This window comes from Ipomoea nil, unplaced genomic scaffold (genome assembly GCF_001879475.1).
Source record: "Ipomoea nil cultivar Tokyo-kokei standard unplaced genomic scaffold, Asagao_1.1 scaffold2144, whole genome shotgun sequence".
Taxonomy (NCBI): domain Eukaryota; kingdom Viridiplantae; phylum Streptophyta; class Magnoliopsida; order Solanales; family Convolvulaceae; genus Ipomoea; species Ipomoea nil.
The window spans coordinates 5,960,312-6,032,400 of NW_017618572.1; the positions used below are offsets into that span (position 1 = coordinate 5,960,312).

The following is a 72,089-nucleotide window of genomic DNA, read 5'->3' on the forward strand; positions in this document are numbered from 1 at the left end:
TCTTTGGCTATTGATGGGTCGAGCAGTAAAAAAGGGGCAGGAGGAGGAGTGGTAGTCACGACCCCAGAGGGATTTAAGGTCTAATTCGCCCTTATGTATCAGTTCCATCCGACCAACAATGAAGCCGAGTACGAAGCCTTCGTCAATGGCTTGCAATGTGCTCGGGACTTGGGGGTTGAATATATCCGGGCTCAAACGGACTCCGCGCTCGTGGTCGGGCAGGTACTCGGTGATTATGAAGTAAACAGAGAACGATTGCAGCTATACCGAGACTTGGCCATTGAGAAGCTTGCCCAGTTCCGGGGGTATATCGTCCGGCACGTGCCCCGATTGGATAATGCCGATGCGGACATCTTGTCCAAATTGGCTCAAGACGCCCCGGAACACATGTCGAAGATTGCTCGGATTTTGGTGATCCCACGACATAGTATTCACCGACTGCCGGTCAATCCTATCCAACCGGCATAAGACAATTGGATCACCGATCTGAAAGAGTATCTTGAGCACGGTCGACTCTCAGACGACCCTCAGTGTGCTCGGAAGGCCAAGCTTAGAGCCCCGACGTTCCAAGTCTTGGATGGTCGTCTATATAGGCGATCGTATGGAGGCCCTCTCATGCGTTGCTTGACCGCATTCGAGACCGATCTTGTTATGAAGGAATTACACTCAGGCATCTGTTCATCACGTCAAGGAGGACGATCGTTAGCTCGTCGAATCATGTTGATCGGGTATTATTGGCCGTCCCTCCAGCTGGACTGTGAGAAACTCGCTCGGGAATGTGAGATGTGCCAATTATTTGCCCGGACGCCCGAACGACCAGCCACCTTCTACCAACCGGTCACGACTGCAATTCCCTTCGCAAGGTGGGGGGTGGACATTTTGGGACCCTTCCCTTAGCTTTCCGGCCGAAGAAAGTTCGTCATTGTCGCCATCGATTACTTCTCAAAGTGGATCGAGGCCGAGCCCTTAGCTACGATCACATCTCAACAATGTGTTCGGTTCTTATGGCGCAATGTAATTTCCCATTTTGGTGTGCCCGTGCATCTCATCAGCGACAATGGCCGCCAATTTGTAAGCCAGTACTTCCAGAATTTCTTGGCCACGATCGGGACAACTCACGTCCGGTCGTCGGTGGCTTACCCGCAGGGAAATGGACAAGTGGAAATCGCCAATCGAACAATTCTAGAGGGTCTGAAAAAGAAGCTACACTCGGCTGGTCGTAGTTGGGTCGATGAGTTGTTATATGTTTTATGGACTTATCGGACGACCCCGAGAGAGGCTACTTTGGAGACCCCATTCGCCCATATCTACGGAGCAGAAGCTCGATTCCCAATCGAGGCATGGATCCCAACCGACCGAGAACGAACCTATAATGCCGAGGAGAACGAACACTCGATGGTCGTAGATCTCGATGGGGTCGAGGAGAAGAGAGAGCTAACCGCTCGGCGTATGGCCGAGTATCAGAAGAGAGTCAAGAGTACAAAGGACGTTCGGGTCAACCCTCGATACTTTCAGGTGGGAGATTATGTCCTACGTCGACGGGAAGTCAGTCAACCTTTGGAAGGCGGGAAGCTAGCTCAAAATTGGGAAGGGCCGTACATCATCAGCGCAGTATTGCGGCCGGGGACTTACCGACTGGAGACGACAACCGGTCGGGTGATCGAGGGGACTTGGAATTCCGAGCACCTCGTTATGTTTAGGCATTAGCCTATTTTTTGTAATTTTAGACGAAGTGGGGGCTCGACCTACGAGTTGGTTCCGTTCGTCGTTTGTTTGAAAATTATTGTTGTAAATATTTTCTTAACCGCCTGCGAGCGGGAAAATTTAATGTATATACGATCGGTGATTGCTCGACCGTTTGCACACGGCGGCCCGATCGATTTTTTCGTTAATCTTAGCTTCGCTCGAACCTACCTGATCGACGCGCAACACCAACATGTAAGAGGGGTTCTACGCTCCACGAATACCTCTCCCTCGATTTTTATCGATAGGGGTGTGCAGTCAGGCTTTAATAAATGTTACTATTTTAGCTCTAATAGCTAAACTTAACTCAACCGGGCGAATATATCGACCGGTCAAGTGCACTCCTCTTCGGCAGACACCAGGGTCACGCTACTGATCGGGGAAGCCAGAACTCCAACATAATTCCCCGATCCGTCCAACTTCTTTCCACTATTGCACCCACTCGTGCCTCGAGCGCACAATAGTGTGAGGGATAAGAAGAGGGAAGTGCTATAGGCCCGTCGCTCGGGAACACCCCGATCGAAGAGGTTTAATAGTTTTCAAAAATTGACAAGGCCCAAAGGTCGGGTAAACTCGATCGGGTAGGCCAGTGTTCTGGTCGAAAGATGCACGACCAGGCCATAAGGCCATGAGGTCGGGTGTTAAACAGCTAGAAAGGTGCACGACCAGGCCATAAGGCCACAAGGTCGGGCGTTAGATGATCGACATGCATACGATTAAAAATAAAATGCGATAAGTACGAGCCGCACAAGTTAGACGAAATTTTTTTTTTATTAAACTCAAAAGGTGCCCGGTATAGACTCGGGACCGGGCTCCCGATCAGGTTCACTTACAAAAGAAGAAAAACCTACGCCTACTTTTTTGCATGCTCCGCCTCGCTCTTCTTCGAAGGCTCCTCTTCGCTCGGGGTGGCTGCAGCTCCGCTCGGCTCGGCCGTCTTCTCCTTTGGGTCGAACGGTGGGGGCCCAGGGTCGAGAATGTCCTGAGGAAGCATGGTCAAAACCAGCTGAAGATCTTCCCCTTCGAGCGCTTGCTCCATGATCTTCTGCATTTTTTCACGCATCTTCCTCTGGCCGGCTTTGTATGCCCACCGCCCGAACGTCCAGACCAGTTCCTCCCCGACCATGGTATACCGAACGGACCGGAGGAATCGTGTGCCCGACTCGTTATCCCGGAAGAGGAATCGGACCAGCTCGTCCGGATCGTTCAGACGGGCCTTCAGTTCTGCGGCCTCCCCGACCGCTTGTTGGGCGACCTTCTCGGAGAGATCCCGTTCTTCCTTGGCCTTCTTTAGCTCCGCCTGGAGGTCCCAGACTTCTTGCAATCGCCGGTTGGCGACCTTCTTCAGGGCTTCGGCCTCGTTGGCTTGCAGAGCCCGGTGTTGAAGAAACTGAGCCGCTCGGGAGATCTGCAATAAGAAAACGACCGGTATTAGCTCGAGTGGGGCTACTTGCATCTAAAGATGAAAGGAAGAAAGTTTTACCTCGGCCAAGTCGTAGCCGATCTTCTCGGCCACCTGGGTCGGGGTCAGCTTAGTTAAATCCTCCTTGGCTGGCCTGGCGTTGCCGATCCGCGCGAGGATAGACGACCCGCCCTTATTACCCCCGTCCGAAGGGCTTGGGCTACGCTGCTCCCGTCGGCGCTTCAAGGCGCCCGTGTCCGCCACGCCCTTCTCGGGCACTTTCTCTTTGCCTATGCTGACTGCCACCCGGGCAACCAAGACTTCAGACGCGTCCACCAGGTAGCCTTCGGGCATGGTAACGGTCGAGGCGCCCATGGGTTGGGCGATCGGGATCTCCATCTCCGCATCTACTTTGGTCTTGGGCTTTTTCTTCCCAAGAACTATCTTGGCGACCAGGGCCGGGGGGCGTCATCGTCTCCAAAACCTGCCATCTCTGCAAACAAAAGGAAGAAGAGGGTTAGATTGGGGTTAAAGGGCGTTCGGGGTGTTAAGGTTGGGGAGAATTGGTTAGTGTTAGACCTTTTCCCTTCCGTTTGCCCCGAGCAGGCGCCCTTGCGACCGTCACGCCCATCGGCTCGGGCTTGTATTTCTCGGCCAGATCGTAGACCGGCTCGGGTAGTTGGGCCGCTTCGTAGCTCTCGGCCGTCCTGAAGATCCTGTACTCGTAGATCTCGCCCGAGATCTTGGTGACCGCGTCCTTGAGGGCCTTTGTCTCGACCGGAATGACTTGTTTTCGGAAACGTTGGCTCCAAACCCTCTCAACCGGGAGGATCAATGGGTCGTATTTAACTGAAAATATCCGGTTCTTCCACCCCTGATTGTTCCTGGGTAAGCCCTCGATCGAGCACATATCTACTCGGGATTGGGTCATTAGAAACCCGCCCCCGTACGTGGCTGCCAGGACCTTCACCTGGTACACGAAGTTAAATAGCTCCATGGTGCAGGCCACGTTGTGCCGACCGCATATTTGAGGAAAGCACGCGATCATCCGGTCCGCGTTCGGGTAGATCTATCCGGGCACGACCTGGTAGTAGCCCAGGAACGCTGTGAGAAAGCCCGAGAAGGGGAAAGTAATCGGGGCCATCAGGGAGTCGTAGTGCATCCCGATCCACTTTCCCCGGTGACGGTCGATTATGTTCCCGAGCTGGCGGCTGGTGTCGAACTCGACCCGACCGCTGAGTGTTGCGGCGATTTTGGCCGTTTCTCCTTTTGTCAGCTTGCTCATCTGACTTTCGACGCTCTCGCTGTTGAGGAACTCGAACCCGTCCCCGCCCGGCGCCGCCTGCTCGGCCGGGTCTTCCTCGACCGGTTCTGCAGCATTCTCTTGGTCGCCCTCTTGGGGCTCGGCCTGAGGGTAATCCCCAATTACCCTCGTAGGCATTTCCCGAACGCCTTCGGCCGGGGAATTTCGTCCGCTCGTGGACGTTCTCCCGCTTTCACCGCTCGAGCTTCCCGACCCACTGGAGCTCGACCCTGATGTCCCAGACGAGCTCGATGACCTTTGTCGCTCGGGGGCTCGCTCGGGAGTTTGCTGTGGTCGTTGAACGACCTCTGTCGAGTAGGACATTATGTCCACGTCCTCGCTGATTTGCTCGACCTCATCGTCATAATCTGCGATTGATGCGTTTTGGCTGTCCGAGTTTGACATTCTTTCTACCTAAAGGTCGGTCGGGATTAGTGTGGGGCTCGGGACGTTTAGGTCGAAGTTAGTCTTGCCCTACCAACCGCTATATGAAAATGTAAAGCAATTAGTAAAGATGAAGATTAGAAAACTTACCTATTGATGAGACTTTGAGAAGCTCAGAAATTGTTCCTCGACTGGTCTGCTGAAGTGCTTCGCTCGGGACTCTCTGAGTATGCCGATCGATTCAGAAGGTTGAGGAAAGTTCAAATGAGGGCCTCAAGGGCCTATTTATAGGAGAGCGTTTGGGCCGGAAACCAGTCCACTTGCATGACGCGACCGCTGCTGATTTCGAGGCAACCGTTGCAGTCGCAGAGGCCGGCAGTCGTCGACACGTGGCAAGGAAGGGAATGACAGCTGGCCGGTTGGTTTGGTGGCTGACGGTTGGGCTTCATCATCCCGTCCCGTTTTTTCCCGGATGGTCGAAAAGGCATGGGTTGGGGGGCTCTTGGTAGGGAATATCCCGACCGACATGCCTTTGTCCTTTTCTTCTTGTCTTTGCAGGTGGCAGGTCAGGTTTCTTGTGAAGAACCCGGTCGGTTCCCGACCGAGTAGTGCCCGATTGGCGTTGCCGACCACCGATCGGTAGCCCATTAGCGAGAGAGCTGGTGAGAAACACGTGGCGACTTTACGCGTTGACAGGCAGGGATCCCGGGAAGGCGACACGTGGTTGCTACGTGGGCGACATGCCGGACGGCCGGACTTGTGTCTCCTGCTTCGCGGCTATAAATACCCGCGATAGCGACAGTGTGAGGGACTTTTGGACAATCGATAGGTTGTTGTTAGAGAATCCCGACCGCAGTCAGTCGATACACAGAGCAACCACTTAGATTGTACTTAGGGCCTTCACCTCGATCAATAAAAGGCATTTACTTGCTTTATTTGGTCTTGTGTTTATTTAATTACCGCATTACGTGGCAATGTTGTAATGAATCTTATTGAATAAAACTTTAGCCTACAGGCAAGTTTTATGTCATTTCATTCTTCAACTCATTTGATAATAGTTTCATCATAAATAAAAATTTTCAGTTGGATCTAATTGAGTAAAACTTTAATCCACATGCAAGTTTTATGTCTCTAGATTCTTCTGGCTATTTAGTAATTGATATAAAATATTATCATAAGGGTTTCTTATGATCCACGAATCTTGCTCGATTCTTCAGACTAACTGTAGTAAGTTATGTGATTTGACATACATCTTTTGGATTCCAATAATACTAAAATGTATCTTTTGATCCAAATTCTAACTTGGTTTTGGAAGGTGTATTTTATTTTTTAGTATGTCCAACTATGGTGGGAAATTATATCTTCACTATTTAGTTGGACTTTAATTGGAACCAAAAATTGGTTATTTAGTATGTCCAACTAATGCTGGGGAATTATGTCTTCATTTATTAGTTGGTCAATAAATCAATTATGAGTATGTATATTATTAAGTTCACTTTATTAATTTTGCTGAAGAATATTTTAATCAGTGGGAGTGATCATTTAGAAAAAGATCACTAAGTTACTCAACTAAAGATTTTGGATTTAATTGTTGCATTCATACGTTCCAAATTGGGTTGTATGTTAAACAATAAGTCTAAAAGATTCCACAAGTATTAATCTTGTATTTGTTTATATAAATTCATAAGTTCAAATTCATAAGATTCCACATATTTATGAAAATGTTGTAACAATTTATTAGAACAAAAGCATTTAACTTGTGGTGCACTGTAATTTAATAAATTCTTCAGTGATTAATAGTCTTTAGTTTTTTCAAAATTGATCCTGGGCCATTTTGGTTTGTAGGGCTCAAAACAATTCCGTGGGACATATAAGTAAGACTCATTATGTTCAGTTCATTTAAAATGAACATTGAAGTTATTTGGGAAGTTATGGTGTATGATTAAGATTCCAAATTTATGGACTTAGATCTTTGGTTTATTGTCTAAGTTATTGGAATGCTTCTGTGACTTGACTATCTTTTGGCTATTTTTGATGAGTGGGAGTGACAGACGTGTCAACTCCAAGCTCTTAGCTGTTAGAGATAGTACTTAAAGTTAACTTATAAAGAAGTCATAGAATATAGTTAGCATTATGCTAACATTAAGAGATTTCTACTTAAGGCATCATTCTAAAAGTTTTAGAGATCATACAGTGTACTTTTTTGTACAATTTGGATATGTTTCTCTTTCAGTTGTGCACATAATGTATTTTGAGAAACATACATTAAGGTACCGAGAATAAACATAGGGTTTGTTTATAAAGGACCTATGTTGGAGAATTAAAATGCATGTGACCATAGTGGATATTACTCTGATTAAATAGAGGGCATGTCACTATGATTTGTGTGTTTTGTTCTTTGGTGAAGGTAGTGCTAGTACTTGCAACAAGTGGGAGAATGTAGGATTTTCCCTAATAATATATATTATATATTATATATTAGGGTGGCCTTAATTAAGTGGTGCAAGTTGACTAGGCTTATTAAGTGGTCTGGTTGGACAGAATAACTAGAAGTTGTTAGTCAACCAGACTCTGTGCCTAATATAATCCTGGATTGATGGGATACAGGATGATTGATGTTAGCACATTCAGTTACGGTACTCAGACTGCTCAGTAGATACCAATACACCATCTAGGGTTCTGAGTCAGGTCTGAAACAAAACATGGCTAACGGACTACCGTTAAGAGGCAATACAACAGGAACATCAACTATGGCTGGAGATACACGGTTATTGCTTCCGCTCATACGAGGTCAGATCTCTCGTATACTAATATTCAGTATAGTTAGGTTATTCTATATCTAACATTACAACCAACACAGTCCTCTGTTCTTGGAGCGGAACCAATTTGTTTAGCCTTACATCCGTCATCCCACGGTATCATTTCTAATACATCGGTAGGGCAGACTCGGACACATTGAGTACATCCTATACATGTATCATAAATCTTTATGGAATATGACATTGGATATATAGAGTTCTGAATGTCATAAATTTTCGATCTAGTAACCTTGATAAACGAATCCCTTAGGTTCTTATTTTTCCCAAAGTTATTATGTATGAATAATTGTTATTTTGGTTAAAAACTTAAAATTTGAACAATTTGAATCTTTAGGTATGGTTTAATGTTTTAAGTATTTCACTATTTTGTACTAGTTGTATTTTTGTATTTTTAGATGATTAGATGTTAACCTAATTGAATATATAAATATACAATTTAAATAAAATATTATTTTATTGTGTACTAAAAATTGGGAAGTGCATAATTATTTTTAAAATTGGGACGGGAAATCCCAGTTCTCGAAAAATTCCTGCGGGAAAATTCCCCATCCTTGTTGGGCGAATGGGGCGTGGTCGGGGATCGAGGGATGAATTGGGGGCTAGGATGGGGACTCCATTCCCCACCCACGCCTTGCCTCATTATCATTCGTAAAGACCCAAACTATATAGTATAGCTTGCCCCAAAAGGTTGAGTTCTCAATCCCGGCTCCACAGAGCATTTAAGAGGATATAAATCTTTGTAATTGGCTCTAAATACGGACTATTGATCAATAGTGAACTAAGTCTGTGTGAACATTTAATAACAAAGCTAAAGTGTTGAGTGGGGGTAAAGATCCACACTAGAATTATTATTATTTATTTTTTAATATTTTGGCTAAATAGTTTAAAAGTACATTTTCTTGTATAGTATTTTTTCTTAACTGAATTACAAGACATACTTTTAAGTTGAGCAGCTGACGTTTGGCCAGAATCCAGAAGTGATAATAAAACAAAGTCAAACGCAGCGCCGATCAATTCAATGAACAAATACCGGAGGCGAAGCATCAGGATCGCGGAAGAAACGGTCGTTTGCAAACTGTGACCAGAAGATAGAACAATCTTTGTTATGGGATTACGGACGGGGTCTGTTCTGGCCGGCGATTTCTTGTATGTGGCAAACAAACCTAGGCACAGTAGATCAATTTCAGTTTGGCAGCACTTTTGGCTTCACTGATCCTTCGTGGCAGTAGCTGAATTTCTTAGTTCTCTTCAAACAAAGCTTTTCCTTTTCTTTGATTTAATTAAGGTGCTTAATGTGTTTGAGAATTAATAGCAATTTATTATTAAGATTTTAATTTAGTTTGGTGTTGCTTAGTGATTATTATAGTTTGCACTGTTAAGTTGTACTGTATTTGTCCCGTAGTTGTGGTATCATGGTTGGCCATATTAGACTTAAAGATGCAGAATTAGTAATTGTTATTGATTTATGTCTTTATCCTTTATTCTATGCTATTTTTTGTTTGAAGAAGAAAGATTAATTCATTAAATCGTAGTCAAAAACGTTCACAAGGAATGAGGGTGGTGTGTCCATTCACTCCCGGCAACCTGACACAGAAAAGGCCTCCCTTGCAACAGCGTGGGCAGCACAGTTCACAGATCGCTTAACAAAACTAAATTCAGCATCCCCAATTGTGGATGCCAAATCCTTTACATCATCTACCAAAAACCCAAAAGCAGAACTAAAGCTAGGTGCACGAAGTGCGTTATACACAACCTGGCAGTCCATCTCTACATCCACGCTTCCCATACCCGTATTATTGACCCAACTAAGGGCCTCATAAGATACTTATTACCTCCGCTTCCTTCACTAAAAAGGTCCCAGGGAGAAGAGTGTTCTTGGCCGCTAAGAAGTTCCCTTCGTCATCGCGCAGCACCCACCCGAACCCTATTACGTTATTACCACGGAAAAAAGCAGCGTCACAATTTAACTTCAACCTCCCCATTGCTGGTTTTGTCCAGTGTGTAACATGGTCAGCAGCTTGGCGTCAAATAGGTTCCTCATTCGCACGGCTCCAATTCACCAAATGCATTAACACCCTATGCACAGTCAAATCTCCATCAAAAGCAACATTTTTTCAAACAAAATCGTTCCTGCTACACCATAGCCCCCAGCAAACCATTACGAAGTTAGGCAAATCAGCATCAGTCATAGCATTTAACGCCCAAAAAAACCAGCCTCCAATATCATTACCAGTGTAGCTAGCTAAAAGCCCCCACCCTAGTTTATTCCAAATCCGTAAGGTATGGTGGCAGCTTGGCACAGTACTGCACATGTGACAGTCGAGAGAATATGCAACACATTTATAATTAAGGATATCCCTAGTTGCCAAATATGCAGATGGTAATTGTCAACAGAACATCTTCACCTTTGGGGGTATGTGCAAGCTCCAAATTTTAGCCCAAGATCGATCATCCCCCGCCACGGTAGTAAGGTTCTTATAACAAGATTTGATGGTTTAAGCACCCTTCTGGTCCCATTGCCATATCCACCGATCTTGAGGCATACGCAAACTAACAGGAATATTCATAATTAAGTTAGCATCACAGGCTGCAAAAACATCATTCACACACTCCACATCCCACCCCGTACCTTGCGTATTTAGCAGAGAAGAAACATGAGCTGCATGAATAGTCGGATGCAGTAGCGTTTCCACGTACGGATTTGTGTCATCCGGCAACCACGGGTCCGTACCAATTAGAGTGTCACCACCGTTGCCAATCGCCCGCCTACACCCCTCCTTCAGACAGTTATGCACCTCCAACATACCCCTCCAAATATAAGACGGGTTACTACCCTCCCTTGAGTCAAATAATCTACAACTCGGGTAGTACCTGGCCTTAAACACATGGGCAACAAGAGAAGTATGCATAGTTATAAGATGTCAGGCCTGTTTCCCCAAAAGAGCTTTATTCATTTCATGTAGTCTGCGGAAACCCAATCCACCCTTTGCTTTTGGCACGCACAACCCCTCCCATGCTCGCCATTTGATACCCCATGAGTTTCCTACACTTCCGGTCCACCAGTACTGATTCATAATAGTCTCAACCTCACGGCACAATCCCTTGGGCAACAAAAACACCATCATTGCAAACGCCGGCATTGCCTGTATCACATTCTTCAATAGTACTTCCCTCCCTGCACGGGAAAGGTACTTGGCTTTCCAAGAACGAATTCTAGTTAGAATACGATCTTTTAGGAAGCCGAGAATGGCTCTCTTCCTCCTGCCCACCAGTGATGGTAGCCCCAAATACTTCCCGCTCGCCTCACCCTCCCCCACCCCTAGAATGTCAATCACTTCGTTTCGAATGTTCTGGGCCACATTAGCACTAAAACACATAGCAGACTTATCGTAATTAACATGCTGGCCAGAAGCTTTAGCATACATATCTAACACATACCTCATATGCATACTGTAACAACCAAAAATTTTATTTTATAAATCCAATTTTAAGAAATTTCAAAATAGTCATTTTCACTCCATTAAAAATTTTTACGATCAATTGGTGTTTAAATAAATTATTTTAGACTCATTTTAAATTAATACAACACAAAAACTTATTTTATTCCAAAATCCTAAATCTTCGGGTATTACGCGTACCAAGTTTTAAATCGAGAAATCAATCTGAGTGAAACCGGGAGAATTCAAAGAAGCTTTAAACAAGTGTTCATCTAGAAAACTTTTTGAGAAAATTCATTTTCAACCCCAAAGTATTTAAAATAGCATTTCTAGCCTTGGGTCCATGATGCTAGGTGAACCACAACCTCCCAAAAGCTTTGCCTGAGAACATATTCTAGCCAAATTCTTACTATTTTGCCCTCAACCAATCATTGGCCTTTTTCCTAGGGTTTTGCACCCTATATAAACAACACTATCCATTTGTTATTCCTTGATCTCCATCCTTGCCTCTCCCATACTCTTATCTAATAGAAGAAAGAAAGATTGTAGTAAGTTTCAACATTCATTTTCCATCCTAGCTTAAGGTTTCCTCTTCTCTTAGCCTTCAATCTCTGAGGTTTCTTAGTCTTGGCTTGTTTAGGTGGTGAAGAAGGTGGTGTTGAGTAGAGAAGAGGTAGAGATCCATACAAGAAGAAGAGGCAACAAGAGGTATAACCCCATGGACTCCCTCTTTGATTTTGGCTCTGTGAAGCCTATTTTATTGAGTAGAAATGAGCAGAAATGATGAGATTTTGTTGTGTTTAAGCTTGGAAGTGATTTAGTATTTGTCTTTGAAGTGTTGAGAATGTTTTGGATGTTTTGGACATGCTTGGAATAATTTTTACAGGTGAAAATCTCCATCTGGTGCACACGCAGTGTGCACCAGATCAGAGCAGCGACCCTAGCCGCGGCCCATCAGGAGGGCCGCCGGCTAGAGCCGGGGCTAACTGGGCCTAGGCCCGGCCATGTGACGGGTTACTTGGGGCGGCTCATGAGGAATCCCGCCCCAGGTCCCTGAGTTTCAATCTGGAAGGTTTTTGTGCAGTGGCCGGGCCCTTGCGGCTCAGCTACGTGTCGTCTCGGGCCAGGTGTCACGGGCCCTTGTGGCTCGGTACCTCGAGAACGTCTCGACGCACGTTTTGGCTTAGATTTCGTTGAATTTGGATAAAAATTGAGCATGTTATGATGGTTTTATTGAAGAAATTGTTACACAGTATACATTGTTGAGTTCACTGTGTATGAGAAATATTTTGCTCTGTGATCTGATGATTATTTTGTGTTGAGTAGAGAAGCATGATCACTTGAGAATATGATTTATTATGAAAGCATGACTAAATGTGATATTTGATCCATGAATTTTGAAGCATATTTTGTTGATAGAAATTGTATAGAATTTGCTATGTTGCAAACCGAGTATGATATGATATCCTTGAGAATTTTATGGATTTTATACATGGATTTGGAGCATGTTGTAGAGTATTTTGCATCTCACATATATCATATTTCAAAAATGCATAAGGGGCCAACGTGAGCCCAAGTATTACTTTAAAAAAATCCATAAGCATGTGGTATATCATTATTTGATGCATTGAGAAGTTGTAGAGTTGTTGCATGCATGAGATTGATTCATGAGAGATATATTTATGTATTATCTATATCGGTGAGGTTTTGGACGACCCCGTTTGGACTATGTCCTCTCGGATGATTTTATGGACATTACGGTCCCAGTATATGTAACACGGTGTATTCCCACGTTACGAAGTTGGAAACTGCCCGCCAGGCTTGGAATCCTGGTTAGGGGTGTGTACGCTAAAAGTTTGATACGTGATTCCACAGAGTTTGAGCATAAAACCAAGAGAGTGGTTCGGTGGACAAGCAGAGTATTAGGTCGGCTAGACGCCGTGCCCAGATTGGTTCATTCACATGATGAAGTTCCTACCTCGTCCATTTAAAGAGAAAGTATGAGTCATTGAGACTCCAAAAGAGAAAGAATGAGTCATTGCGACTCTAAGAGAGAAAGAAGTGAGTCATTGCGACTCTAAAGAAAGAAAGAAAGAAAGCAAGTCATTTATGACTTAATGAGACCTCCACAGAAAGTACTCTATTTTTTTACAACGAGTGTATGAGTATATTTATAGTATTGCACGAGATTGCATATGTTTATAGCATTGCACGAGATTGCATATGATGAGTATAGTATTGCACGAGATTGCATATGAGTATAGTATTGCACGAGATTGCATATGAGTATAGTATTGTACGAGATTGCATATAAGTATATTTATAGTATTGCACGAGATTGCATACGAGTATAGTATTGCACGAGATTGCATATGAGTATATTTATAGTGTTGCACGAGATTGCATATGTGTATGTTTATAGCACTGCACGAGATTGCATGTGAGTATAGTATTACCTGATATTGCATAATGAGAGTGTTGATTTAAGATTGTGTATCGAGCATGATTGCTTAGTTACATTTGAAGTCTTGTATATCCAGTTACATGATGAGAACTTGAGAGCATGAGAATAACTTTTGTATGGTTTATTAGCATGATATTACTTGTAAGCATGAGTCGATTGTTAAGTTGTTGTGACGCTTACATGTTGAAATATCTAAGTTGTTAAGTCCTTGGTACCGAAGCATGCCTGTTGATATTATAGGTTGCAAGCATATAGAAAGTATGTGATGTGATTAAAGCTTTCTATGAGATGAGTTTGCTGTATACGATTGTTATTAAATGTTTTCCAAAAGTATATGCTATAGTACTTTGCAGGGTTGAGTGTGGTTATACTTAGCTTCGTGCTAACGGGTGTTTTCTTATTTGTCTATGTGTTGCTTGTAAAACCCCTTTCAGGTGGGCCCAGCAGTGAGAAGTGGTCGAGTTAGACTAGTCTTTTAGATTGAGATGTCTAAACTCTCTATGACTTGTTTACGTCATTATCTATCGGATGTTAGACTTATGATATTTTGATGTTTTTTTATGATGTAGACATCAGGGTGTGTTTATCCTCCTTATGCTTATTTAAGTTGATGGATGATTAGTTATTTATTTGATTTTCTAGTTCTACCCTTAGCCTGTGCAATCACTACGGACTGGTGGTTGTGGCGGTAACATTCCCACTAGAATTGTAATTAAGTTTTATAAAAAGTGGGGTGTTACACATAGTCTCGGTAACACTCGGCCGATGGAACAGAAAACAGTCATCTACAAATAGGAGATGGGAAATAGAAGGAGCGCCCTATGCAATACTGACACCATGCAAGTGACCCTGAGCCATTCCCTTTTCAATCATAGCACTCAACCATTCAGCAACAAGTAAGAACAACTAAGGCGATAGCGGGTCTCCTTGGCGAAGCCCTCTTCCCGAGATTATAAGCCCAAGATGCTGCTGATCATGCAATATACGGTATTGAACTGATGATACCGCTTCCATCAAACTATCAACCCATCGACTGTCAAACCCCATCTTGAGCATAACCGCACGCAAAAACTGCCACTCGACCCGATCATTGGCCTTTGACATGTCAAGCTTCAAGGCTACAACTCCTTCAGGTCCTTGCATTTTCCTCTTCAGATAGTGGTTTACTTCATATGCTAGCATGATATTGTCCGAAATTAGGCGGCCCGGGAAAAATGCACTCTGCGCGCTAGAAATCAGCTTATGCAACAAGTTTTTTAACCTGCTAGCGCAGATCTTTTCCGCTATTTTATACACGACGTTGCATAGCGCGATTGGGTGTAGATTCTTCATAGACTCTGGACACGTCTTCTTCAGAATTAGAACTATGAAAGTCTCATTCACTTTCATGGGTAGCCTTGCCGTATCCAAAAACTGCCTACAGAAGACCGTTACCTCGCCCCCTACAATATGCTAAAAGTACTGGAAAAACCCAGGCCCAAAACCATCCGACCCCCGAGATTTGTCCAGGTGTATTTGAAAAATCGCTGTGCCCACCTCATTCATACTTAGAGGGTCGTAATAACATTGCATTATCACGATCGGTCACTTTTTGCGAGATAGCATCAATCACCTCCTGCGTATCGCCGTAGTCCGGAGTAAATATATTCTTGAAATAATCTACCATAACCTCGTCTCTTCCCCTCTCATCCTCCACCCACTCGCCACTGTCATCCCGCAATCTCACAATCCTGTTCCTACGTCGTCTTGCCTTCACAGAATTGTGAAAAAACCTACTATTCACATCATCCCCCTTGTACTAGTATTCTTTCGCCCGCTGTTTCTAATATGATTGCTGCTGCTCAAGTAAGAACAGCAAGTCCTTCTCCACCGCGTCATACTCCCGCATTCCTACGGCATATCACGCCGCGATCTCAACCTTTCCAGCCTCAGCAAGCCGTATTCAGTCTTAGGCTGAAACTCTCTATTGTAACCACGCCCCCATTTAGAGATGTCAGCTGCACACGCCTCCACACGGGATAGGATGTCCTGCCCAACAATATCAAAACAGAACATTGCTTTCTTCTGAACTCTCGGCTGGATAGATGGCGTTATTACTAGAGGAAGGTGATCACTATATGGTACGATAAAGGACTGCGCCCGAGCACCATCAAACATGTTCAGCCAATTCCCAGTAGCCAGAATACGGTCCAACTTCTCTTCTACCATATGTGCAGTGCCCCGCGACTTTTCCCAACTAAACTGATGCCCAGAGAAAGGTATATCCTGCAATCCAGAGTCGGCCACCGCCTCTTTAAACCCAGCTATTAACCAGTTCGGATGTTGGTTGACACCCACTTTCTCAGACTGCTCAAGGATATCATTGTAGTCCCCCATGATTAACCATGGTAACGTGGACCGTGATGATAAAGTCCGTAACAGCTGCCATGCCTCCCTTCTTCGGTGCCGCTCAGGGTACCCATTGTAACCCGTAAACCGCCAGCACGGGCTGCCAATGTCTAGCCTGATTTCAGTATCAACTTGCAAAACTATTTCTTCGATTCAGTGGATGAAGTGTTGGTACTTGGATAACACATGAAAACGTCTTTTTAATGCTGTAAGCCTCTTGAGTTACCCCATAGCCCTATGAAAATTGCGAGCAACAAAGTTTGGAGCTGATTTGATCTGATTTGTACTGTTAGTGTTTAATTTGTGTAATTGCCTGAGTGTAGGGATATGAGCAGTAACAACATATTTAATATTGCTGCCATCTTGCAAATTTGTGTAATTGCTTGAGTGTAGGGATATGAGCAGTAACAGCATAGTTAATATTGCTGCCATCTTGCAAATTTGTGTAATTTCCTGAGTGTAGGGATATGAGTAGTAACAACATCCATGACTCAATACAATAGTGTTTGGTCTACTCTTTTTTTTCCTTTTTTTTTTTTGGTATTTATTGTTTAGTTCTCTAAGTAGTAGTATTTTTGTTTGCAAATTAATTTCATTGTATGAACATAATGATTAAAGAAACTCCATATTCAGATTGAATGTTTCATCATGTCCATTTTGTGAGCAAACATGCAAAGACTCTTGGAGTTACAAAGCTCCTCATTGTTGTCAATAAAAAGGATGAACCCACTGTCAACTGGTCAAAATAAAGGTGGTTCTTTGTAGTGTCTTTCAGTGTTAATTTTGACATTGAATTTTTTCCATTCCCTTTATGGAGTTCTATTGTTTCAGGTATGATGAAATTGAGGAAAAATGTTACTTTTTTGAAGTCATCAGGATATAATGTGAAGAAAGGTAAGTGAACAAAGGCTTGACTTGCAAATAAAATTCTTAGAGATTTTAAGTCTTATATCTCATAATTTTGCTCACTAGCCAAATCATTTAGTATTCATGTTCTTCAATATATTAAGCATTATTTGTTTATGTTGCTTTTGTAATAAAATATCTATTCTTTGTATATTTCATAGTGACTTACAGTTTTTTATTGTTGAGGTAGATATGATTTTGAATTTTTGGGGACCTTATATAGTGATCTGGTAGAGAATTGTACATTCTGTTCCCTTAATGGTCAGCTGAATTTTGTACATTATGTTCCTTTTGTTTTTTGTTCTAGCTTTTTAAATTTTCAGTTTTATTGTCATTGATATGACCAACAATCATTATGGGTTTGGCAATTGAAACTTTTATTAGTATTGCATTGCTCATTCCTGATTTCTTGGTTTCTAATAAGAAAATGGCGGTTCCATCAGACCTGCAAAAAGTTTTGGATTAACTGTGACGCAGGCTGGTGTACTATTATTACTAGATGAAGATGGAACTACTGTTATGGCAGAAGATGTTGTTGATGGAGATAAGGAGCTCATCCTTTCCCTGCTATGAAACATGTTTGTGCACTTGCATGTTTTTTTTTTTTTTTTTTTTGGGTCTTAATGTTTCATTCCCAGTGTCATTCTGTTGGCTTATTTAATCTAGGGAATATATGTTACATGAACTCCCATTGTTCAATGCCTTCATTTTGAGTACAAAATCTAGTGCTCATAAAGAATTTCTTATTTTCTATTTATTCAATGTTCAAACCTGATTACTCTGCATTTGATTTCTTCCACATCAAACACATCAGATGCAAGAAGCAACATGATTTTGGCATCCCTACAGTTCCCTGGATGTAGGCACAATTTTTTAAAATTTTTTTAATAACATAACACGTCGGTTTTTAACAAAAAATCGACGTGTTATGTTAATTTTTTAAAAAAATTAAATACATAAAACGTCGGTTATTTCGTAATAATCGACGTTAAAAGTTGTATTAATTAAATAAAAAAATATACGTCGGTTTTTATTTAACCGACGTTGTATGTTTACTCTACAACGTCGTCCAGAACAACGTCACTTTTTAGCTGACGTTAAAAGCCCTAAATAGCCAACATTAAAGGCCTTCTGTGTAGTAGTGAAAGTTAATAATTTGGGATGAAGCTCCAATGATGCACAAGCACTGTTTTGAAGCCTTGGATTGAACAATGAGAGATTTATTATGGTTTTCCAATCCTTCAAGTACAACTGATATTACTAGTGATTCCAAAAGGTAAAAGGCAAGACATCATTTCAACAACTATAAACTCTTCTTATCTTTAGAGTAGGTGTACACTTTAAGATTGAAAAAGAATCTCTAATTGAGTAACATGGAACCTGGGATTGAATGCAACAAGTTGAACAATTTGTGAATTAGATTGCCTCAATTGGTGATGGTTCAAGTGATGATTAATGTCCAGAAGTTGATATTCCTAAAGATTTGTTGTTGCCCTCAAATGGTGACCCGATTACCACAATCGTTGATAGTACATTTCCGATGTTTAAGAATGGAGATTGTGACAACACTTTTCTAGAAAAGCATGTAATTTGGCACCTACACTTGATCTTGTTAATTCAATTAATGAATACATGAGCAACATGCATGTAGCAGAAAGTAGGACATACTTGAGTTGCGATACTGTATTGTTTGTCAAACTGAAACGAATCATGGGATTCTCATAGACGTGCACACACCTGAGTTCTTAAATGGCCTGCAAGCATCTCGCATTCCTAATCATTCATTGACTTTAAATGTTGGATCGCCTGTGATGTTATTGATGAATATATTATATATATACCACACACTTGGTTTATACAATGGTACTAGGTTGGTAGTAACCAGATTGTCAGAACATATCATATAGGCCAAAATAATGTCAGGCAACCAATACTAGGGCTTTGATTTCTAGATTGAGTATGACTCCTTCAGATCCAAGCTAAGATCGTCATTAATGAAGTTCAATAAAAGACAATTCCCACTAACGTTCTCATATGCAATGAACACTCATTTATGAGTGTTACTTAAGAAATCGACCAGTATTTGTACATGTCGATTATATGTTTCTCTAGTTAGTAATCCACAGAGTCTCAAATTTTTAATTTGTAATGAATTACAACATATATATACTTCAACGACTAATATTGTTTACAAAATAGTTTTTAATAATTTGTAATATTCATTTCCTTTTATTCAACTATTAATAAAGATTATTACGTTTACTAATCACATATTCCAAATTTCTAATTTTAATGTATTTTGCATTCAATTCAATTTTAATATGAAATTATAAATGAAATCTCATTTGTTACAATTAATAAATAATAGTATATTCATTTCATATAATTTTTACAATATATTATTATAATAATATACACATATTTTTACAACAATTTACACGGGTGACATACTAGTCATTTTAGTCGGATAAACTTGTACCGTTAAACAGATAGAGAAAGACCCTAACCACCCCAAATATCGTACGTAACTAATTCACTATATGTGAAAGGGGTGGAATGCTTTGCTCATTCCTAAAGAAGTTTTGAGGGTCAACTTCTGTCTTAACTCTAACAAGCCTTTCAAAATTGTTCTTGAAATACTTGTTCCCCCAATTCTCAGACTGCGCACCATAGGTTGAATTAGGCATATACTATTTCTCCCAATATCAAGATCCCTGTAATTTACATACGCTTCTCTTGGAGACTGGGAGACGTAGGGAGTGTAGTACTGAAACAGCCTTCTTGTCCAGCTCATGTGGGTCTCATAGGCCTCCTTCCCTGCCTCGCCCCAATTCATAACGTACTGGATTTTGTACAGAATCCCAGCCCTGTGCGGGAATGGAATCGCCGACTCGGATATCTCCTCCATTCTTCCACCGTACGGGCTCATGAGGAGCAAGCCCGAGGTGTTCTCTCGTAGAAAGTTCCAAACCCCTTCCAGGCCTTCCACGGGGATTGGGGTCTTCACGTAGTCGGATTTTCCTTTGAAGTAATTTGGGTTCCCGTTGTTGATGATAGTGCCCGTGAGAGCTTTAGGGTCTGTGCCTTTCGGGAAGCCGTCGATGGTTAGGACGGCTTCTATCCAGCTCATTTCTCCCAGGTCTTGTCTTGTGGCTCCTAATTCTGGGAAACTTTGTTGCAGGATTGGAAAAAGGGTGTCGGCTGGGCCGAGGTACAGGGAGTTGAACATGACTTGAATGGCGTTTTGGGGTGTCTGTGGGAGTGCGATTATTCTGATGAAGAGTTCTTGGGGTAGCTTTGGGGCTATTGACTGCCATTTGTGTAAGATGTTGGTGGCGTTTTGGTCCGGAGTTTTGACGATGTGGAAACTGGTTACGGTTTCGGGAACATCAACCAATTCTACTTTCCATGAAAGAACCACCCCGAATGTATTCCCTCCCCCTCCTCGGATCGCCCAGAACAAATCTTCTCCCATAGATTTCCTGTCCAAAATCTTCCCCTTCGCATCAACCAAATGCGCATCCACGACGTGATCCGCCGCGAGGCCGTGTTTTCTGAGCATCATCCCGTAACCGCCGCCGCTAAAGTGCCCTCCAATACCAACGGAGTGGTACACGCTCGCCGGAAACCCAAGAATTTTACTCTTCTCCGATATCCTATAGTACAGCTCCCCAACCGTCGCGCCGGATCCGACCCACGCCGTCTTTTCCGCAGGATCAACGGTGACGTTATTGAAATTGATCAGATCAAGAACCAAGAACGGGTTCTGATCAGCCACCTGCTTCTCCGCCGGCGTCGTGTACGAGAGCCCTTCGTAGTCATGGCCGCCGCTGCGAATCCGGACCTGCAAGTTTAGCTCCGCCGCGCAAAGGATCACCGCTTGCACCTCGGGTTCTTCCCTGGGCGTTATTACGGAGAAAGGCTTCGGAGTGTCCGAGGAATTGAAGCGGGTGTTCTTGATCGGGTGCTGTAGGACGGACACGAAGGAGGAGTTGTCGGGGGTGTATATGTCGTTGAAAATGGTGGCGGTTTGGTTTTGTGAGTTGCGAATCAGGCATTGTTTCAGGCCTTCATCGATATACGCTAAAGCTTTTTGGTTCGAGTACGAGGATAGGCAAATTAAAGAGACAAAGAGAACACATAGCGTATTTGGATTCTTCATTTCTTTTCTTTTCTTTTCTTTTCTTCTCCCCAATCTTTTCTTTTCTTTGATTGAAGAGATAAGACGAAGGAATTGTATGGATATCGTGCATGGTTTTATATCACCTCTTGCACCAAATATAATTAAGTCAATGTTGTCAAGTTTATGGTTACGGTTTCGAATGAAATTCGAGCCATTAACGGGATTTGAATTTTTTTTTTTTTTTTTTTTTTGAAAGGAATGGGATTTGAATATTATGTGAATGTAATTTATTGGGCGGAGAACAGTAAAAGGCAAGTCCATTCATTAGTGGCTAAGGAATTCTTGAGTTGAAATTGGTAAGCAGTAAGTCCATCACATTGTTTCTCGAAAATGTGATGACTGTCTATAAAAAAATAAATTAAAGTTGTTTTTTCCCTATCAATTATATCTTGGTGTAGTGGTAAGCGTTTGATTCTAACACAATCTTATATCTTGATAATACAATATTACAATTTATGACTAATTTTTTTTTATTTAGTGTTCTTAGCTTATTAAAGTGTCTATTTTGGGAAAAGTAGCAATGGTATTTATTTTGTATTAATGTTATTATTCAACATAGAAGTCACGAATTAAATTATTAAAAAAGTAACTTTATGGGATGTGTTTAATTAATTTGTTGGGAAAATTAAATTAATTCACATGTTCTCAAACATAACAATTAAATTTTTTGAAAAGTTATTCCAAACATTTGGTTTGTATAAATTTTTAAGGGAAATATTTTAATCTCAAATATGCACCTATTACATGCAAACAAACAAAAAAAAAATGCTACAAAAGTATAGTCATTGAATAAACTGCAAACATCCTTAGTTGTTCCCAAAGAATTTCAACCGCCATTAAGCTAGAATAACTTTTTCCCTTTCAACAAATCACACACTTAACTAACACAAACTTTCTTAAGTCAAACTATTAAAATCAAGGTTACAAAATATGCTTAGCGCCAGAGGCTCGCTTAGCGTGTGAATTGTATTGTATTAGTATACAATATAAATGATAAAAGAAAAATTTTAGCTCTGTTTTCTTCCATGCTGACATGCATATATTAGTAGGGTATAGTTTAGGATCCAGTGCGAAACCTTCTTCCGATGCAAAAATGCGGTGGAACAGGCTTCCCTAATGATCAATGGCTCTTAAAATAAATTCTATACAAAATGAGGAGGGACATGCCACATCATACTATCGAACATTCTTTCCAAATCATGATGACACATACCAAGCTTCATTTCCAACAATAATAGGAATAGCATAACAATATACAAAAGGGGTAATCATATCAATCCAAATTCAAACATGGAACAAGTGTGGAGGGCTTTTCATCCAGCATCAATATCATATATCAAGTAACTAACCAATGGAAATAGATCCAGAACTTTAAGTTTACACACCCCCTATTGGGATTTCAAGCCCAACGGGTTAGTTACTAGCTCTGATAACTTGGGATACGTTTCTACCAAGTTGCCCAAATCAATCCAATGCAAATAGCAACCCGGTAGCTTTCCAATACTACCGGATCAGTCTACAAAGGTTGATCGATGCTTCCCTCGCAACCGATCTATCCACGGCTTCCAACAACAACAAGACTCATTGTACAGAGCCGCCAATCTCAAATCAACACAATAGTGTCACAAAATAAGTCCCCACAATGTCCAAATCAACAGATTAACCTCAACAAAGAATTTATTACAAAAGGGCATATCCTCCAATCAAGAAATACATATATAGGGTTCCAATAGATAGATACGTCTACAAACAGATCAATGGTAATGACTCAAGCTTGTGACAAGATAAGGATTTCCAAGAGATCACACTAGATTCAATGGAGTTTATACAAATGCATAACGTGACATCAAACGCTCATAAGTACAAATATCAATGTCAAGGCATAGGTTTCAATCTTTCAACACATATAATATATGTAGATATCAAGAGAAGAGGATTCATGGTCGAATAACACTCTATAACCGAAGTAAGGAATTCACAAGACACCGCAATAGATCAGACTTGAACAAGAGATAGACCAAAACACACCGGAATAGAAATAGGCAGCACTGGAACAGAAGCAAAGATAAACTAACGGGCTTGAATGGCGGGTCAGGACCCGCCACTCACTACTGTGATGGCAACGGTGGTGAATGGCGGGTCACCCTCCCCAGCCATTCACCCCAAAATACACCTTGCGGGGTTGGTTCACGGACTCCCCGGACCTGTGACCCAATACCGTTAGGCCAAAAAGGAAAACACGAACCAGAAACATCATACTTCAACAACATAGAACAAAATGTACATCAGAATCTCACATTTTCAAGACAGTTTTTATCTCAAGGATTCAAGAATACAAGAAGTGACATACTTTCAATACAAGAAATCCTTAAGAAACAAGACACATTTCATAAAACATCCAACCAAAATAAGCTCAGGGGAAATACAAGAATCCATACATCATCATAAAGAGTAGAAAATAAGTTTTATTGGACATGGGTTTACCTCTTCAGCTAACTCCAAATCAAGACCTCCAAAAGCTCAACCTAGCAAGTCATCACCTCCTTGCTCATCTAAGAACCCAAAACCCACCACAAGAAAAGGTAGGATCTTACCATGATCTTTCTCTAAGAATACTAAATAAAAGAGGAATCTTGCTTTGAATCTTGAAGATGAAATGATGATCAGATCAATTTTTTTGAAGGAGAAAGGAAGGGAAATGGCGTGAAGATCAGAGTAAGTAGGAAGGGAGAGATGTGTTGTGTAGACAAAAGCTTAGTCTTGAGTATATAAGATAATATAGATATATATACATGTACGTATTAGGGTGAATGATTTAATACAAAATGGGCTTGGTTCTATATGTAACAATTATAAATTCAAGAATAAATATTGAGCCAAATAATTTAAATCTTGAATAAATAAATACATAGAATAAGAAAAAAGTTCATAATACTAAGAATTAGATGTCTTGGAAATAATATATATGGACTAGTATAAGAAATTGAGCTAAATGATTTAGAAATATTCTAGGGATTATTCTAAATTCAAGAATTGAGCTCAATAAAAAAATAAAAATAAATAAAAAATTTCACTCTAAAAAATATTCTTGAAAGATAATTCCGAAATAAATTATCACGGAGTGTCAGGGGCTTAGTGTTTTATTTGCAGAAAACAATAAACTCATTGAAAATTTTATTTCCTTTTACACTCCCAAAAACTTTCCAAATTTGTGTACTCCTTTTCAAAAGTTCACAAAACCAACTATTATTCTATCATCAACACTATGCCTTCTTCCTTTGATCGGTAACATTTCAGTTGTGAACAAAATTTTGAGAAGGGATGTTAACGAATTAAACATGAACGAACAGAAGTTGCTTCTGTTCGTTTCTTAATAATTTTGGTGTGTGCATTCGTATTCTTTCATTAAGGTTTTTGAACATCTTGTTTGTGATCGTTTGTTAAGTATTAATTAGTGTTTGTTAACGTTCGCTAGCACATTCGCAAATGTGTTCGTTAACATTAACAAACACGTTCACGAACATGTCCATTAACATTTGTGAACACATTTACAAATGTGTTCGTTAACATTCACAAACAAATTCATGAACATGTTCATTAACATTTGTGAATGTGTTTGTTAACGTTTGCAAACATGTTCATGAACACTAAATAAACAAGTACATGTACATGTTCATGATCATAATTTATTCTTGAATAAGAAATCACGAACAATAACCAAATAAACACCCTAACGACTATAAAAATTAAATAATACAAATAAGTGCAAAAGTATTTTTTTTAAATAAAAAAATATAGACTAAAGGCCTAAGCAAAAGTAGTATATATACTAGTATATGAAAACTAAATAAAATAAAATAAAGAGTTTTTTTTTTTCCCAAAATGCTTCATCGACTATTGCTCATTCTCAATTTTATATTTCGATTTTCAATTGCACCAAATGTGGTCACTAGACTTTCAAAAACTAACCCATTTCAGTCCTCTATTAAGAATTTCATCTACTCAGTGTTAAAATGGAAGGCATTTTCATTCGTTTACCTATTATACGCCTAATATACACTGAGAAATAGTTAAGGGACCATTTTGAAAAAAAAAAAAACTCATTTATTTATTTCATTTTTGTTTATTTTTATTTTTTAAGACTATCAAATTAGAATTTCTATATAATTTTTTCTAAAAAAAAATAAATAGTTAAAATCTCAATCCAGCCTCAAAATTTTAAACTTTCTCTACAGACTTTTTTCCTCTATCTAAGAATACAAACATTTCCTCTATCCCTATCAAGTTTTACAATAAGTTCCGTAAATAATCATACTAAAAGTTCAATAGACAATCAATAAGTATGTATCACATTAAATATTATTTTATCTAGTTTAGACACCCAAAGAGTGCAAAATATTGGACTAGACGGTAAGTTTTTCCAGTAAACTTCTCAACTGAGCCAAAAGATAAACTTTCATCTGTGACATGAAAGTAAGTTTACTTCTCGGTCACACGGCCAAGTAAAAGACAATTTTGGTCATTGACTTATAGTGGCACAGACAATTTTAATCCTTTATAAGAAAATCAGACAATTTGTAGACACTCTTATTGTGACGAGGACTTGGTCCTCCGTCGTGGGGCGGGGGGGGGGCATTAATATCTTTTCATCATACCTCCTTCTTGCAGCCTTAGATTGTCGTTCTCAGGGAGATGGCGTTCTGGGGAGATGACCCATTCGAAAATATCCATTATTCTCTTCGTTTCTGGTAGGCGGTCCAACAAATTACGACTACTATTTTATCGCTAAATTTCCATTTCCTCATTCCTCTATATACAATGGACCATCACCCCCACAAGATCAGTTACAATACTGGACATCTTTTGGTCGTCTCGTTCTTTCTGAAACTCAGATTCGATTTCATAACCCTTTTGATAAACTCGCCGAATAGAATTACCTATTTTCCGTTTGGCGTGTTTCATTTTGATCTAATTTTGTTATCTCTTTGATAATAATAGCGAATTGTGGTAGAGAAATTTGATATTCTGAAAAATGTTGAACGGGATGATGGATCCGGAGATGGTCATAATCGCTCAAGAGCAGATGAGTCGTATGTCACCCGTTGAGTTGGCTTGGATTCAGCAGCAGGTTCCCCATTTCTTCCTGCACTTTTCCCTTCTGTTTCTCCATCATCATCTACCTATATCTCTTCATCGCTGCCTTTTCCGAACTTAATTAATGGATTTCACCCCAACAATGGCTACTCTCCTTCACCGCCGACCCCACTGATCCCTGAGCCCGACCCATCCCCTTCGTCCTCTTTGCTCTCTGACTTGCCCCTTGCACCTTTGACACTATCATCTACAGTACTTTCAATGGACATCACGGTAGATCCGTGACACTTTCTTCTTCCGTCAAATCTCTGTTGTGCTCCTTTTTGCCCATGCTTTCCACCCTCATCGTCTCTCAAATAATTGTGTGTTTAGTAGGCATAGCTTTCGGGGTTTTGGCGGTGGCTCTGTTGACTGGGCTTCAAATTGTGGGTCTTGAAGTGAATTACAACAACTCCAGTTGGCTTTGATAATTTTGTATGTGTTTCTGGTTGTTCCCATGATTTTATGGCTGCATATTAACTGGTCCTTGCCGTATTTGATTGTGGTGGTGGAATCAAAGTGGGGGTATGAACCCTTGCGGAGAAGTGCCCAATTAGTGAAGGGGATGAGGCGAGTAGCAGCGTCGCTGTGTTGTTGTTCCTACTTTCCGGCCTTGTGTTGTTGTTGACGATGGGTTATAATTCATTGTGGTTTGGCATGGTACTGCTGTTCACTGTGTTTTTTTTCTTTAAATCCCTGATATAAAATTAGTTTTTTTTTCTTTTTTTTTTATATATATAAAATATGTTTATAGAAGAATGTATTCTACTTATTTATGTGTTCTATAGTGGAAGAAGAACCCAAATGAGGTTGGTCCCTCTTTCAGTAGATTAGTGCTTCACCTGAGGGCTGCGTTCTTTACATTTTGTTTGGTTCCCAGAACACTATCAGTGCTTCACAGATGATGGCGTTAGTCTAAGTGTTGAGAGAAGTGAGAACGGTAATCTAGAAGGCTGCAAGAAGGAGGTATGATGAAAAGACATAAATGCCCCCTCCCAAACGGCCCATCTAACGGGAAAACTGACGGAGGACCAAAATTGTCCTCGTCACAATAAGAGTGTCTACAAATTGTCTGATTTTCTTATAAAGGATTAAAATTGTCCGTGCAATTATAAGTCTAGGACCAAAATTGTCTTTTACTCCACACGACCAATGGCGCACTTCTCAGTCACAGAGGTGCTTCTGGCACTTCTCGGTCACAGAGGTGCTTCTAGCACTTCTCGGACAATGACAAAATGTTGAAAAATATTTTTGTAAAGTTGACATAACTTAGTCTGCAAGGCTATTTTCTTTCCAAAGTTAGTACAAACCATAGCTACCATTTCCAAATCCCTAGCTACTAAACATTACATCATGCTAAAGAGAGTCTACAACTATGACTACCAATTTTATGTGTTAAAGGACAAGTAAAACAAACCAAAAGCAAAACTAATTAGCACAAAACAAACAATCCTAACCTAAAGCCTCATCATATACCAATATTACAAGTTCTTGTCATTTTGAAGTTTGTTTGTATTTTATATATGAATGTTAATAAACTTAAATTTGAAAGCGAAACTTTTTTACCAAGGTATGTAAAAAAAATAATAATGTTACTTTCAACTATAAAAATAATATTTAATGTGATACATAGTGATTGCTTGTATGTTGCATGTTGAACTTTTAGTGTGTGTGTGTGTGTGTGTGTGAACATAAAAAGATAAAAATAAAAAGTATATGAGTGTTTGTGAAAGTTAAGAAACTTATGTAAAACTTGATAGGGATATAAAGGAAAAGTTTGTATGTTTAGACAGAGGGAAAAAGTTTGTAGAGAAAGTTTTAAAATTTTGAGGTTGGATTGTGGGATTTTAACTATTTATATTTGTAAAAAAAAAAATCTATAGAAATTCTAATTTGATAGTCTTTAAAAATGAAAATAAACAAAAATGAAATAAATAAATGAGTTTTTCTCAAAATGGTCCCTCGACTATTTCTCAGTGTATATTAAGCGTATAATAGGTAAATAGACAAAAATGCCTTCCATTTTAACACTAAATAGATGGAATTCCTAACGGAGGACTAAATTGGGTGAGTTTTTGAAAGTCGAGGGACCATATTTAGTGCAATTGAAAGTCGAAATGCAAAATTGAGAATGAACAATAGTCGAGGGACCATTTTGAAAAAAAAAAAAAGAGTGAATTCCATTTTTGGTCCTACTGTTATAGGGACGTTTCCAATTTTAGTCCACCTTAATTTTTTTTTTGCCACTTTATAACCACTATTATTGAATGTGTTCCACTTTTAGTCCCACCGTTAGTATTTCCATCAAGAGGCCGTGTAATCTAGGGGTATTTTGACCTTTCTTCTAATCCAAGACTATGTTTGACTAAAGAAATGAGAACATTAAACCTAAAACTTAAAAAGACCTCGCCGGCCCATGTTGGAACGAACGAAACGATGTAGCTTTGGCTTCCCATTCTCGTTGTTCGAAGAGCCATCTTCAAATATCGGAGGAGGAGGACGAAGCGCCTGGATTAAAAGAGAAGAGACAAACATAAAAAGACCAATATACCCTTTGATTATACGGCATCTTGACGGAAATATTAATGGTGGACTAAAAGTGGAACACATTCAATAACAGTGGTTGTAAAGTGGCAAAAAAAATTAAAGTGGACTAAAATTAGAAACGCCCCTATAACAGTAGGACCAAAAATGAAATTCACTCAAAAAAAAACTCTAAAATAAAATAAATTATATTTAACTGAATAAATAACCGGCATATTCATGAAAATTATTAAATGAACACTACACGATCCTATTAATGAACATTATTAAACGATCACTAACAAGTTTGTTCACAAGTTCTTAACAAACAAGCCTACAAACGAGCTCTAAAATATGAACATAAACAAACACCGTTTACTAACATGAAAACAAGTAGTTACCGAAAACTCTATTCACTAACACACTTAACTATTGTGCCCTACTTATCATATTATTGTTAAGGGAACCTGTAGTCACTATTCAAGAATGTGCACGTTGAGTAGCATTTCAATCAATGAGTTAAATTTAAAATTACTGCACCAACCAGGACCATAATCGTACAAACTCCAATGTATAGTAAGCATATATTTAGTGTGAACAAACAATGAGGAAAAGACTTCACATACACGTAATGGAAAAGTCCTTGAAATACAATAATGCAACAATATAATATAACTGAGGGGAGTAACTTATTTAAATCATGGATATTATATTCAACGGTGCCTTATTATAACATGCATGCGGTTTTCATCTTTCGCAAGAATGAAGCCTGGCCTCTCTCTGATCTTCCACTGCACAGTCACGACGAGTGTGCAAGTGGAGGAACGCTTTGCTCATTCCTGAAGAAGTTGGTGGGATCAACCTTCGTCTTCACAGAAACCAACCTGTCAAAATTGTTCTTGAAATACCTTATCCCCCATTTCCGGGCTTGTGCATAGCTTGTGTTGCCTTCCTCGTTTATCCCTAAGTCAAGATCCCTGTAATTCACGTACGCTTCTCTTGGGTTCTTGGAAACATAGGAAGCTGTGTAGGCATACAGCTTTCTTATCCAATTTATGTGCCTCTCAGTCTCGGAAGCTTTACTGTCATCATGATTCCAGTATGCTAGGTACTGGATTTTGAACAGATTCCCATGTCTGTGAGGGAATGGGAGTGATGACTCGGAAATCTCATCCATTCTTCCCCCGTATGGGTTCAAGATCAGCTCGGCCAAATCGGCTTCGTCTTGGAGGAGGAATTCCCAGATCCCTTTTAGGCCTTCCATGGGGATTGGCTTTTTCACGTAATCGGATTTTGCTTTGAAGTAGCGCACCTTGGATAATTGAACCCTGCGTTGCAAAGCGTTTGTGGGTGTTCCGATTGGGAATCCTCCAAAGTATAGACAGGATTCCACCCAGGTCATTTCCTTGCAATCTTTCTTTGTTAGCCCGAGCTCTGGGAACCTTTTTTGGACGATATGGAGCAATCGGTTAGTCCGGCCGAGATAGAGGGAGTTGAAGGAGGCTTGAACGGTGTGATGAGTTTTGGTGGTGGTGGAGTTTACTCTTTTTAAGATGAGTCTGATGAACAAATCTTTAGGGAATTTGTGCGCAATAGACTGCCATTTGTGTACCAGTGCTGGGGCGTTTTGGTCCAGAGTCTTGTTGATGGTGAAAACCGTGACGGTTTCTGGTACATCAACTAAACGTATCTTCCATGCAAGAACCACTCCGAAGCTATTCCCTCCACCCCCTCTAATCGCCCAGAACAGATTCTTCCCCATGGCTTTCCGGTCAAGAATCCTTCCCTTCGCATCAACCAGGCGGGCATCGATGATGTTATCCGCCGACAGCCCATATTTTCTCAGCAAAACACCGTACCCTCCGCCGGTAAAGTGCCCGCCGACTCCCACCGTGGGGCAAACGCCGGCCGGAAACCCCAGCTTTTTACTCTTCTCCGAAACGTGATAATACACTTCTCCGATGGTGGATCCCGCCCCGACCCACGCCGTTTTCGCCTCCGCATCGACCGTGATGCTCCTCAGCTGGGCGAGATCCAGTACCAGAAACGGGTTCTCGAAATCCGTAGTGTAGGATAGCCCTTCGTAGTCATGGCCGCCGCCTCGGGCTCGAAGCTGGATCCCATGTTTCTTGGCGCAATGCACGACCGCTTGCACCTCGGACTCCTGGCGGGGCGTGACTATGATCCGCGGCCGTGGGGTGTTGGTCCTGTTGAACCGGAGGTTCTGGATGGGGAATTGTAGGATGGGCAAGAACGAGGGATTTTCCGGCGTGAAAACATCGTCGGAGAAACTAGAGTTTTTGGAGAATCGGATCAGACAGCGGCGGAAATGATCGTGGTGAGTAGTGTGGGGTGATTTAGCCCATGAATTGGACGAGAAGAGAAGAAGCAGTGAAGAAAGGGACAGAAAGATGGAGGCTGTAGAAGATGTCTGCATCGTTTCGGATCTTGTCTGTTCTTGTGAGCTCGATCAGTTGGGTGTTTTGCGATAAGTTTCCATGTTTATAGCCACGGGGTAGGGTGAATGTGATTGAAAATGAGATTGAATATGTCAATGCATGCATGCATGCCAATTGAATTCATGTGATCAATTTGAACATTCTAGCTCCAGTCGTACGTCTAGATGATATATTTGCAATAATGTCCTATGTTTCGTACCTACGTACCACGTGATAATGATCAAATTGAATCGTCTATCGATTAAAAAAGTCAAGAATCCAACTTCAAATTGCTATATTGAGTTAATTTCTGAAATGGTCCTTCGACTATGACATTTTCTCAAATTGGTCTATTGACTTTTAATTTTCTCAAATTGGTCCTCCGACATCTGAATTTTAAGCCAAACTAGTCCTCTGTTAGCTTTGGAGTTAAGTTGGTGTTAAAATGGAAGGTAAAATTGGAAATTTAGGTTTTGCATGCCAATTTAAAGCAATCTGTGATTCCTTTCAGCAGTCTGCGCACATAGTTCTTCAAACTCCTAAATCTACAATCAAAACGTGGGAATATCAACTAAAAGGCCAGAAATCTTTGCCTTGGGAAGGTTGGGGATAAAGTCGAAGATGAAAATTTGTTGCCTTCTAGTTGATTATCTCACATTTTAATTGCAGATTCAGGAGAGCAAAAAACTATTTTGAAGAAATATGTGCGCACACTGCGGAAAGGAATCACAGATTACTTCAGATTGGAGTGCAAAACCAAAATTTCCATTTTTACCCTTCATTTTAACACCAACTTAACACTAAAGCTAACGGGTGACCATTTTGGCTTAAAATTCAAAAGTCAGAAGATCATTTTAAGAAAATTAAAAGTCAAGGGATCAATTTGAGAAAATGTTATAGTCGGAGGACCATTTTGGGAATTAACTCTTTCTATATTTCTTCCCCAACTGCACCTTTATGACCAACTAAGCTGCCCATGCGGACTTCAAATTGTTATATTTGTCCCAAGGGAAGAAGGACTAATTGCATACATATATGATACATCAATGATCTATTGGTATTTATTTCTTATGGGGTGGTATTTAACTGCATAAGAAATTGTAATTATGCATGCATGTGAAAATCCCCTTAGCTTATACGTCAGGAGAGCTATGACAAATGATTAAATAGGTCACTAAATTATGCATAGAAATTGAGTTACATTACCGAACTTAAAAAGAAAAAAGTGGAATTGACTCTAGCTTAAAACAAGTCTATCTAAATTGTGCAATAATATAATAGCAAAAATTTGTATGAGGTCGTCTCAGAGATCCTTATACGTAAGACGGGACAGGTTGGATTCTAGACAACTGAGTTTGTAAGTAACACAATTTAATTAATTATAAGTATTATAATATTTATCATTGGTAACAATCAATTTTATCTTAAATACTACAACAATTTCACATATAAGTATTACAATATCTATTATAGGAAATGATTTATTACTTTTTAATTCAAATTAGTATTAAACTTTCTACAATAAGTATTATAATTTCTTTCATAAGTAATATTTCAAATATAAGTATTACAATATTTACATTACAATTACACTTTGAAAGTATCATAATTTCAGTTATAAGCATTACAATATTTATCATTAAATTAAGAACAATCATTGTATCCTAAATAGTATCAAAATTTTCAGATATAAATATTACAATATCTATGATAAGTAATAGTTTATTTATTTAAAATTGGTATTAAATTTTCTATAATAAGTATTAGAGAAAATGGTCAAATAGGCCCTGAACTTTACTCGATCAAACAATCAATTAGGCTTTTAAACTTTCAAAAGTTACAATTAAATCCATAAACATGTTATTTTGAAGCATGGAAACCTAAAAATCGGTGGGTAATATGTAATTACAACTTACCTAGGGTTCTGGTGACCTTTCCTACACTTCCCGACTGATAGAACATATTGGTTCACTTCAATATGTTGTGTACAGATTGTGTATAAAAATAAATGAGAAGTATGAAATTATTGAGAGAATTTAGCTAAAAGAAGCTTTGTTATTCATTGTTGTTATTGAATGTTGTAGATAGATAGTAGAGGAGAGAAAATGGTCTCCCCTTGTGTGGGGAAGGACCTCCCCTTATATGGATGGAGAATTGGAATTTTTGGGAATAAAATAATTCTCACGCACTGCTGGAAATTTTTTATTTTTCGATCACTTTTCTAACCACCTAATAAAAAATTAAAAAGTGACATTTTTTAAATTTTTCGTCGAAGAATTATGGTGGGGAAATAGGTCAGAATTTTCTACAATCTTTACTTAGTGGTCGGAAATACCGACCACAATGTAAAGTGGTCAAAAAAAATTTTGACGGTCTAAATTTTTTAAACTGAGTTGAGAATTTCCACCCGTCTTTCTAGTAGCCGATTTTTCTGACCAATTTACAAATTTGGATGATATTTCTAACCACAACTGAGTTGGGTGATCGCCCCGAGTGGATATAACAGGATTTTATTATCTAAAGATTATAAGTTTAATTTTTATCAAACGCCGTCTCAATCTAACTCATCAGACAAAATTTCTCTGGTCATCACCCAAAAAATAATAAATAAATAAATAAATAGCAAGTCACAATTGAAAATGTAATTGATAATTTTGAATTTTTAGATAACCGCTACGGTGTGATATTTATATTGATCATGCCGAATATACATTCTATCTTGTAACTCGGACGACCATATAAATTACGTCAACAACCAATTTCGATCCTGCCCATATGTCAAACCCATTGGGAGGTTTCAATCTCTGTCCAGTATGGAGAAACTGATAGAAATGTCTACTTGACTACTTCGTTCAGGTTTTGGAGCCAATAACCTTTAAGAAGATTAATGTCAACAAGAAGAAAAACATAGCTTCGGTTATTGAGTTCTCTACGGCTGTTCAAAATCACGTTTGAATTTCTTTCCAAGAAAAATGAAAACCTCAAGAAATACACACGGAGAAACTCAGAAACATCAATATCTAATTTTCTTGTTAATTTGGCTGTATCTCTTCAATGTCATAATTTTCTTCCTACAAAAGGAAACTTAAAGAAAATAATTTTATATCTATAATTCTATATATACATATATTTGTATACGTCCATGTACGTATATACTCCATATGTCCCATTTTAACTGTTGTATTTACTATTCATTGGTCAAATCAACTCTTTCTTCTTTGGTTGTTTTCATTAACATTTACTTATAATTTTAAATTTGATTTTTTGTGTTTAATAGTACTTTTCATGCAGTTTCTAAATATATAAATTTCACATATTAAATCTAAACTTAATATTATGAAAATTAAATTGTAAATAACTTCAGTCAAGTCTCGTATACCGAACCCGACACATAAAATGGGACGGAAGGAGTATATATATATATATATATATATATATATATATATATATATATATATATATATATATAGGTTCCTGTGAGGACAGGTCCTCCCGTGCGGTCAGTGCGGCATACATCATTAGGTATGCATAAATGCACCACACAGTGTTCGAAAATACACCATTGTGTGTGATGTATTTTTTTTTTGTGTGGTGCATTTTTTGGCATTTCATTCTGGTGTATTCTCGAGCACTGTATGGTGCATTTATGCATACCTAATGGTGTATGCCGCATTGACCGCACAGGAAGACTTGTTCTCACTAGAACTAAAATATATATATATATATATATATATATATATATATATATATATATATATATATATATATATATATTATGAAAACCAAAATTATGAATCTACGTTTCAAAAAAAAAAAAAATTATGAATCTACAGTATAAAAATTATGGATGTACCCCTGTGTTCACCCTGCGTATGGTTAATACATTTCCACAGCATAACTATCCTAATAAATTGGTCTAATAATAGCTAGAAGGGCTAATGAGCCGTATGAATAACTACGCTGGGTCAGTAAGGCAATTTATATCCTGCACCACGGCGCGCGTTGCATTGTGCGCCCAGATGCAAAACGATGTCGTTTTAGATTTTTTTTTTTTTTTTGTTTTGAAATTTCTCTACCCAGTGTTTGACGGTTAATTTTCCTTAAAAAAAAATCTCATGTTCAAAAATGTACATAATTGTATACATGAATGTACATAATTGTATAACAAAATATACATACTGTTTTTTTAAAAGATAATACACATAATCTAACATAATACATAATAAACATAAACTTTTAACATAATACACATCAACTCTTAACATAATACACAAAAATTTCCTGATTCGGATGTACATAATTGTATAAAAAAATGTACATAATTGTATAAAAAATGTACATAATAAAAAATATACATAATCACAACAACTTCCTACCGCGCCTTCCAAAACGACGTCGTTTTGGGAGGCATGCGGCGCACAGTGCTACGCGCATCGTGGTGTAGGGTATAACGATTGGGGTCAATAATTCCAGTGGCTGGGCCGAATGAAACCTGGGCTGAAGTGGGATTTAATTCCCAAATGTCAGTTGGGCTTTTAATTTTGTGGATGTGTTGAAGGGACTTATGCCCTGGAAATGTGTTCACCGTGAATGATGAACACAAGTCCAAACAACGTCGTTTTTACGCAAAAATAAAATAAAAATAAAAAATCGCGGATGTGGAGTTAACGGCGCCGTTTGATCAAATTATGAATTTTCTGTTATGAGATTATAAATGTAATGAAAATGCATAATCTCATAACAGAAAATTCATAATCGCATAAAAGTAAAATATTTATTAAATTATGAATTTTCTGTTATGAGAATGAGATTATGAATGTAATGTAGATTCATAATCTCATAATAGAAAATTCATAATTTCATAACAGAAAATTCATAATCTCATAACAGAAAATTCATAATCTCATAACTGAAAATTCATAATCTTATAACAGAAAATTCATAATCTCATGGTTCCAAAGTGAATGTGTAGGCATGGTTCCAAAGTGAATGTGCAGGCATGGATTCATAATTTATGAATGTCCGTGATTTCAGACGGGAATGTGTAGGCATGGTTCCAAAGTGAATGTGCAGGCAAGAATTCATAATTTATGAATGTCCGAAATCATTGCTCACCTCAAATTAAAGTGAAACCGCGAAATGTGAAAATGAAGAAGAAAAGTCACGCAATTAATTAAGAAAAAGAAAAAAAAAAAAAAAAAAAAAGATAACGGTGTACTAACACCGTTGGAACCGTGTTCACCATGAATGGTGAACACGGTTCCATGGCATAACGATTGGGACTTAATTGGCAGGGTCAATTTTGTGGATGGGCTGAAGGGAATTAACTCATGTTGAGCTAACTTTCTGCCTGGGCCGAATCTGGGAATTAATTCCCACGGCTTGGGCTGTTATGGTTTTTGGGCCTATGGGCTGATTTGGGAATTATTCCCATAAGCTGATTTGGGATTTAATTCTAATGGCCTTTTGGCCCTTTGATTTGGTAAGCCTTTTGGCCTTGTTTGTTAGACCTATATTTAGGTCCTTGGTAGTTTAGGCTAATTTTAGCCCTTTGCTTTGTAAGGCTAAATACCTCTTGTATTTTGAGCCCTAAGTTACTTTTGGGCTTAAGGCGTTTATGTTTTAGGCTTTGGCCTTTTTAGTTTGTGGAATAAAAGTTTCGGCTAGTTTTTAAAAAAGAAAACAAAAGTTATTAACATGTGTTTCTTGATTATGATGATGCTTTCACCTTTGTCTGAATAAATGGAATGGAGTTGGTATGTTGTCTGAATAACACATGCAGCAATTTGCTCCCATCCTTACTTGATATGGAAAAAATGCATTGTGAGCCTAACTGTTGAACTAGAAATAGATACTTATATTTTTACTATTTTACTTGCATAATATATTTAACATTTTAATTTTTGAAACTAACAGGAAGAAGAAGACTAGAACAGTAGAACAGGTTGAAGTGTTAAACAGTAGATGAATTCCTGACTTGTTGAACTGAATTTAACTGTCTGTCACTCTCATTTAGTCATTTAACTGAATTTATGCTTTGTGAAGTTGGATTTTTGGGCAGTAAAATTAGAACTTGTAAAGTTGTAGTAGCTGTGAATTTGTAAGTTTAATTCGGTTTGATTATTTTGGCTAGCCGTTTGTAAATTAAAATTGTATTGCATTTTGAATTGTTTGCCAATTTTCATGCATTTTCTTTTAAAAATTATTTGTAAAATATTCGAATTGAATCCGAAATTCGATATAGCTTTTCCAAAATCCGAAGTTAATTATCTAAATAGGTTTAGCATGCAAATATTGAAGGGTCGGGTACCAAAAAACTTAATTTGAAATCCAATCGAATTAATGGATAAGGCATCCGATCTGTCCGAACCCGTCTAATGCACGGGCCTACTATTAGTATTGTCTAAATGAACATATAGTGTTCCATTAATGAACATATCTAAGATCCATCATTATAATGTAATTACAATCAATACAATTCCAACCTTTTGTTTCATCTGTGGAGTGCTTGGACATGGTGACAAATTCTGCCATAAAATGGTGCAGGGGTGGGATGCGAAAACTGAAAAGCCTTACAATCTTGAGTTGCGTGTGGGGTGTCGAAGGAATAACCCTACAGTTGGGCAGAGATGGATTGCGCCGAAAACCTTGTCGGAGCGTAGCCAGTGGGTTACGCTGTGAAGGAGGGTTGACCATGGCATGAAAGGAAAGAATCTTCATATTCCTGTCGTTGATTCCCTTGTCATTCGGGTTCACGAGAAATGCTCGGAGACCTTGCATGGTAAGTCCTCCTTTAATAAGGAAATTATTGATACCGGAATTTGCATGGAATCCCACACATGCATGGACGACTCTGAGGATGGTATTACCATTTTGGACCAAAAACAACGACGCATTGGGTTAGTTGGGGACATAAATGTTGTGTTGATAGTTTCTATGGAAATTGAATGCATGGTGTCAAAAAACATGTTGTTGGTGGGAATTGGTGCAGTCAAGCCCCGCCCGTCCCAATGAGTTCTTTATGCTGGAACTATCATGGACTTGGTGACCCACATGCAGTTCATGAAATTATGGCCTTAGAAGCTAAGGTCAAGCCAATGTTCATCTTTTTAATGGAAACTAAGGTACGCCGTGATTATGCGGAGCGGTTGAAGGTTAAGTTAAACTTAGAATGTCTGTTCTATGTGGATGGTGGTGGTGTTGGAGGAGGTTTGGCACTGTTATAGTGGGATAGAGGTGTTGCTAGTCTGATAAGTTACTCAAAGAACCACATTGATGTTCAAGTGAGGCTGCTTGGCAGCAACCCCTGGAGATTAACGTGCTTCTATGGATTTCTTGAAAGGAATCGACGCCAACAATCTTGGGACTTCTTGCATTCCCTTTAGTCTAAGTCCGATCTGCCATTGCTCGTTGCTGGAGATTTCAACGATATTGCATCTCTGGGTGAAAAGCAAGGAATACACCTTTATCCTACGTCTCTTATGGAAGGCTTTAATCTTATGCTAGATGATTGTAGATTGCTCGACCTTGGGATGAGGGGTCAGAAGTTCACGTGGGAATGTGGAAAGGGGACTGAGAATTGGGTTGAGGAGCGTTTAGATAGGGCGGTGGCTGGGGCGGAGTTGTGTACTTTATTTCCTTAAGCAACAGTTTATAATCATGATGTTATTACTTCATATCATACGACCATTTTTATTGCATTGAAGGGGCTTCAGATTGCGAGTAAACATAGACAGTTCCTCTACGAAAACGCTGTGTTGAAGGAAACAGGGTGTAAAGTCATTGTTATGGGGTCTTGGAATGTGTCTGCGGAGGATATACAGCCTAGCCGCCTGGATCAGTGTGGTGCGGCTTTAAAGAGATGGGGTGGTAATTTTGCAAAACGAGTTGAAAGAAAGATTGTGACTTTACAGTATCGTTTGAATGGTTTGTGAGATAGACGGGATGAGGCTGACATGTTCTGTGAATTGGACGCGAAGCTTCGAGGTCTTAATGATTAGTAGAACATCTTTTGGCGCCAAAGGGCTAAACAACATTGGCTCTTGAATGGGGATAGAAATACTAAATTTTTCCATCTCTACGCATCGTTTAGGAAGAGGAAAAATAGAATCATGAAGCTCCGTGATAATGCTGATCAGTGGGTTGAGGGTGATGGCTTACTGGACTAGCTATGAGATAATTCTAGAATATCTTCACGTCTAAAGAAGTCCACTTGGATGAGTCACGTGATCATTTTGTACCGAGAATCGCTAAGATGGACAACCATCGTTTGCTCCAGCCGTTCAGAATAGAGAAAGTTAAAGAGGCCCTCTTTTCAATGGCACCGGATAAGTCACCAAGGCCATGATGGTTATAGTCCAGCATTTTATCAGCATTTCTGAAGCAAAATCAGCCACGACGTGGTGCATTTTATCATTGATTGTGCGAATGGTGAGGGTTTTCCGGTTGGCATGAATGATGCGTTCATTACTCTGGTAAAAAAAAAAAAAAAAAGATGATTCCTATTACTATGGGGGATATCCAGCCAAATGCTCTCAGTAATGTGACATATAGAGATGGGTGGTGTGCACTCAAATTGGACATGGCGAAAGCGTATGATAAAATGGAGTGGACCTTTTTAAAGAATATTATGAGCCGTATGGGTTTTGATTGTCGCTGGATTGAGCTTGTCAAGCGTTGTGTCACTACGGTTCGGTATAAGGTGAGTGTTAATGGTGGTCTCACTGACTTCATTGAACCAACGTGTGGGTTGAGACAAGTGGACCCATTGTCTCCTTATTCGTTTATCTTGTGTGCAGAATGCCTCTCTCATTTACTCTCTGGAGCTGTTAGCAAGGGTTTGGTCTCGCCGTGTGTTGTGGCTAGGGGAGTACTCGGCATGTCGCACCTATTTTTTGCGAACGACAGTCTTTTATTCTTTAAAGCAACGGTCTCAGAAGCTGAAGCTATAAAGAACTATCTTGTTAGTTGTTAGTTATGAATGCATGTCCGGCTATTCTGTCAATTTTGGCAAATCATGCATAGTTTTAAGTCGTAACACAGGAGAGGTCGTAAGGAATGTAGTGGCAACTGTGTTTAACGTGAATCAATCCGCCAATATTGGAAGGTACTTGGGTCTGCCTGTTAGAATATTTTATTCTAATGTTATTGTGGTCCATGTATTAAAGTGGTCTGGACAATTAAAATCCCGTTGTGATAGGTAATGGGAATAAAGTATGTAACAGATCAAGGGGTTATTCTTCCCCTCTCTCTGGCTTTCAATGAGGCTATTAAGCCTACTTAATGGTATGAGTTTATAGCCCATCATTGCCATAATTCCAATATTTAATATTGGAATGACTATTATGGTTAGCAGGCAATATATAAGGGCCATAAACTATTTTCTATCCTATCACAGAGAATACTAAACGTGAAAGACTAGAGGGAAAAGAGAAAAGTATTCTGAATACACTCTGCAAACCTGAAGAAAGAAGATGTTAAGAAGAAAGGGCTAAAAGCTTCATCAATCTCTCATGGAATCAGGTTAGTAGTTTAACGCTTCCGATTAAAGTATTGGTTAAATCATTCCATGCCTATTGTTATAGTTTTACACTGCCTATGGGTGTTGCCGCAATAAGAGAGGAGTTTTTTCCTATGGGTTGTTCTCTTTCCGGTAGCATTGTCATTGTCTTCATCTTTAGTGCTTTTTTTTTTTTTTTAATTTATTGGTAATGTGTCATGTGCAATTGGTTTACTGATGGTAGTATAGAGGGAAACGTCATGCAATGAGATTATGGTGTAGGAAGCTGTGTATTTGCCTCGTTGTGTTTGTGTATATGGCTAGGATTTTAGTTGTACTATGAACTCTTGATCTTGCAAGCGCCTGTATTGTTGATATATGGAAGTGATAGTTCTTTTCCCTACATGTTTCATGTGTTATGAGATGTGTGTCATACATTCTCATGTGAAAGTATTGAACAAAATATTAATATTTATTGTATATGTAGAAGGTTAATAAGTAGTACATTTTGTTCTAGTTTCATAACTTGTTTACTTGATAGTAACAATAATGACTTTCCAGGTAGTCCGAAAATTGATGCCGCAATATGTCCATTTTCATCAACAGTTTCCACATCCATTTTGCACCTGTTCATTTTGAAGTTCATATTTTTGAAATTAGTATAAATGCGTGTATAGAGTACTTGATTTTGTGTCTGTGTGTGTGTTTTTTTTTTTTCTTTGTAAAATTTTTTTTTTTTTGTTGAATTGATACTAATCTTGGAGTACCCACTGCTGTCATTCCACCACAATGCATGTAGTTAAATAGTTTACCAGCCACTTTGTGCATAAAAGTTTTTAAGCAGTGGCTACATCCTATATACCGATTATTTTTATTATCAACATTGATGCTGCTTTTGCCTTTAATCCAAGCATGTTAAGTGTAGAAAATGAATTGAAATAAAATGTAAATTTATATTAGTTCTGATATATTGAAATGATGCACAATGTTCTATTGCCTTACATTGACATTTTTAATAATAAGTTTTAAATATAGCCATGTAAGATAATGATCTAATTACCATTTACATATTATTATCAGTATAAAAGCATACAAGTCCTTTAGGTATTCTGCTTGAGATACTTTTGGTTCAACCATTATGGTTGAATGAATTCTTGTGGATAGAGAAATTCCTAGTTTATTTATGGAATAAGATTAGATAAGGTAGTAAAAATTCATACGTTTTAAATCATATTAATAAAGAAATATTATCTACCTTTAAAGTGAACAACTGTGATGTTGTACAAAGATATTATGGGGTAGTTTCCCGCTTCAATTTATTGGGTTATTTGAATTTCTTCTTTGTGAACAAATCTTCCCCAAGAAGTTAATATGATTGGTTTCAAACTATTTTTTTAAAAAGATTTTTTCCTTGTTATTAATAGAATACTTTGTAAATAAATATATAACATTATTTTATATTATAATTTTAATATTTAATACAAGATTGTACGGTGTAAAAAGAATACATTGAACAATGTAGTTAATATAATTAATTAATGAATTTAAATGTAAGAGATCTTTGCATTGTAGAAAATAAAGACAATATAACTAATGAAATTATATCTCTTTTTTAATTTTTTGATAATGAATAAATTTTTTTTCTGAATAAAGGCATTGTAGACATCGATTTCTAAATTAAAGAAATGAAGTGTAGAGCGCATACGGAGTGAAGTGTGGAAGATCTACGAAAAGGTAAGTGTGGTCTTGGTCTTGAAAGGTAATCGTTCTGTTCTTGATGCAATCCTTTCTTAATCCTTTTACACATATTAATCGTTATGATTTTCCAGGAAATAGACAGAGAAGCAATGAAGGTTCAGGTCTTTTAATAGGGTGGTCACGATGAGCAACTGATTTAGAGCGAAATGTTCAAAAAAGCAGGTATTGTTGAATAAACAACTCTAAAAAATAATGTGTTAATACCTGGTAATGGTTTGATTTGTTTACATTTGCCCCCGATAGCTGTTGATGCCAAAATTTTTCTCAATTTGCTGTTAGGATAGTTGTAGATCCATATATCTGTTCTAGATGGTGATTAGTTTTTAATATTCCCTGTTGTATATATAACCTTGGTCATAGCATTAATTACTTATATATGCTTTTGTCTCTTCAGTTTCTGCAATGTGAGTTATTTTAACTCTCTGTTCAACTTATTTTAGTGTTTTAAAAATGTCTCCCTAAGTATTATTTTTCATATATGTTTATTTCCAGTGCAGTTTTTTCATGTATTTTAACTTAAAATCTTTAAAGGTTCATGCAGATGAGTAGTTAAATTCTAATGCGCTTTGATTTTTTGTTACTCAGTAAGACATGTTGTTGTCCTTGTGTTATAAATAAATTTACAATACAGATTTGTTAGGAATATATTGTATAAGTTTTGATGAGCCAAATGTATTTTGTAGACCCCAATTTTATTTTATTTGAGTCAGTTCTGGTTCACAAAGTATAGTGCACCACTGCCATGAAGCCTACATGAAGTCTACGTGAAAGCAGTTTGAAGGAAGAATAAATGAAAGCGGGATCACAGCTTAACACATTTATGAAGCATCAAGGCACCAAAGGTTGAGATGGACGAGATGGTAGAAAGACTTGTTGAAGCATGTTTAGTGCGAAATGATCCATAGTTCAATTCTCATTGAGAGCAATTTTGGTGTAAAGATGAATTGCTATCGTGAAGTAGCAATATCAGGAGATGATGTCACAAGAAAATATCATGATAGTAAAATACTATCATGAAAGAACAATTTTATATCGTGATAGGTATAATTATCGGATGATGATATCACTACTATCGGGTGATGACATCACAGTGTGGTAAGGCTAGTGGAGAACACGTGGAAGAGACAAGACAAAAGAATTTAAATCTTGGATTGTATCAATTGGATACCCAGTTGAGATGGAAGAAGCTTTGCTAAGCAAAACAAATGGTTCATAGTTCGATTCCCACTCAAAGCAATTTTGTGAAAACGTGATATCTAGTCCATGATATACAATAGAACATGATATCTGGTCCATGATACAAGGTGGAACACGATAGCTAGCTCATGATATGAAAAAGAACATGATATATATAGTCCATGATACAAGGTGGAACATGATATATTATTGGGACGTGACATCATCAAAAGGAGCTATGACATCATGATAGAATTAGACAGAAACATTATTTTGAAGCTCTGTTTCTGTAGAAGAAGTCGAAGGAGAAGAAGAAGCTAATATACGAAGGAAATCTTTTTAATACTCAAGCAAGAATCAGCAGATAAATTATTTGATCAACTTGGCACATCAGATCAATAATTCAACAAAAGTCATGCCAGAGAAATTCAAATTTGGAGGCTACCCATTCCAAAGAAAAACTTTGTCAGATTAAAGGAGAGCAACGGCAAGATTTCTCAAAATCTTCTGACAGACGGCGAAATGATTTTTGCAGACTAAGTTGGCAAAATTATTTGATCAACTACAATTCAAAATGGACGATCGAGATCGAAAGTTGATCAACGGGCAAATAGCTTTCATCTGCTATAAATTGCCCAAGCAGACTTGAAGACCAAAAAAAAAATACTTGAATACGGATTTACAAAAACGAATTCTACAATCATCAAGTGATATATTGAGCTATACACGATTAAATTCAAGTCTGAGTGAGAGAAAAATTGTATTTCATTGTAAATCTTCTACTGAGTGTAGAAAAGGGGTAGAGTAACTGGAAAGAGTGAAAAACCCAGTTGGAGTGTAGCTTTGTGCGTAGCACTCGGTTGTAACGGGCAGAGTAACAAGGGGAGCTTGTGAAAACCCGGTGAGAGCGTAGCTTTGTGCGTAGTTCTCGTGGTGTAGGAGTACAGCTTGGTGCGAAGTACTCGGGAAGGCGGAGTAACAAGAGGAGCTTGCGAAAAACCTTGGTGGAGTGTAGCTTTGTGCGAAGCACTCGGAGAAGTGTCGCTGGGCACTTATTCACTATTGTATCTGGGTGATCGAAGAATAGTGAATTTCCTCCTTGAAGTGAAAGGAGAAGAGTGGACTAGGAGGATTACACCACCTCTGAACCACTATAAATCTCTCTCTCTATTTACTTACTGCTCATATATATATTTCGTGCATGCTTATATTATATGTGAACTAACCTGTTACGGTTTATTGCGTATCTTTATCTGTCTGGGTTTGATAGTTCCCTCGTTTGCATGCAAGTGAAATTTTATATACATCATCCTACATCTATATCAAGTGTTTCTAACGTGATGCATGTATAAAATCTCTCTTGAGCACGACACAATTTAAAGCATAACACTTTGCCGTTACATTCCGCTGTGCACACTCTAAGTTGTTATACTTGTTTATGCTTGTTACTTAGAGTTGAAGTTACAAAGTGTTGTTTGCAGAAGAAGTTTGAAAAAGTTAGAGAAGTCTATTCACCCCCCCCTCTAGACTTCTCGCCACCCTTTCGGGACCAACAAGTGGTATCAGAGCAGTTGTCTATTTGAGTCACTTCTTGACTGCTAGGCAGATCTCAAAAACTTCAAGATGAAGAGAGATATGGTTCTTGCTCAAAATTTGCTTTTCTCACTTGATAAATTTGATGATTGGAAAATACGTATGCAGGTGCACTTATCTGCTTTAAATGATGAAATGTGGAAGTCATCACAAATGGTCCTATCCAAATTATGGATGCTAATACCGCTACCCCACGAGATCCAAATGCTCCACGATATGTTCCAAAGCCAAAAATGGAGTGGACAAAGGAAGATAGAGGACGAAATAACTTGGACAATATTGCCAAGGACATTTTGTTCAAAACGGTCGATGACACCATATTCCGAAAGATTCGAAAGTGCACCACGGCAAAAGAAATATGGGATACGCTCATAAGCATCGGTGAAGGCGACGAACAAGAAAAAGACAACAAACTAACCATTGCCATGAAAAGGTTCGAAGATTTCAAAATGCTACCGAACGAAAGCATCACCGACATGGAAGCTCGATTAATCAAGATTCTTGGTGAAATAAATGATCTTGGAAAGACCATTACCCAGAAAGAAATATCGCTCAAAGTGTTACGCGGACTACCTACAAATTGGGATATGAAGGTGACCGCAATGCGCGATCATAGAGATCTAAGGATATTATCTACGGATAAACTCTTTAGTGATCTAAAGGCGTATGAGTTCGAGATGAATACACGAAATGAAGAAGAACGTGATGAACGAACATCTGCACTGATGGCCGAACAACCTTCCTCATCAAGGTCAGTAGTAAATAATGATTTTTTATCTGACGAACAATTTCCTTATTTGTTAGGAAATTCAAGAAGTTCATGCGAAAGAACAAAGGATCACCACAAGGGAATTCTTTTCGAGAGAATAGAAGATCAAGAAGGGAACCGGTCGAAGAAAACACAAATGTGTGTTACAATTGTAGAAAGCCTGGACATTTTATGGCCGAATGTCCACATCCCAAGGTGAACAAAAATTCGAATACTTCTAACTCTCCACAGGTTGAGTACAAGTCGAATGAGAAGAAATTCAAAAAGGACAAACGGAAGGCACTAATAAGCGATCCGTTAGAAGCAAGTGAATCCGAAGAATCATCTAGTGACGAGAGTGATTCATCACAAGAAGATACGGCGCTGCTATGTCTAATGGGCAAAACATCCGAACATGAGGAATGCTATATGGCGCGTGAAACCGACGAAGAGGTATCTACTAGTTCTTTTAGTTCATTTAGTTCCGTTGACACTTCTTTCGAGACTCAAGAATCATTTCAAAGTCTTATGGAAGATTGTCAAAAGGTCATGGCCACTCATACTCAAATCAAAGAGCGCAATAATACGTTAATTCTTGAAAAGGAAGAAATGTCACAAAAATTGCAAAATGCTCTAAATGAAATGAGTAATTTGAAAGCTGAAAATGTTCGACTTCAAGAAGAGTGCAAAGCTAGAGAGGTTAGAGAACATAACCTTCAGGAAGTAATCGCATCATTTACGCATTCATCCAAAATAATGGATAAAATGGTAAGCATGCAAAAACCCGCTAGAGATAAAGCCGGACTAGGCTACGATCCATCATGTTCTAAAACCCCTCAAAAGTTGACTAATTCTACTACTACTTTAATTAATAAAGTTCCAGTGGTAAAATTTGTGATAAGTCAACATAACACAATGAGACAAGGAGTTGGAAACAAAATTAATGCCCAGAAAATTGTTGCAAGGCCGAATCAACACAATGATATCTTGGCAAGACAACAAAATTTTAAAAGGCAAAAATTTGTATCTCAAAGGAGAACCAACGAGTCTAGTGCAATAAAACCTCATAGGAATATGGGAAGAATTCCGAGAATTGGGGCTGGGAGATTATATCCCTCAGAAGAAGATTGGTCGCTTGAAATCAAACCATGGACCAAGTCCAGATTTGCTCTATTTCATAGAATCAAGCAACTATCAGCTTCCCAACCCGCACCGAATCATTATTCGAAAGTGCGTTATGATTATAAAGTTTTTAATGGTTACAAATCACCTACTCTTGGATCAGTGGGATCTAGGTGGATTTGGATGCCAAAAATTACTAACACAAAAGGACCCAAACAAGTATGGGTACCTAAAACAAATTAATCTTTTTTGCAGGAAGTTTGGTATTTCGATAGCGGATGCTCTCGACATATGACCGGCAATAAAGCTAGTCTAGTTGAGTTCAAAAGTATCGAAGGACCAAAAGTAGTTTTCGGTGAAAACGATCGATATGGAATAACAAAAGGCACCGGAACAATTGTGAAAAATGGCCTACGAATTGAAGATGTTTCATTTGTCGAAGGATTAAAATTCAATTTGTTTAGTACAAGCCAATTTTGCGACAAAGGCTATCTCGTAGAATTTTTCAAAGATAAATGTCAAGTCAAAGATGAATCTACGAAGGAAGTTGTACTAGCCGGATCGAGAAAGAAAAATATGTATGTTGTTGATTGGAGTACAACGAAGGACTCTGTGTGCCTGATGGCAAGCAATTCAAATGAAGCAAGTTGGGAATGGCACAGGAGGCTAAATCACCTAAATTTCAAAACCATCAATAAGCTTGCACAAAATAAGCTAGTCGATGGATTACCCAACATTGCGTTCAAAAAGGATCAAATATGCGATGCATGCTAGAAGGGAAAACAAATCAAGTCATCATTCAAATCCAAAGCTCAAGAGTCAACATCAAGACCTCTAAGTCTACTGCACATGGATTTATTTGGTCCAGTAGACCCAGTAAGTATAAGTGGTAAGAAATATACTTTGGTTGTTGTTGATGATTTTTCTAGGTACACATGGACAATATTCATAAAGAAAAAGAGTGAAGTTGAATCAAAGTTGCCGGAGCTGCTAAAGCAACTACAAGTCGAAAAAGATATGAAGATTGCAACAATTCGAACCGATCGAGGAACCGAATTTGTGAATGGCGTGATTCAATCCTATTGCAATTCACAAGGGATTATACACCAACTATCTGCCGCACGAACGCCGCAACAAAATGGAGTAGCTGAAAGAAGAAACAGGACACTCAAAGAAGCTGGACGTGTCATGATATCAGCCGCCGAACTACCAAAGAGATTTTGGGCAGAAACTATCAATACGGCGTGCTATACTCAAAATCGAAGTCTAATCCACAAGTCATATAACAAAACACCATACGAATTATGGAAATGGAGGAAACCCAACCTCACGTATTTTCATACATTTGGGTGTAAATGTTTTGTACTTGTTAATGGAAAGTCCTATTTAAAGACTTTTGACGAACGTGCGAACGAAGGAATATTCTTAGGATATTCATCCACCAGCAAGGCGTATAGAATATTCAACAAATCAACCATGGTGGTAGAAGAATCGATTCACGTTGTGTTCGATGAAAATCACGACAAAAATGGCAAAGATAGTAAAGGTAATCGTGATTTAATTATTTCTAACGATATGTTGGAAGATAATGTGTTGCAGGAAGTAGAAGAATCAAGTGATATGGGTATTCACCAAATTGAGGCAATATCCTATGTGACACCCGAAATATCACGCACACCTACAACCGAAATTGCACCCAGAATTCAAGAAGAAGGAACTCCAGTAGATGAACCCGAATATGCACCCGTCATCAATTCACAACAAGTGGAATCACAACAAGTATTCCAACAAGAAGGAAACTCTGAGAATCCAACAAGTTTCCAACCAAATCGAAAATGGCTAAGAAGTCACACACATGACTTAGTCATTGGAAATCCAAGTGAAGGAGTAAAGACGCGATCATCTACTAGGAACCAACAACAAGATGCAATGTTCTCATGCTTTCTATCACAACTGGAGCCAAAGGAAATTGACGAAGCATTAGCCGATCCAAGTTGGATAGATGCCATGCAAGAGGAATTAGATCAATTCAAGCGCAACGACGTATGGAAACTTGTTCCAAGACCAACGCACCAAAATGTAATTGGCACCAAATGGGTCTTTAGGAACAAAGCAAACGAAGACGGCATCATTGTTAGGAATAAAGCAAGATTAGTTGCGAAGGGGTACTCACAAGAAGAAGGCATTGATTTTGATGAGACATTCGCCCCTGTCGCACGGCTCGAAGCAATCCGAATATTCCTAGCATACGCAGCGCACAAGAATTTCATCGTATATCAAATGGACGTAAAGAGCGCATTTCTTAATGGCTTACTTGAAGAAGAAGTTTACGTCGAACAACCACCCGGTTTTGAGGTAAAAGACGCTGGTGATCAAGTCTACAAATTAAAGAAGGCATTGTATGGGTCAAAACAAGCTCCGCGAGCTTGGTACAGCACCTTGTCAATGTTCCTAATTAGTTGTGGATTCACCAAAGGTCAAGTCGATAAAACCCTCTTTAAAATTCAAGAAAATAATCATATTTTATTAGTACAAATTTATGTTGATGATATTATCTTTGGAAGTACTGATAAATCTTTATGTGAGAAATTTTCTAAGCTCATGCAGAATAGGTTCGAGATGAGTATGATGGGAGAATTAAATTACTTTTTGGGACTGCAAGTCAAGCAACTTGAAGAAGGAATTTTCATAAATCAAGCCAAGTACACAAGAGATCTTATCAAGAAATTTGGCATAGATGGAAAATCCTCAGTCAAAATTCCCATGAGTACATCTCAAAAATTGGATAAAGATGATGAAGGAAAAGACGTCGATCAAACGATGTATCGAGGGATGATTGGATCGTTACTATACTTAACCGCAAGCAGACCGGACATATCCTACTCGATTGGCGTATGTGCAAGATTCCAATCAAAGCCCAAAGAAAGTCATCTGATTGCAACCAAGAAGATAATTCGATATCTCAAAGGAACAATCAATGTGGGATTATGGTATCCCAAAGAAGGAGATTTTACACTAACTGGTTATTCAGATGCAGATTTTGCAGGGTGTAAAATAGACCGAAAAAGTACCTCAGGGACATGCCAGTTCTTAGGGGGAAGATTGGTCTCTTGGTTCAGCAAGAAACAAAACTCCATAGCTACGAGCACTGCCGAGGCCGAATATATTGCAGCTGGGAGTTGTTGTGCACAAATTTTGTGGATGAAGCAACAATTGTTGGACTATGGGATTAAATGCGAAAATGTTAGTATTTTATGTGATAATACTAGCGCAATTGCAATAACCCAAAATCCAGTGCTCCACTCACGAACCAAACACATTGACGTCCGACATCACTTTATACGAGACCACGTCGAGAAGAAAGATTTGAAGATCGATCATGTTCCCACAGAAAATCAAATTGCCGACATTCTCACAAAACCGTTGTGTGAATCTCGTTTTGCAACTTTAAGGCACGAAATGGGAATGATCGAAATGAGCTAAGTATTTCGAACTTTTTAATTCGAAAATGTGTGTACGTAATTTGCATGAAATTGCATGAAATTTGTTACCTATGTGTTCTACGTGATTTAATTTAATTAATGTGTTACAATTTATTTGTGTACATGTTAGTAATTTTATCTTACGAACTTAGGTACGTAGAAATTGATTTATTGTTTTTAAGGGTTATAAAAGTAAGGGGGAATACATCATGATAGTGGAGGGATTATATGATTTAGGGGGAATGTACTGCTAAGCTATGCTAAAAGTTGATAACAGTGCATGCAAATTGATTTGTCAGTCTGAATGGTCATCAGCTTTAATTTTAATTTTCACCTACTTAAGTCAATCTGATGTAATTTCTTAGAAATGTATCTGGCATTAATTTTGATCTTATCTGTTAAATTAATTTTGTTGGTCGATCATTTTTTTTCGGATTTATCAGATATTGAAATTAAATTGTTAGCATAAATAGATTTATTGCACTAACAATTTTGTGTCGAAGAAATTTTTGCTCCATGAACATCTACAGGTGGCAGCCAATTAAAGCTTAATTTTTGGCGCTATGTACCCACAAATGGAGTATTAAAATCTGAGTTGGCAAATTTAAATCAGTGAAAGTTCGAAGTTGCCCTCAATTGTTCTACAATCTCTCTCTATCCACTAAAGGGCAAAATGGCAATTTTGCTAGGCATTTATTTTTCCTCCAAGAGAAAAAGAAGAAAGAAGATCATCTTCTTCTTCCTCCCTCTCTCACCGCCGGCGCATGCAAGAAGAAGGAGAATAGCTTGAAAATCTCTCAATTCAATTAAACCCATCCCAAATTTCTCACAAAAATATCTTCTACACATAAATACCCATTATCCACCCTCACCATTGACCTTGAAACCTCTCACAAACAAAAACCCACTCCCCTCAACCTTTTTTTTTTTCGGACTGCCGAAACCCCACCCAAAAACCCCACCTCAAAATAATCCTAATTTGTGTCCTATCAAGATAGAAGGAGCTCAAAATCCAATTGGAGCCGAAGGATCGAGGAAAACAACACGGGTGATACGAGGGATGATCTTGGACCTTGAAGATTACAACAAGTTTGTCCAAAACTGAGACTTGGGGGTAAAAATCTTAACCTCTCTTGAAACTAGTGGGTTATTGAATTTTTGCTCATTCAAGTATGATGGTTTCTATCTAAATGAAGTAGTAGAATTTTATAAACATGCATATGTCGAAAATGGTGTTATAAAATCTACTGTTGGAGGAATTGTGTTGACAATTGGGTTAGATGATGTGAGAACTAAATTTGGTTTGGAGGAGAAGTTGTTGAAAGTTGAAGATCACGGCTTTGATTTAAATGATTTTTGGAGTGAAATTAGACACGAAACTGCACAAGTCGCGGCGTGTAACAATGGTTTTAAGGTGATGTTGAAGCACGAATTTGGTATGCTACTAGATATTGTGCATAAGACTATTGAGTGCAAATATTCTAGTAGAAATTATTTTACAAAGAAAAATTTACCTTTGATGCATGCCATTGTGAAAAATGTTGCCGTAGATTGGGGAAGATTTATATATGGCCGAATGGTTGATCAAGTTAGGCTAGCAAAACCGTTGGTGAATGGATGGTTTCCAAATGACATTGGGTATGGTTTTGTGGTTGGGGAGTTGTTGAAGTCTAAAGGTGTTGCCCTATCCAAATCAAAACCCATACAAAACCAAAATTACCTATTTCGAACCCCAAACCCGGTTGATCCTTCCATAGCCAATATCCGAAAACGAAAACCGGCAAACACATCAACCCATTCCTTGACCAAAAAGCCTCTTTCTATCCGAGCATCTAGCCACGGGGAATCAAATAATCACGGGAGGGCTAGTGATGATGCTTGTAGCCATCCTCTTGTCACCCTTCCCACACCCGTAACCCACACCCCAAATCCGAATGAAGAAGTGATTTTACCAAGCAAGGTTGGGAGTGTAGATGACATTCCAACTTATGGGGCAAGTAGTGAGTTGTTGAAGGAATATGAACGTGTGAAAGTTTGGAGGAATTGGAGATTAAGTGATCACAATTTGGTTGCTACATCAATAGGGCCGAATACTCTAGAGTTAGAGGAGTTTGCTCTAACGTGGATTGGAACAAGAAATCTTGCTACCGCGACAAGGCTATCGATGATTAATGAATGCTTTGTTAAGAAAGTTGCCATTAGTCGGGGCAAGAAAGTGGCTCAAGAAGTTCCCGAAAATGCCGTTGAGACAATAGATGGATTTGCTCGTGATGAGATTGCCCGAGCATTGGTTATTTCAAGGGAAGAAGTACACGGCACACATGGGGAAGCATCACATTTGAAGGAGACCGAAGGTGGAAGCTTGCAAGATTTGGATCCATTTCCTTCGAATATTGGGGATGATAATCTTAGTTTTGATGCTATTTCACCTCACACGGCTACAGATGTAACAAATTCCGTGAATGAAAATTTGGAAGGAATTGTTGGTGATGAAAACCGAATGGAGGAACAAGAAAATGTGCTAAAAATTGAAGTGTCACCATTGCCATTAAGCCGTGCCGAGCCAATTAATTTAGCCACTATCGAACCAATGGAGCATACACTTGATGAGCCCTTGTGTCTTGAGGATGCACCATACGTGGAACCACCATCCATGCCGAGACAACCACGAGAGGAACCACACAAGGAGGTACATTCTTCATCCATTAATATTGATGCTTTGAAAGAAAATATTATTGGAGATGTACGTAAGGAAATTCAAGAATTGAGAGGAGATGTCTTTCAAGAGTTTGAGAAAGTCCAAAATCAATTTGGTAATGTTGATACCAAATTAGATAACTTTCACAAGAAAGCTTATGAAAGGGCCGAATCCTTGTTACTTGGACAAGGATCAATCCAAGGTGATATGGCCACAATGTCTACTAAGCAAGAAGAGCATAATAGGGAAGTCTTGAAGATGTTCCTTGACTTAGGGAAGAAAGGAACGGAGTGTGAATCGAGGCTACGATTGGTGGAGAGTCAATTGAAAGCTCTACTACACCAAGTTGGCGTGAACAATGATCTCTTAATTGGAGTCCAAAGGAGCCAAGACAAAGCTTCGGCGAGTTTCCAAAGTTATGTGGATGCTGCCGAAAAGGGGGAAAGAGCTAGAGGTGCCCCAAGCCATTTGGTGAACCATTTGATTGGACCGTCGTCACAACGGCCACTAGTTGAGCTTATTCGACCTCCAGGAGCACCGAGAGGAGTCACACCCACACCAAGAGCTCAAGGCCGAGGAAAAAGGAGAATAATGGACTATTTGGTGACTGCTCAAAGCACGGACTTTCCTAGCCAACAAGAATGCCAAAGATCATCACCTTCAAGATCAATTTATGAAGAAAACAAATTAAAGCTTATACGAGAGTTGGAGACATTCTTTGGGCACACAAGTAACGAAATGGTGGATGGAAGATCATTTGAAGAATGCGTTGCTTGGTACCAAGCCGGAGTGTTACGGGGTGAAAATATTCAAGAAGCTTATGGAAATTATGTTACCGAGCAAGTCACCGCACCATACCAACTCGAAGGAGGAGAACAAGACTTCAAGAAATTAAGGGCACACGTGAATGCCTTAATTGGCAAGAGGTAAAATTTTGAAGCCTCATTTTTTTTTGGTGTACATAATAGCTAGCTTGTTCGAATTATGCCTTTTGGTACATAATATAAATTGCTAGCATATGGTTTATTTCTTTATTGTGTCTAGTATGTTTATTGCTTTAAAGTCTCAAGATTTTAAATTGGACTTAGTAATTGCATGTGAGGCGTATAATTGAGAAAATAAAATTGAAAGGGGGAAGAAAAATTAAAAGATAAAAATCAATACGCAACCCCGCATTATAGTCTCAATATACGTTTAGGACCGTCCAAAATTAAAATCTCTAGGTCTTAAATGTGTTAAACCTGTCAAATGGCTAGTCGCAATAAAATTGGACAAAAAGATTATTTTTCAAAATTGACATAGCCAAATGACTTGGGTATAAGTTTCGGCATCATCAAAAAGGGGGAAATTGTTAGGAATATATTGTATAAGTTTTGATGAGCCAAATGTATTTTGTAGACCCCAATTTTATTTTATTTGAGTCAGTTCTGGTTCACAAATTATAGTGCACCACTGCCATGAAGCCTACATGAAGTCTACGTGAAAGCAGTTTGAAGGAAGAATAAATGAAAGCGGGATCACAGCTTAACACATTTATGAAGCATCAAGGCATCAAAGGTTGAGATGGACGAGATGGTAGAAAGACTTGTTTAAGCATGCTTAATGCAAAATGATCCACAGTTTGATTCTCATTGAGAGCAATTTTGGTGTAAAGATGAATTGCTATCGTGAAGTAGCAATATCAGGAGATGATGTCACAAGAAAATATCATGATAGTAATATCAGGCAATACTATCATGAAAGAACAATTTTATATCGTGATATGTATAATTATGTGATGACATCACAGTGTGGTAAGGCTAGTGGAGAACACGTGGAAGAGACAAGACAAAAGAATTTAAATCTTAGATTGTATCAATTGGATACCCAGCCGAGATGGAAGAAGCCTTGCCAAGCAAAACAAATGGTTCATAGTTTGATTCCCACTTGAAGTAATTTTGTGAAAACGTGATATCTAGTCCATGATACAAGGTGGAACACGATAGCTAGCTCATGATATGAAAAAGAACATGATATATATAGTCCATGATACTAGGTGGAACATGATATATTATTGGGACATGACATCATCAAAAGGAGCTATGACATCATGATAGAATTAGACAGAAACATTATTTTGAAGCTCTGTTTCTGCAGAAGAAGTCGAAGGAGAAGAAGAAGCTGATATACGAAGGAAATCTTTTTAATACTCAAGCAAGAATCAGCAGATAAATTATTTGATCAACTTGGCACATCAGATCAATAATTCAACAAAAGTCATGCCAAAGAAATTCAAATTTGGAGGCTACCCATTCCAAATAAAAGCTTTTTTCAGATTAAAGGAGAGCAACGACAAGATTTCTCAAAATCTTCTGACAAACGGCGAAATGATTTTTGCAGACCAAGTTGGCAAAATTATTTGATCAACTACAATTCAAAATGGACGATCGAGATCGAAAGTTGATCAACGGGCAAATAGCTTTCATCTGCTATAAATTGCCCAAGCAGACTTGAAGACCAAAAAAAAAATACTTGAATACGGATTTACAAAAACGAATTCTACAATCATCAAGTGATATATTGAGCTATACACGATTAAATTCAAGTCTGAGTGAGAGAAAAATTGTATTTCATTGTAAATCTTCTACTGAGTGTAGAAAAGGGGTAGAGTAACTGGAAAGAGTGAAAAACCCAGTTGGAGTGTAGCTTTGTGCGTAGCACTCGGTTGTAACGGGCAGAGTAACAAGGGGAGCTTGTGAAAACCCGGTGAGAGCGTAGCTTTGTGCGTAGTTCTCGTGGTGTAGGAGTACAGCTTGGTGCGAAGTACTCGGGAAGGCGGAGTAACAAGAGGAGCTTGCGAAAAACCTTGGTGGAGTGTAGCTTTGTGCGAAGCACTCGGAGAAGTGTCGCTGGGCACTTATTCACTATTGTATCTGGGTGATCGAAGAATAGTGAATTTCCTCCTTGAAGTGAAAGGAGAAGAGTGGACTAGGAGGATTACACCACCTCTGAACCACTATAAATCTCTCTCTCTATTTACTTACTGCTCATATATATATTTCGTGCATGCTTATATTATCTGTGAACTAACCCGTTACGGTTTATTGCGTATCTTTATCTGTCTGGGTTTGATAGTTCCCTCGTTTGCATGCAAGTGAAATTTTATATACATCATCCTACATCTATATCAAGTGTTTCTAACGTGATGCATGTATAAAATCTCTCTTGAGCACGACACAATTTAAAACATAACACTTTGCCGTTACAATTCCGCTGTGCACACTCTAAGTTGTTATACTTGTTTATGCTTGTTACTTAGAGTTGAAGTTACAAAGTGTTCTTTGCAGAAGAAGTTTGAAAAAGTTAGAGAAGTCTATTCAATTATGAATGTACAGTTTGAAAAAGTGTTCTTGGAATTATGAATGTACAGTTATGAAATTATGAACACAAAGCTGTGAATATATGCTCCTATAACGAAGCGGTCTGAAATTAAATTAAAAAAAAAAAAAAAAAAGGGAAGATAACGGTGCCTGACGGCACCGTTATCCGTGCGCATGAAGCACGCTGGGCACGAGCCCACAGCATAACTATCCTAGAAGTGATACTGTTTTATTTTTCTCGCCCTTGGCCTGCCTATGCCTACAAGCCCAACCATAATTGTTTTTTTTCCTCTTGGACTACCTACCCTGCTTTGCCAGCCTAGAATTGGAAGTTTAATTTGTAGAAAATATTTTTCTTACCTCCTTAGGCTACCTATTCAACCTGCGAACCCATTTAGGTATTGTTGTTTGCTCTAGCGTCCCCTATCCAGACTACGGAGCCCCAGATTTTCACATGAGCCACCCATGCACCTAGTCTGTACGTTCACCACTGCACTTTTTTTTTTTTTTTTTTTTTTTTTTTGCTGCTTACCTAGCCTGCAATCCAAATAAGAAATGTAGAAATATTTTTTTCCTACCTCAATGTAAGCTAGCACCTCATTTGGCTGCGTGGTTAATGAAGTCAAAGGTATTGGTGTCATGGGAGTCAGTGGGTGTAATCTCGAAGGCCTGCTCGGAATGAGGGGTCCGGCTCTACCTCTTCGCTTAGGGTATCTCTTTGCTAGTCGATCTGTCACTTTCTCGCTTGGCTTGGGTAACTCCTCAACTTAGGGCCTCTTGGAGGACCATTCCTTTTCCCGATTCTTGGCCTCAGCATATTGATTAACCTTGGCCATTTAAGCAACATAGGTTCTCGATGTTTTGCGCTTGAAGCTTTCATACAGATCCCTCGCTTTTAAAGCCTCTATGAACATGGTAATAGATGACTTTTCATCCATCCCATCCACCTCCACATCTCTGGCCTGCCAACGAGCAAGGAAATTGGTGAGAGTTTTGCCTACCTTTTGCTTGATCGAGACTAGTTAAGTAAAATGTTTTCTTGTTCTCCTACTCATGAATTGAGTAGTGAATTTCATTGTCAAGTCGTGGAAGGAGTCAATAGACACCCCCTCCCCCCTGGTTAGGTTTGTGAATTTGTTACGAACCATTGTACATAGATTTTGATGGTGTTAATATTGTATTAGGATTTTAGATACCCCAATTGTTTTAACTTTTGTATTCAGGTAAGTATCTATTTTTTAGGCCAAAAACTTAGGAAAATATGCATTCCTGCTTGAGTGTGTTCAAGCTAGTCAGCTTAGTGCATTTGTTGGATGCTGGCAAAGCATCAACTATAGTGATCAGCTGAACAGGAGACAACGGATTAGCAGAGCAGATCAGTAATCACTCATCAGTTGAGTCTTCAAGAAATTTTTAGAAAAGTCCTAGGTCACTTCACCAGTAAGAAAACTAGTGTAGACCAACTAAATTTGTCAAGTAGTAAGATGAAGACACATGGATTTCTGCCAGTCATTAGGTGAAGAAAGGACACTATTGCACCACATTCCTTTTCAAATTGCACGAACTCTGTTAAAAGATAATGGAAGTTTCAGAAGAAGACGAAAAGTATATTGCAGTATCATGGAGTCAATGGCAGAAATGAACACCTATCACACTGAGGGCAACGAAATCATTCAAATTTTTTAGAGATTACAAGTCTACCCTCACTCTATTTTCCTATAAATAGAGGGCTCTAAGCTCAGAAAAAGTTGCATATCCTTTTTTTTTCTACATGCTTACTCGATCACTTGCTATAATTATTGCAAAATTGCTATGCAATCGTATTCAAGATAGAGAATTAGAAGCTTTCAACATTCATTTTTAGGGCAACTTTGAGCGTCAACATGAATCATCCAGATTCATAGTCCATCCCTGTCTATCAAAACAAACAAAATCACATTCTTTCGATTTGTGGTTGAAGATCTGCTGCTCAAGGAGACTTTGTGGCTAACCCTTGGAATAGAGATCAAATGTTGAAGATCGAAGAGCATATCCGAGTCGAAGGAACACTACCGGAGATCAGCAGTGCTTAGTGAATACACTGTGATCTGTTCACTTGAAGGGCGAAAGTTGGCAACGAAAATTGCGACGGTCGTGTCAATTCTCTCTTTGCGCCAAACATCACAAAAAAATCAATTTCTATTGCCGATTCTATCTCCATAGTGAGACGGACATGTAGGGTGTCACATTTTTTGTAGCCAATTTGTCAATATATTGGCTAAGGAATTGATTTCGTTATTGGGTACCCTAAACTTGTACCGCAGTACAAATGAAAACCTTCGGTGTTGTGATCATCACGCCACCGCCGCAGTGCCGGGCACCGGCCGCGCCATTAGTGTGTACTTCCCACCAGTCGGTCTCCTCCAGCCCATCAATAGGTAGTTTGTCACCCGGGTGCGCGGTGCACTCTACTATGGAATCGGCCAGGGCATGGGCCTTGATGGATGGCCGGGGAGCGTATTCGATGCCATATTGAGTGAGCTCCATGGCTCATTTCAATAATCGTCCGGAGGAAGTTGGGCTACGCAGAACATTGGACAGGGCAAATCGGTCAGCACTCGGACTTGGTGTGCTTGAATGTAGGGCACCAGTTTCATGACCGTGGTTACCAAAGCAAATGTGACATTCTCCAAGGGGAAATAGTTGATCTCCGCTCCTTTCAGGAGTAGCACACGGGTAACTGGACTTTATCTTCCTCGCGCACGAGAACTAACCCGACCGCCTTCTAGGAGGCGGCCAGATACAGCAAAAAAGATTCACCCTCCTAGGGCTTAGATAAAAGAGGGGGCGATAAAAGATACCTCATGAGATCTTCAAAGGTGGCTTGGCATTCCCAATCCACCGGAACCCTTCCCACCTCTTCATAGCTTTAAAGAAGGGGAGGACCCGATTGGCGAACTTAGACAGGAATCGGCTGAGGGCGGCCATCCGGCCAGTCAGGCGCTGCATTTACTTGAGGTTACCGGGGGGCTGCATGTCCAAAATAGCATGTACCTTCTCTGGATTGGGCTCGATTCCTCGTCGAGTAACCATGTAACCTAAAAACTTCCCCCCCTCTGGCCGCGAACGCACACTTTTTAGAGTTCAATCGCAGGTTGTATTTCCTCATGACATTGAAATAGTCCGCCAGGTCCTTGGCATGATCCGTCTCCTCCTTAATCTTGACTAACATGTCGTCGACGTAGGCAGCCATAGACTTGCCAATCAGATCTTTGAATAGCCGGGCCACCATCCTTGTGTAGGTGGTTCCAGCGTTCTTGAGGCTGAATTACATGACTTTATAGCAATAAACTCCATCCGGGGTCACGAAGGCGGTCTTCTCCTCGTCCGCCTCATGCATGAATGTCTGATGATATCCCCGAAAGGCGTCCATAAAGTTGAGCAAAGCGCACCCGGCCGTATCATCCACTAGCTGGTCGATTCGTGACAGGGGAAAAGGGTCCTTTGGGCACGCCTTGTTAAGATCCATGTAATCCACGCACATCCTCCACGCCAGCGGTGTAACACCCCCGATTTTACCAAAATTTAAAAGCTGAAATTTAGGGAAAAACAAACTAAACATCCATTCAGATTAAGCGGAAGCAAAGTCTAAGTATGGAGGTGCTATGCCACACCTATATCACACATAGGTGCACAGGCTACGTCTAATCAACACACCATTAACAGAGTCTTAATATTCAAGGCACACAGGCCATAAGTCTAAACAAGGGTAAACGTAAAGAGCTACATTATCTAACGGTCCACTAGTGCGCTCTCCAAAAGCTATTCAAAACCTGTAAAAACATAGGGATAACACCCGTCAACGAAAGATGCTGGTAACCCACCAATACACGTTAAGATCATAATATATATAGATATAATCAAAACCATTTGAGACAGAGGAATACAGTATATATCATTTTTAAAACCAAGAGAGGAACAGCATAAGACTCAACGCCAAGTCACTCTCGAATAAAGACCAACATCAAATGATTACTCAATAATCAATAGGATAACAAAGACAACATACTCAACAAAAAGATATATCAAACGATAATCAATCAAGAGAAAACATAAGTCACATTCTCACGAACCGTGAGAGACAAGAATCACATATCAAAGATGAGTACCAAGTTTCAACCTTATGCCCTGTTCGAACCATTCTCTCCAGGCCAACCTTATTACAATTCCAAACTTTACCTCATAGTGCAACCCTGTACACCGAGTCCAACCTTATTCCTCCGGAGCGATCCGCCCCCCGCCTGCATCCGCCAGCTTTAACAGCCAAACGGGACACTCACCGTGTCAATAGTCATATAGAATAGTACTAATCACGTGATAGTCTATCTCCTTTCATTTATTGGCCACCAATCATATAACAATACATAGGTCATCATCACCGAGGATTTAGGCTCATCAATAGCCCAATCAAGTATCAATAAACAGGTACAACACATGTACAAGATTACATTAGGGAATACAATCGATAGATTTCAATGAAAGGCATGAATAGACCATCAAACAACGATATATCAGCGATAGACTTTAATCCAAAGACTACCATGATTGGCAACACAAGTAGCCAATTGTAACACCCCACTTTTCTAACTCTTAATTATCTCTCTAAACGGTTATTAACACAATCTAAGCAGCGGAAAATTAGATGAAAGTAGTGAGGGTGTCACCGCCACAACCACCACTATTGGTGATTGCACAGGCTAACGGGTAAAACTATAACATACGATTAAGTCTGGGTACTAAAATAAATACTGAAAAGTAAGGGGGAAAATACGTCACCCCAAAACAGTCTACAAACATCATCATAAGTATAGGGTCATAAGTCTAAATCCATAAAGACATCATAAATAGAACTAGAGTTTAGACAGCTCAGACTAAGAGACTAATCTAACTCGATCTCTTCTCACTGCTGGGCCCACCTGAAAGGGGTTTTGCAAGAAACACATAGACAAACGGGAAAAACACCCGTTAGCACGAAGCTAAGTATAACCACACTCAATCCTGTAAAGCATTCTAACATATACTTGGAAAACATTTAATACTTTTATATCAATAAGCTAATCTCAAATCATCTTTAGATTATCGTAAACTTTCTAGATGCTTGCACCCTATAATAACAGCTGGCATGCTTATACATGGATAAGACTAATCACGTATATTCATATACATATGGACTTCTCAATTAACTTATCAAGCAATTCATGCTTACAGATAGGATCATGTTTAAAGATCATATAATAGATGTTCACATGCTATCACGCTTTTATCACATAACTTTTTAAGTAGAACTTCTACTACATCATGACCATCATGCTCAAGGAACATCTCAAGTTAAACTTCTCATTAAACAATCTTTTACGAAGCTCTATTCGTATGCAAACATGTATAGCATTATGATCATGCTTCTTATGCAATCTCGTGCAACAATATACTCTTACTCGTATGCAATCTCGTGCAACAATATAATCATACTCTTATGCAATCTCGTGCAACAATATAATCATACTCATGTGCAATCTCGTGCAACAATATAATCATACTCTTATGCAATCTAGTGCAACATTATACTCTTACTCATATGCATTCTCGTGCAACAATATAATCATACTCTTATGCAATCTCGTGCAACAATATAATCATACTCATGTGCAATCTCGTGCAACAATATAATCATACTCTTATGCAATCTAGTGCAACATTATACTCATACACATATGCAATCTAGTGCGTTTAAATATCCATGTTCTTATGCAATTTAGTGCAATAATATAGTCATACACTCATATATAAAATAGAGTACTTTCTATGGAGGTTTCTTTGTTACTTTCTCGAGTCTCTCTTGACTCTCTTTTTCTATCGAGTCTATATTGACTCTCATACTTGAGTCTCTGTTGACTCTCTTTCTTTCTCTTATACTCGTAGACGGCTTAGGGTTTCACAAAAGTGTGACTTACCCCATCGGGAACGGCATAATTCTGACCCAATATCTCCTACCGTCTACGGAACCAATCTCGTAGTTCAAACTCTGTGGAATCAGGTATCGAACTATTAGTGTGCACACCCCCTAACCAGGATTCCAAGCCCGGTGGGAAGTTTCCAAACTCGTAACGTGAGAATACGCCGTGTTACATACTCTGGGACTGCAATGTCCATAAATATCTCCCGAGAGGAACATAGTCCAAACGGTATCCTCCAAAACCTCACCGATATAGGTAATACATAAATATATCTCTCATGCATGCAACAATTCTATTATTTCTCAATGCATCAAAGAATGATATATCACATGCTTATGGTTTTTGAAAGTATTCTTGGACTCACGTTGGTCCCTTATGCATTTTCGAAATATGCATCATGTGAAATGTCAATATGCTCTATAATATGCTTTTAAATCATGTATACACTAACATGAAGTATTCAAAGATATATCAACATGCTCGGTTTGCAAAATAGCAATTTCTATACGTTTCACTCAACAAGTATGCTTCTATTCTCATTGATCAAATGATACAATTTAATCATGCTTTCATAATAAATTCTATTCTCAAAGGATCATGCTTCTTTACTCAATAAAATCATTATTTGATCACAAAATCAACAATTTCTCAAACACAGAGAGTTTAGCAAAATATGCACTGTGTAATATTTCTTCACAAAATCCTTCTTAACATACTAGTTTTTAATCCAAATTCAACGAAATCAAGGCCAAAACGTGCGTCAAGACGATCCCGAAGAGCCGAGCCACAAGGGCCCGTAACACTCGGTCCGAAATGACACGTAGCTGAGCCACAAGGGCCCGGCCACTGCACAAAACCTTCACAGTACAAACTCAAGGACCTGGGGCGGGACTCCTCATGGTCCGCCCCATGAGCCCCGTTAAAGTGCCGAGACTAGGCAACGGCCCTCTCCAAGGGCCGTGCCCTAGTCCCGTGGTGGCACGGCTCTAGCCGGCGGCCCTTCTGATGGGCCGCGGTTAGGGCCGCAACTCTGATCTGGTGCACATTGTGTTGTGCACCAGATAGACTTCTACCGCCAACCAAACACTTCCAAAACAATTCCAACAAATCACAAACACATCTTAGATCACTTCCAAACATGAACACATTAAAAACTCATAATTTCAACTCATTTCTACTCAATACTAGGCTTCACAGAGCTAAAACTAGAGAGGAATCCATGGGGTTATACCTCTTGTAGACCTCTTCTTCTTGCTTGGATCTCTTCTTCCTCTTGGTCTAGCTTGAGCCTCCTTCACCACCTACACTTCCCAACACACCTTCTATCCTTAGCCTACATTCTTAAAGACTAAAGGAAACTAGAAGAGAAATGATGCTAGAAAGGAGGATGAACAAGCTTACTAGGTTGGAGCTTTTCTCCTTGGATGTTGGCAGACAAATGTGAGGAAGAGGCAATGAAAATGAGATCAGGAAAATGTGATGGAATGAAGGGTTTATATAGGGTTCAAAATCCTAGGATGATACACAATGATTGGTTGAGGGTAAATGGGTAATTTCCCCAAGCTAAAAGATGACTTTATAAGGGATTTTTGGATGTCTTGTGGCCCACCATGTATCATGAACCATAGACTAAAAATGATATTTCTCTATTACTTTGGGGTGGAAAGTGAATTTTCCCAAAAACTATATGGATGAACACTTGTTCAAAATCCCCTTTTTAATTCTCCCGGTCTCACTCGGGTAAAATTCTCGATTTAAATCTTGGTACGTGAAGTACCCGAAAACTTTGGAATTTTCGAATGAAATTCATTTCTTCGGTGTCGAATTAATTTTAAAAATGGAACAAAATTATTTTATTCATACACCGATTGATCACAAAAATTTTTAATAGGACGAAAAAACTACTTTGGAATTTCTGAATACTGGATTTATAAAATAAAATTTTGGGTTGTTACACTCTATCCCCCTTAAAGGAAGTTTCGTCCCGAAACTTAGAAAAAACAGGTGGATTAAGTTCTCGAAGAGAAAGGATGATATAACCAAAAAGGTTAGAATTTTCTGCTTATAGACTTGGAAAGATTTAGGAATCTCTGAGTTCTCTTCTATCTCATCTAGAATCTAACTTCTACACCAACTAATCTATAACTGAACTTAAGAGCTTAACTAGTTACCTTGATTAAAGCCTCCCGAGGAATCGCCTGGTGGCATGTAACTTGGATCCCAACCATAGGGAGTCCATCTCTGTACATTCTCGATCCATATCCTTTGCTCTATGACTGCAGCCCTCTGATCAAAGTTGGCAAAACCATAGTTCACTTGAGCACTCAGGTTATCAAAACGGTTGTTCATCATAACATAAAGGTCCTCACAAGTAGGTCCTTGAGGCCCACTCATGTACTCCTGTGGTGCTCCCTGCTGGGTGGCTGTATATGGTGCTCCTTCATGGCTCATGCCAATTCCCGTATCGGTTCCTATTGCAACCCCTTCTCCACTAGCCTCAGCTATGTGTCCGGATTCGATCCCCACACTTGACCACTTTCTTTGTGGTACATTCAAACTAACCACAAGTGCCATCTTCTCGTCCAATGGCTTATTAGCAATATCAGCTAGAGTCAAATACTTGTTCTCCTCAACTTGGTATAACTCGTAACATCTCAAATTGACGGCATTCAGAGCCGACCTAGTAGTCCTTTGGATCCTCTCTCCCATCTCAGGTAGATTCATCTTTTTGAATACCCAACTCAACATCATGCCATAGGGCAGATTCTTCCTGTTCTTAGCCTTAAAGTAAGCCATATGCTTAAGAATCAAAACTGGAAATTTTATAGCACGTCCAAATCTCAACATGAACGCAATTGTACATGTCCAATTACAAATCTCTGTAGAGTTGTTCCTACACGAAAACAAGCACTCTTCTATCAACAACACTAGCAGTTTCTTTTCTCCAGACAAAGTAGGTTTTTCGGGACGATATTCCTTAGGGAACTCTTCCTTACTCCCGGTCATGTATCTCAAATACTCCTAATGTGTCAACCCTGCGTGGGCAACCAAATCATCTCTATCATACGTATCCAACCCATCCATCGGTAAGTCAAACCAAATTGACAATTTCTGCGGTGTAAACTCTACTTTCGTGCCTCTCACATTAGAGACCACCGAAGTCACTCCCTTCTTATGCTTCGTAGTTAGGGCATGGTAGCAAGTAGGGATCATTAAGGTAAGGTTTGTTTAGGTTTGTGTAGTTGACACACATCCTCTAAGTAGACGATTTAGGTGCAAGGACCACATTCATCGGTTATTCATGCGACATATGTATTTTTTACTTAACTAGTCTAGAGCCTGGTATAATTGACAAGCGCTAGCAAATGACCAATCGATCAACTCCAGGTATGTCTTCTAGCCCCTAGTCAAAAGCAGACTTGAACTTTACTTGCACGTCAATGATTTCTATCCACAAGTCGGTTAGCAGGCTAGTTCCTACACTAATTATCTTATCTGAGTGGTTAGGATCTAGTGGGACGTCTTCTATTTTAGAGGAAGGTGTTAGTTTCTCTTTCACTTATCTGTGGTCGACCTATTCGGATATAGTCTGGATATTTGTGCCGTGATGGACAACCTGCTTAACCGCTCGAACATAGCATTGTTTGGCCAAACACTGGTTACTATGCTTATTCCATTTGTGGTGTGGAACTTCATGCACAAATGTTTATATATAGATATGCTTGTAGCTACTTTCTCGATTCACGACTAACCAAGTATAGCATTATGCATGCATTAGAGACTTTAGAGTTTTACTACCATGAACTCCATGGTTGTTCATAGTGTGCTCCGGTAGTTGCCCAACTCGACTTCTATCACAATTATTCCTTTGACTTCCACCAAGTCACTAGGTGTATATTTTTGGACAGCTTGCTAGTTGGTGCGTGCATTCATCGTGCACCTTTTGAAAAAATTGCTGTTGATGTTATTGAGGTTCTACAACTTCAGTAACATCCTTTTCTCTCTTCACATGTAATCACTCTTGCGTTTCTCTTTTACTTGGAGGAAAATCCTCCTCTCATTTTATACATTGTACATACCCTTAGGATTAAAATGAGTACAATCTGTTTAATATGACACCACCTTTCTATCTTGTTTAAGTGGTGTCTTATCATTTTCACATGAAACATGAAATTATAAAAGGGAAAATGGTCAAATAGACTTTCCAACTTTACATCAAAGTGTAATTAGATCTCTGAACTTTTTGAAAATATAATTGAACACTTCACTTTGTTAAAATTGATCAAATAAGCCCAATTTATCGGTACTCAGGTTGTTGGTGACTGCCACTAGCCGTCGTAAATTACCGTTGACCACATCAGAAGATAAAAAACCGGGGCGCGATCAACGAATGGACTCTAGGCGACCAGTTGGTCGCCTTCTCCGGACGACCATTTGGTTGCTTGGAAAAGGCAACCAATTGGTCGCTCTCTCCGGCAGAGAGGGCGACCGACGACTATCACCGATTACCGGAGCGTCGTCGGTGCTAAGTTACCTACTATGCAGGTCAATTACCGATTTTGGAGTTTTAATGCACAAAAATGACTTGTTCAAGAGCTTAATTGCACTTTTAAAAAGTTCAGGACCATATATAATTGTACTTTGGTGTAAAGTTTGAGAGCCTATTTGACCATTTTCCCATTATAAAATAAAATAAGATCAGAACCCAAAAAAAAAAAAAAAAAAAAAAAAAAAAAAAAAAAGTATGTTGTGTGGACACACTCTTTTTGTTCTTATTTTATTTATAATAACTACAACATAACAACTGCTAAATACTCAATTCATATGATTATGAAATTGTACGACTGAAATTGACACTTATTCATATATATATGATACGGTATTGTAACTCATTTAATTAAGTATGCTAAAAATATTATAGTTTAAGATCTCATTGAATCTAAAGATTTTTATCAACCTTTAACATTTTCTTTATAGATAATTTATTTTGGGATGAAACACCACTTTGGTGTCAATTATATCAAAACAAAAATAATTGCATTTATTTCAATTATCTATTTTTCATTTCTCATATTTTTCATTTCCTATTTTTGCTTTTCAATTTTCAAATGTACAAACAGCAAATTAAACTTTTTAATTTTTTTTTTGTTTAACCATACATTTTCTCGTTTAGTCAACTAGGACCTATCAAGTAATTAAGGATGTTGCCTGAAGTCGATGGTCTAACTCAATAAAACCTGAAAAATTAAGAGTTAGAGCTAAAAAATTTTAGTCAATTAAAATCATATCGATAAATTCAATGGCTCGAACGGAATAGCTCAAAATGTAGTAGGCTAATTCAATAACTTAAGTCGCTCAAGGCTATGTTTTGTTTTACAACGATATGATGTTGAACAAAAGATATACAAAAAAGTTTGTATGTAAGCCCTTTTAATATTTTTTTAATTTTCAAATAAAATTTTAATAAATATATTAATAAATTTATTGCAAAATAATTTTTATGAACATAAAAAATGAAAAATAAAAAAAACTTATTATCATTATTAAAATATTATTAGTATAAGTATATTAACTATTTCTAGTTGAAATTTGAAGATTGAGGTTTGAATTGATTAAAGGATATTCAAGTTTATATTTATTAATATAAATGCAAAATCAATGGATCAATTTTATTCGTGTTGGATATAAAGGATGGCATATCACCCCTTTATGAATTGAGTTCTGAGAAGGCAACCAAGTGATTGCCGGAGAAGGCGACAATCAGCCATCTCCGATCCATTGGAAATGGCAAGTGATCGACGACCGTTCGAAGTCGCTGGTCATTAGTATTAATCTTCGGAGCGTCGCCAGAGTAAGTTAGAGCGTCGTCTAAATCTAGTGACCTGGTATTATCACAATTAGGGATTTTGATTTGAAAGCACCAAAATAGCATTTTTTTAAGGACTTAATTGCACTTTTTAAAAGTTAAGGGGTCTAATTACACTTCTGAGTAAAGTTGAAGGGTTTATTTGATCATTTTTCCAAAACAAAATAACACTTCCTCCTAAAGAAACACTTTTTCTTCAAAACTAAGGAAAACATCTTGTAGAAAAAGTTTTTCATGAACCAAAAAGATAAAATTTCATTTTCCTCAAATTTAAGGACAACTTTTTCCATCCAACCAAACATGCTCTAAGGGGATGCTTGGTTGGATGGAAAAGTTTTTCCATGGAAAATATTTTCTTGAAGTGGAGGAAAATGTTGTTTTTTTGGTGTTTGGTTCATGGAATTCATTTTCCAAATGGAAAATGAATTCCTCAAATTTGAGGAAAACAAAATTCTTGGTTGGACATGTGATTTTGTTTTCCATGGAAGATGAACAAAAAATGATATGATTTGATTAATTTATCCTTATTTTCTTCCTTAATTATTTCACTTTTATTAATTTGAAAGGACATACGATGAAGCAACACTGTTTTGCTTGACACATACTTGTTATTCCTTACAATTCTAAATCTTTATCTTGTTATTCATTACAATTCTAAATCTAAACTGAACAATAGAATTAGGGTGTGTTTGGTTTGCACATAGAAATCGAAATCGGAATGGGTATCAAATACTTGGTAATGGTAATAGTTTTGGTGAAAATATTGAACATGTTTGGTAGTAGGGTGGAATGAGAATGGTTACTAATAGTAGTGCTTAAGAATGAATAAGGGAGTGAAACCCTTCGATATGAGTTTTTCAACGCAAATTATGCCCTGAAAACGTGTTCACCGTGAATGGTGAACACAAGTCTAAACAACGTCGTTTTTACGCAAAAAAAAAAAAAAAAAAAAAAAAAATTCGCGGATGTGGAGTTAACGGCGCGCGTTTGATCAAATTATGAATTTTCTGTTATGAGATTATGAATGTAATGTAAATTCATAATCTCATAGCAGAAAATTCATAATCGCATAAAAGTAAAATATTTATTAAATTATGAATTTTCTGTTATGAGATTATGAATTTTCTGTTATGAAATTATGAATGTAATGTAGATTCATAATCTCATAACAGAAAATTCATAATTTCATAACAGAAAACTCATAATCTCATAACTGAAAATTCATAATCTTATAACAGAAAATTCATAATCTCATGGTTCCAAAGTGAATGTGTAGGCATGGTTCCAAAGTGAATGTGCAGGCATGGATTCATAATTTATGAATGTCCGTGATTTCGGACGGGAATGTGTAGGCATGGTTCCAAAGTGAATGTGCAGGCATGAATTCATAATTTATGAATATCCGAAATCATTGCTCACCTCAAATTAAAGTGAAACCGCGAAATGTGAAAATGAAGAAGAAAAGTTACACAATTAATTAAGAAAAAAAAAAAAAGATAACAGTGTTCTAACACCGTTGGAACAGTGTTCACCATGAATGGTGAACACGGTTCCATGGCATAACGATTGGTTTTTCAATTAATGGGATATTCGAAACCCATAATAGTGTTTTAAAAACCTATCAACCAAATAACAACAATCACTTTCATACTCATTCCTATGGACAAAACCCACCAACCAAACACACCCTTAGTGATAATAACAATTCCAAAATCTTTATCTTGTTATTCATTACAATTCTAAATCTAACTGAACAATAGAATTAATGTTTCCAGTAATTATTTTTCACCAATCAAACAATAAAATTCATCTCCATATTAATTACTTTTCCATATAATTTCAATTTCGTTTCCCTGGAAATATTTGTCGCAAACCAAACTGGCCCTAAGTGACCAATTGTTAGCAGGGAGGCAGATTCTTGGGCATTGAGGTGACCGGCCTCGAAAGACAAACAAGAAATGTTAAAGTTGATAATCAAGTTGAGAGCAGTGAAAACGACGGTTAGAAGAGCAATGTATGAAAACAAAGAACGCCATTACTATCAGATTAAGAAAATGACAAATTGTTAAGGGCCCAATTATCACAACTCCCGGAATATTACAGGGTAGATTCCGGGCCGGCCGCCTTCATTGTTTTTCTGCCAGCCTGCCTGCACTCATTGGAGCGTTGAACTGAACAGTCTCTCTCTCCTCTCCTCTCTCATCCCTTTCATTATTTTTTGTTTTTTCTACTCGAACATAATTAAATACTCGGAATTCGAAAACCACCATTCTCCAGTGTAGCAGGGGGGAAGACGGATCAGGAATCGCATCAGAGAAGAAGAAGAAGAAGAAGAGAAAACACTCTTTAATCTTTAACCAGAGATGTAAGTGGAGAATTACTGTTTTAGCCATAGGTTCCCATTTTTCCTCGATAACCCTTTGCTAATTTGCTCATTTGCTATGCTTCTTTGTTTTGTTTTTCTTTGCGAATTTTATAGGAAATGTTGATGATTTTTGTTCTAGCTTGATGTTCGTGTTGTTGAGTGGTGATCTAGGAGCTTCAGCTCAAGTTTGCTTTTCGTCATTCTTTTTCATGTCGAATAGTTTTTGCATAGTAGTTCTCGCCATTCTTCTTATGTTAATGTAGAACTAGGGTTGTGTTCTTGGATTGTACTATCTGGAGCTTTTAATGCTTTAATTATTTTTAATAAAAGCAATTTTATTCTTACCTGTTTGGTAAATAGTAATGTGGTTGAATTATGAGTTTGCATAAATGGGAGAGTTATAGTTGGTGGGATTAGATTTCCAACCTTAAAGCTGATTGAGTGACTTCTATTGAGATTTGAGAATTAATTAAATGGCAATTCAATCTTAGCAGAATGGTTCTGTGAGCTCTATAATTGCTTTGAGTGGGGTTTTCGACATTGTGTTGGCTTCTTGTTCTATAATCAAAGTTTTTCACTGTTCAATTGATTCAAAGAAGCCGAATTTCTTCCTACAAAATGATGTAAAAATCTATGTAAGCTAACAAAAACCTAAACCAATAGAAATGAGGTAGGGGATACATTAAATTGACACTTATCAATAATGAAATGGAAAGGTAGCTGCATATCAAAGCATTACACCCAAAATAGACTGCCTTTTCCTCCAATGTTATCCAAAGAGAATTCTGGTTTCCTTGATTGATATGGGTTGTGCAGACTTCTGTTTAATACTTTGATTTGGTCTGACTTCTAGACTTTTACGGTTTATTGGTTGCCTTTTATTGTTTAAGACACTATACTACTATAGTTTCTTGTCTACAGATTAATGAAATGTATCAACCAAAAGGGGTTCCTAGTGCAAACTTAGTCCACAACAACGGAGTAGCCCATAATCAACAATTAGACACCGGTGCCGCCTCAATGGATCAAACTAGTGGGGGTAACAACAATCCTAGTCTTGCTTCAAAGCAACGTCTGCGCTGGACACATGAACTTCATGACAGATTTGTTGATGCTGTAGCACAACTTGGTGGCCCAGATCGTGAGTTTCTCTATTTTTGCTGCTTATCTTTCTGTGGCGTAACCAGCACTCTACCTCTATGTAGATCTCAATTCCTCAGAGCCACTTATTGATACTTACTAAAATAGTTAGGAGTTTGTTCCTATTACCTTAAAATTGATCACATTCTAGTTTTGGCTCTAATCAA

General features: G+C 38.7%; 3 protein-coding genes and 2 pseudogenes across 3 annotated transcripts; 1 reads left to right on the forward strand and 4 right to left on the reverse strand.

Moving 5' to 3' along the window:
- Positions 1 to 14,458: 14,458 nt before the first annotated feature.
- On the reverse strand, positions 14,459 to 14,941 carry LOC109148683. Its single transcript, XM_019296419.1, has one exon. The coding sequence runs from the start codon at positions 14,939 to 14,941 to the stop codon at positions 14,459 to 14,461; it is 483 nt and encodes a 160-aa protein (XP_019151964.1).
- A 501-nt stretch (positions 14,942 to 15,442) lies between these two features.
- On the reverse strand, positions 15,443 to 15,928 carry LOC109148684. Its single transcript, XM_019296420.1, has one exon. The coding sequence runs from the start codon at positions 15,926 to 15,928 to the stop codon at positions 15,443 to 15,445; it is 486 nt and encodes a 161-aa protein (XP_019151965.1).
- A 3,399-nt stretch (positions 15,929 to 19,327) lies between these two features.
- Positions 19,328 to 28,718, reverse strand: LOC109148562 (annotated as a pseudogene).
- A 505-nt stretch (positions 28,719 to 29,223) lies between these two features.
- On the reverse strand, positions 29,224 to 31,168 carry LOC109148571 (berberine bridge enzyme-like 15). The gene has a single exon (XM_019296306.1). It carries the CDS (start codon positions 31,120 to 31,122, stop codon positions 29,485 to 29,487), a length of 1,638 nt encoding a protein of 545 aa, XP_019151851.1. The 5' UTR covers positions 31,123 to 31,168; the 3' UTR covers positions 29,224 to 29,484.
- A 39,150-nt stretch (positions 31,169 to 70,318) lies between these two features.
- LOC109148870 overlaps positions 70,319 to 72,089 on the forward strand; it is a 4,217-nt pseudogene continuing 2,446 nt past the window's right edge.

Bases quoted from the DNA above. Each gene is read 5' to 3' on its own strand.
- LOC109148571 (XM_019296306.1), bottom strand. From the start codon at position 31,122: ATGCAGACATCTTCTACAGCCTCCATCTTTCTGTCCCTTTCTTCACTG.
- LOC109148684 (XM_019296420.1), bottom strand. From the start codon at position 15,928: ATGGGGGACTACAATGATATCCTTGAGCAGTCTGAGAAAGTGGGTGTC.
- LOC109148683 (XM_019296419.1), bottom strand. From the start codon at position 14,941: ATGAAAGTGAATGAGACTTTCATAGTTCTAATTCTGAAGAAGACGTGT.